This window comes from Gossypium hirsutum, chromosome D05 (genome assembly GCF_007990345.1).
Source record: "Gossypium hirsutum isolate 1008001.06 chromosome D05, Gossypium_hirsutum_v2.1, whole genome shotgun sequence".
NCBI lineage: Eukaryota > Viridiplantae > Streptophyta > Magnoliopsida > Malvales > Malvaceae > Gossypium > Gossypium hirsutum.
This window is the reverse complement of record NC_053441.1, coordinates 26,031,832-26,103,920: the sequence shown is the minus strand read 5'-3', so window position 1 is coordinate 26,103,920 and position 72,089 is coordinate 26,031,832. Positions and strand designations below refer to the sequence as shown.

Genomic DNA, 72,089 nt, shown 5'->3' with positions numbered 1-72,089 from the left:
TCCCGTTTTGGGCCTGTCTTCCGAGCTTATCCCCAATTGCCAAAAACTTGCTTTTAGGTCGAACTTGGAAAACACTCGAGCTTTTGCAAGGCTTGAGAATAAAGTATTTCTGTTTGGCAAAGTAAATTTATCATCTTGAAGAAAATAGTTAAGAGACTGATAATTAATTACCAGTCTTAACTTTCCGCTAGCCTGTTCTGATCTTTTGTTGACATAAAATGCTTCACAAGCCCATTGTGAATCTGAGGCCTCTATCAAACTTTGATCCAGTAACTGTTGACATGCTTCTTCTGTTAGTCTGAGATGTTCTGGATTCATGCCCATATGACTGGCTTTTGTGGGGTTGATATCTTCATTCTTCTTGAATGGCAGTTTAATGAAAAATTCAGAGTTTTTTCATAAAGGATTTTTTCATTTTTTCAAAAACTTCGAATGAGATTCAGCATAAGATCTTTCTTTTAATTCTTCTACTATCTGTTGGATTTTTACTGCATCAACTGAGAATAGCTTGGGGGTTTGAACAAAAGGTTTAAACATTTGTTTAAACTTTATCCCTTCTGGTAGAATCCTCAATTGTCTAGCTTTGGTGTGAAGATCAAAACCAACAATGAGATCTTTTCCTGGAAGGTTTGATCCAAGGACTGTAGTAGTGACTGAACATTCAGGGAAAAACTGGATTCTGATAAGTTTGCTTTTCAAGTATGTCGTAAAAACTTTATTTGCTGCTGACTGAAAGTATCTGATATAAGGTTCCCACCATTCTGTTGGTAAAGCTTCAGGATTCATGATTGTTTCTGCTGCTCCAATGTCAATGAAGGTAATAACAGTGATCGGCTTACCATATTTTTCTAAGCAGATTGAGACTGGAACATGTGGTATGGGAATCTGATATAGAATTTGAGAGTTTAATAGCAGAGAATGGATTGGCTTCTGTGTTTGAAGCATAAATATTTCTGATGATGATGACTCAGAGTCACTGAACTCAATGCTCTGAATTGCACATAGTGACTGTTCATTGTGTTCATAGTCAAGGTGATCAAATGCAGTTCTTGGTGTTGACAGATTTATCCCAAGCAATTAGGATTATTCATACCCCTTTTATTGGAAATCCTGATGATCTGTTAACTCTAAAGAGAAGAGAATTTTTCAAAAGAAGATGTTGTTCCTACAGAAAGAAAGATTTGTCTAAGCATTTTTATGCTATGACAAAACTTTTCTGTGCCCTTGGATTGGATTCCAGTCTAAAGCAAGCAGTGGTTGCATCTATTCCAGATCCATTGCAAGTAGCCATCAACCAGAATCTCTACAGGCAAAACACAAACATTCTCAATCTAACTATGGGAGAAATCTAGCTAAGACATTGGTTTTGGATGAGGATGAAGGTTGGAACATGAAACTTTCGGCTGGTTTAATGGTTGGTCTTAAGAGGATATCAGCTAAGACATTGATTTTTTCTTGAATGTGTTTAACATCAAAAGAGTACCTAGAGAACGATTCTGCCCACCGTAGACTATTCTGCCCAAAGACCAAAGCTGCAATCTTCAAAAATCTAGGATCAACTTTCTCCAGAACCACCACAGCCACCCAAAGAAGATTCAAAAAACCAACAATGGTTGCTAAAGCCTTTAAAGCAGCCATGCTACAAAAGGATCAACAAATGGGTCAAAAAGCACAATCAACTCCAGAAGTGTGCCTAAGAAGAGAAAATTGTGATCCTTCCAAAACCAAAGATTCCGGAGGTACAGATGTATGAAAGAACCTCTTCCTATGAATGGAAAGCACAGAGCATACTTCTAAACTTACGGGAGATTTTCTTTTATTGGTATTCCCTTATCAGAGAAGAAGATGAATAGAGAGGTTTAGAAGTATGCTCTGTGCTTGCCATTCAATGGATCCTGCACATCAGAAACTAAGCTTAGACATGGATGCTAAATCCAGGTGAGTTTAGAGAAGTATTCTGGGTTAATGGTATTAACAGCTAAAAGGCAGTGCCTGTTGAACGACCAAAAGAGGAAAAATGGCCTAAGTTTTGGCATAACATACCTGCTGTTATGATCCATTAATTCTAAATATCCCGTCTTCAAGCTCCCCTGCATATTTGGTATTTGTTTAAACTTTATCCCTTCTAGTAGAATCCTAAATTGTCTAGCTCTGGTGTAAAGATCAAAACCAACAATGAGATCTTTTCCTGGAAGGTTTGATCCAAGGATTGTAGTAGTGACTGAACATCCAGGGAAAAACTGGATTTTGATAGGTTTGCTTCTCAAGTATGGCTCAAAAACTTTGTTTGCTGCCGACTGAAAGTATCTGGTATAAGGTTCCCACCATTCTGCTGGTAAAAATTTAGGATTCATGATTGTTTCTGATGCTCCAGTGTCAGAGCTTTAAGTCTGATGGAAAGCCTTTATATTTTTTCAAAGATCCCAATACAGGACATTGTCCTTGGGACATTAATTGTTCTTGTGAAGGATGTCAAGATTCTATTTTTGAAGATCTTGATGAAGAGATTAGACGATCCCGCAGGAACAAAAGCCGCAAGAAATCAAGCCAGTCAGAATTTTACAAAAGATGGATGGATGGAGATCCAAATATTGGTCCGTTAGGATAAGATAATGGCAAATTTGTCTACCTTGTAGACTATTCTGCCCAAAGACCAAAGCTGCAATCTCCAAAAATCCAGGATCAACCTTCTCCAGAACCACAACAGCCACCCAAAGAAGATCCAGAAAACCAGCAATGGTTGCTAAAGCCTTTAAAGCAGCCATGCTACAAAAGGATCAACAAATGGGTCAAAAAGCACAATCAACTCTAGAAGTGTGCCCAAGAAGAGAATATTGTGATTCCTCCAGAACCAAAGATTCCGGAGGTACAGATGTATGAAAGAACCTCTTCCTATGAACAAGATTTTCCTCCATTAGAAGAATTCTCAGCTCCTGTAACTTTACCTAGTTTTCCTTTAAAGTCTCATACTGCAAAAAAGATTTCCTCTTTGTATGAAGTAGAATATTTTACAGAAGAATAAAAGGTTAATGCAACAGACCTACCCCTTGTAAATCCCTACTCCGCCTACCAGAAACCCACCTTTTCTCCTATTAAAAGTATAAAGTCCCTTATTTATACTAGTAGGAAAAATGTCCGTAAGTATGTACAGTCGTCAAAATTTGATAAACATCTCATCTATGGTGACCAAGAGGAACAGTTTGTTACTCTTGAAATTCCTTCGAATTTCCCGCAATAATGGAGTCAGCATGGATATTCTCATATCCATTTTGGTGCGGTTAAATTAGCCCTCAACTATCATGGAATTGTTGGGAAACCAGTTGTTTCCAGAATTGCTCTCATTGATTCTAGATACAAAAAATACCAAGATGCTGGCATTGGTACAGTGGAAGCAACACTAAGCTCAGGAATGGCCACGGTGACGTTATTCACAAATTTCACCATGTCTTTACTAGATCCCAATCTCCTTGATGCTCTAAAAGTCCAGATCCAGATCATTGGAGCAGAGATGGTGGAATCAGCATTAACGGCGACCTTGCATTACCAGATTGTATACAGAGTTCAAGATCATGATTTTAAGTTATCAAATCAAGGATCTGATGATTCTCTTCTCATTTCAGTCAATACTAGAGAAGAACCTCATTGAGTACATGTGCCAAAACAGATCCCAAAACAGGAGTTGCTCAAGCTCTTGCCAGAAAAATGGGTTACTAATTATGAACAGATCCACCAGCATGACCAGCCAATCTGCTCCACAAAAAGTTAGATCATCACCAGATCTGATGGGATGAGTGAGATAAAATTTGATCATAGCCATCTGAAGCAGCTTCCTACTCCGCCCGTATTTTCCACATAGATGATGTTACAACCCCGGAGCTTGACAACATAGTTCCAGGGCCAGAAACACCTCTTATACAGAGCTTTAAGTCTAATGGAAAGCCTGTATATTTTTTCAAATATCCCAATACAGGACACTGTCCTTGGGACATTAATTGTTCTTGTGAAGGTTGTCAAGATTCTGTTTTTGAAGATCTTGATGAAGAGATCAGACGATCCCGCAGGAACAAAAGTCGCAAGTAATTAATTACCAATCTCAATTAAAATTAAATTAATTGACCAAATCGATCTAATTCGATTAATCAGTCGATGGTTGAATTTAATTTGATCGAAAGCCTGTTAATGATTTTTTGAAATTTTGGTTATGGGTTAATTTAGTTCAAAATTAGGTAATTAATTACTTTCAAAACTTGTGTAGTATTTCTAATGTCTTATTTATTGTTTTCATCTCCATTTAAAATTTTTTAAACTATTAAATAAAAGAAAATGAATATTAACAATGTACAAAGACATAAAATCCGGTTAATTGAATTAGCTGACTGTATTATCCAAAACATTTCGGTTCAATTAATATATTTTAAAAAAATTGGTTCAGGTTAAAAATTTTTACATTTCAAGTAATTCGATTCGATTCAAATATTAACCAAACCAACCATTTATACGCCCCTAATTCTACCAAGCTATAGAAATCATGCACAGTCCAGGTGATTTGGGACCTTTGGGTTGTTATTTGATGATAGTTATAATTTGAATCAATTAAATGATAGAGTAAGAGTGAATAAGCACGCTCATCATCCCATCTCATCTAGTCTTGATTTGTAGAAGTTACATCACCAGTGTAAACTTTGTAAAACGATGACCAAAATAAGTTGAGAATTTTATCACCTAGGCTCCGTTAATATTACTGTTAATACAATTTTTGATATAAAAACAAAAAAGTTTGGTAGTAAGAAAATACTATTAGATATAGAATTAGTACCTAAAGCATTTTGCATATGCTGATCACATGATGACAATGGATATGGATTGCAAATAGGAAATGCTTCAAGAAGAAATATTTAGAAGAGATCAAATTTACAAATATCAATCAACGGATTCATAGAAGAAAGAAAAAAAAGAATGTTGTTCATGTTCGCCAAACCTACGAAACACCAAGCTCCATTCGACAGTGAGAACGCATATATATATATACAACAGTGAATTCCTTCAATATCACCACTTTGTTTCTCCAACTATTTTGCAAGGAAATCAGAGAAGCTTTGATATTACCTCGCAAGAAGTCCAGAAGGCTTTCGAGGCGGCTCTCATAAGTAAGGGGTTTTGGTATATCCTGTTTAAGAATAAACAAATAAATGTATTGTCATCATCAACCTGTTCAATAATTCGTATCTATGTTTCTTAGATTCTAGATGTGGGTGTTGGATATTGGCATGTTTAATTTTTAGTTTTTTTAGAAGACCTTTAGAGGGTTATATCTCCATACCCATGTACGAATATGTATAGGACATGGGTGTAGGATATGAGTTTTTTATTTTTTGAAAGGCCAAAGCAGCATAGATTTGAATCATATAGACAAAATAGGACAATGGGAATAAGCAGCAAAGCAGAGCCAACTGAGGGAACTTTTAGAAGAAAATGTAGGAACTGAATTCAATTGTCGAGGTTAAAATTATAACATACCCAATTGCAGTTGCCCCCCAAGATGCCACATTATAAACGACTTTGCTTCCATCCCAAGCTTTTCGAAGCTTTCCCTTTTTCTTTTTCACAGAGAAGGTCTTGCTCAGTGCTACAAGAAAATCCAAAAGATGGTTCAGAGTTCCTCTTCCAAATTAATGTTTAGAATAGAACAAAGGATAATTGAGATGGAAAATATAAGTTCAACACAGACATTGTATCTTAGAAGTTTCAGTAACATTGAGAGAGGAATATAATTTGATGCTAAAACTCATTAACGAAGACAAATAAACTCACCTTGCTGAAGTTGATTGGGGCTCAAGTCCTGGGAAGAAAACAAAAACAAAAAAAAAAAACTTCATTAGCATCCACAGCTGAATGGTTCTAAGTTACTCAGGACATGGATGTGTCAGATTCAGGTATATGTCCAACACGGGTATATGTTGTTTTTTCTGAGTTTTCCCATCTATTTGGAGGGTCATTATCCCCATACCCATGTTCAAATATGTGTGAGATAAAGGCGTAAAACAGGATATTTAAGCAAAATGAAGAATCGGAACAACAAAAGATGATGAACATGCAAACACAGTTCTTATTCAGTCCGCTAAAGAGTAAGACCATAGAAAAACTTCAGACATAAAATACTAAAACTTTAGGCTCAAGTGTATTAGGTATGAATGACTACAAAGAGAAGAATTGAAGACTGAAATGATAGTAATACCAATAAAGAGTGCAAATTTCACAAACCTTAGTCTGTTTAAGGGACAGCAAATACGCAGCCATAAAACATGCAATTCCTTCTACTATATCATCCTGCCTGACAAGAACATAATCTTCTTGATCCAAATCACCATTTTCATCTCCCCAAAGATCATTTGGGTTGACCATGTCCCAAGAACTACCATCTTCTGGTTCCAAAGAAGAATTTATTTAGCATCCAAGCAACAAAGGTCGTTTTAAAGCAAACAGTCTAAAGCATGAACTTCATATAGTGAATAAATATGCCTGCTAAAGAATAAAAAATGATACATGCTAACAGTCTAATGTGGACCGTGTTTGGATGCATACCGGCAATGTTTTCTGGAACTGGTACCTGAGCACACTCTAGCTTTTCAAGAAAGTCAGGGCATTGAACTCTAGATTTGAGAAGATCACACAACTGCAATTTTTTAAAATAAAGGAGGCACACACATTAGATATCCAAGCTATTTCGAAATATTTGATAGGAAAGCAAGTGCAAACTTCATCAAGTATTGCAAATTAAGTGGATCTACTTTCTATCACGTTGCTAATTTCTACTACATAAGTTGTAAAGCCATTTACACTATGTTCTTTTAATATAAGGCCAGAGGGGTTAGAGCATATCAAATCAAGCATAAAGGATCACTGTATTTAAGTTGGATTTTAATATTTATTGCAAATAAAATATGCAGGTTGACTAGAGAAGAAGTGCAATATGATCTTAATTTTGATCAATGAGATCTGAAAAACGGGTGATTGCAAAGTGGAATACTATGGATAACAACAAACTAACACATCACTCTCCAAGGTATTATACAACCATCAGTGGGAAAAAAATCAAATTTTTATCTTTTTGCAACCATCACTTCATTGGTAAATCAACTTCTATATGAAGAGGAAGAAGGTTCCAGTTTTTTCACAAGTTTGGCCTCTGTTTTAACACACTATTTATAAAATTTGAATCATTTTTGGATTAGTTCCTAACATGTTATCTTTGAACAGAAAACTCTACTACCTCATAAAGCAAATGTTATGATGGAAAAGTAGCAATCTCTTCTCTGTATCGTTCTCATTTATCTCTTTTCTTCAAGATATATATTTGTACATAGAGAAGTAAAGGAACACATAAAAAGAGGCAAATGGACTCTAAACCAACAAAAGCCATAATTTTAATGAATAGTACAAGGTGATGGGTGTTTTTGTCTATTCAATTTGTTTAGGGTTCACTCCTGCCTTTGACCCTCTGCCCTCTACATCCTCTTCGTTTTTCATTTTTCTGTTTCTTTTCAATTCAATATTGAGTAATGCAAATATAGAACATCTTAGCTTTTTAATCAAGAATATGGAGCCAGACTCAAGAATGAAACAATCATCAAAGTAAACCTGCAAACTCCTTTCAATAACTAGAACAATTGAAAATCAAGGCTCAAACGGAAACTTTTGTCTTGCAAAATAACACCCTCGAAGCGTGCAGAGGCAGAAAACCACTTGACATAGATAGGCAACCGATGCATCATGCGTCCAACACAAACGAGAACTACCATTAGCCATAATATAAGTTCATTTTCCCTAATCAAGCTGGGTTTAATTAAGATCCTGACCATTCATCTTCCTTCTTTGGATAGTTGAGATTGCCGGGTTTGATCCTTGGTTACTAAAACTAAGGGTCCAACACTCCAATTCACAAAAGAAGGTCGGAAAACAGAACACAGAATCAAATCATAAATTTAAAAATCAAATTTCTACTCTGAACATGGAATTCTCCATGAAGAAACATAGTATAAGTTTAAACAAACTAAATCCTCACAAAGACCATAACAAATTCAGCAAAATCAACAATAATAGCTTTTATAAGCTAAAAAAAAAGGAAAATGAATTTAAAGGAGCCTCACTTATATTTCCTTCGCTTCTGTTTCCCTCCGTTTCTCTTAGCATCGAAACACAGATCTAAATCCAGAACCAGACCCTAAGAATACTAACAACAAAAAAATGAAGGAAAAGATTTAAACAAACCTCATCTGCTTCTTGATCTCTTCTAAGATCGACGCCGTTGAGTTCTCCTTGATGGTTCACTTCATCTTTACCTTTGCCGTCTTCATCGTCATCGTCGGTTCCATCTTCGCAGTTACTAAGCAATTCGAGAGCTCTCTGGCACTCTTCCAGCACAGCTTGCAAAGTCTTCCTCTTGACACGAACCGGATCTTTCTCTTCCACAACCTTTCCCTTCATCTCCTCCGCTTCCATCGCCAATGATGCGTCGCTCCAACCTGATACCTCTATCTTCGTATCGCCTACTAAAACAACCTAATACAATTCCACCTAAGCCCCCTCGAATTAAAACAAAACAGATCAAATTTGAAAAAATTTGGAGTTATCGTCCAGTAAAGAAATTAGAAATCGAAAATCCGAGGAAAGAAGGCAATTAAACTTTATTTTTAGAATCAATGGTGAAGATTGAAGAAGGACATGTGTTTTATTTTTAAATTTTTTTTCTTTTCTCTGATATTTTGGTACCCAAAAAGAATTTTATTGTTCTTGCCTTTCTGGTGGTGAAAAAAAATAGTGAAGAAAGAAGGGGGCGGCGAAGGAGCTTATAGCCGCCGAGTCATCTCTGGAGCAGCTACATGCAGGATTTTTGGCTTAATTGATTTAGGCATAATCCTAAATTTAGTCCTCCACAATTATATTTTTTTTATCATAATTGTCCTTATTTTCTTTTTTAGCTAAATCTAAACATTTCAAAATGAGTCAAATTGCTTTCCTTTCACGGAAAAATGACAAACATTAATTTTTAATGATATTGACATGACAACCTGCATGGCAATCTATATGTACTTTATTCTCAGATACCAGTATTTATCTTACATGTCATATCAACAAATAACTAAAAAATATTTAAAAATAAAAAATTCAAAATTCAAAAAAATAATTATAAAAAGTTCATGAAAATTTAAAAGAAAAATGAAGTATACTTGGATTGTCTTGCAAGTTGCCATATTTAAAAATTTAGCGTTTTAGTTAATATTTTGGTTAAAAAAACAAATGGACTGTTTTTGAAATATTGATGGTCAAATCCGACCTTTTTAAAAGGTTGATGGCCAAATTTAGCTTAAAAAATAATAATGATAAAATTAACAAAAGATGGAAATGTTATAGGTCAAATTTGTCATTATGCCATTGATTTAAATTCGCAAAATCAAGCATTAGGTTAAACTAAATCAAAGGTCACTAAATTGTTTGTAATTTTACAATTTAGTCACTCAAATTCAAAAAGTTACAAAATGGTAACTGAACTATTTGAAATTTCTTATTTTAAGTCACTAAAATATACAAAAAATTTTATTTATGTCACTAAGTTGTTAGGTTTTTTACTTTAAATGTTTGACTAGTGAGCTCCACCTGACAATTCAATGATTGGTACGACGGATCGATATCCATCAATGAGTAGAACATACCTTAGATCCAAGTAAATCTTACGGCCAATGTCGAAGATCGAAGAAGAAAGTTGTTTGGATTTTAGTTTGTAGATTCATGGTATTCAAAGTTGTTCCATGAAAAAAAAGCTAAAATTGTAGGTGTAGGCATTGCGAACGAAGACTGTCATACAACAACAATTTTAATAGCCCAAAAACTTAAATAAAAACTTTCAAATATTTCAATAACAATTTTGCAACTTTTTGAAGTTGACTGTCTAAAACGTAAATTTACTAATAGTTTAGTGACATTGGGTGAGTTTACTTTAAGCATTATGATATAAAATTGAGCTAGGTCAATTCTTTGAGTTGATTAAGCTTGACAAAGAAAATAACGATTAAGTTGAATTCGGTTTTTTTATTTGGTACAATTGCAATAAACAAGAACAAAATTACGTCTAAGAGAAGCTAATAAGGACTTTGGAAGTGCAAGTTGTCCATTGTTTCGTCTATTTTCTGAGTTGCTTGTTGTCCATGATCTATTGTTGAATGAAGACCGAGTGGAGGAGGTGTTGAATGCCATCATTTGTCAATTGGAGTTTCCATCTTACAACGGTGCATCTAAGGTGTTGAATGTTAGGCGAGTTTTTAAGTTGGAATTCATGTCAAAATGTTGCATAGTATAAGAAAATTACCATTTGGTCTCGAGACATCAAGAGCATGTCTCGAAACACTAAAAATAAATGAGCATGTCTCAAGACAAGTAAACATCAAACCTAATTTAGTCTTGCAACCCTTTGTCTCAAGACATCCAAACATCGAAGTAAAAATAATAAAACAAGGGAAATATGTCTCAAGACCCAGCCAGGAGACACGAAAGGTTTAGTCTTAAGACATGTACCCAATGTCTTGAGACATGATTACTTCAAAGTAAAAATGGTAGACAATGACTACCTGTCTAAAAATAAGATCTCAATATCTCGAGACATACTGTTAGTACTTTGGGTTGGATTTGAATCCTAACTTTGAATGTGGAGCTGGATAACCCTAAGACTAGATAATTAAAGATAATTACATTTATAGTGCGTGCATCTGTTCATAAATGTTGATTGTTATGAATAATCTTTATAAGGTCAACCTATGAAATTGTTTTGAGCTAGTTTGAGGTGTTTAGGCAATGTAATGTGACCTCACATATTCGAATCCGATAATCGAATCGAGTGTGTGGTGTTACAAAGAGTCCAATAGAGATTTTTTTCTTTTAATGTCAATAGGTCTTAGAATCTTTTGTTGGGTGGTCGGGGGAGGATCAGAGTTGAAAGAGTGAAGAATAAATTGATAGAACTCATTGATTCTTATAAGGGCACCCATCGGATTAGGATCAATTTTTTGAAAATAAGTTTATTTCTTAATTTCCAAATTATCCAGAGAGTGCAAGCAACAAGGTTATAAAATCTCTTAGAGTCCTAAAAAATAATGTCATTTGATTTGAGCCATTGGAGGATCCAATTGGAGATACAGGGGGCATTGAGAGAGTCTAGACGGAAAAAGGGGGAACCAAACCAAATGGCTCATGCAAAATGACATTCAAGGAAGAGGTACTCTATTGCTTCCCTGTGGGTGGTAGTGTGTTACAAAAGAGGCAAGTGTAATCATTCAAAGACAATTGCCTCGAGAGGAGGTCTTTAGTAGGGAGGAAATTATTGAAGATCTTCTAAAAAAAATAATGATTTTGTAAGGAAGTTTGAGGCGCTAGAGATTTATCTAGTTTTTTTTGCAGATTATTAGAAAGCGGGGTTAATGGGCATGTTCAATAGAGCTGGTAGTAGATATTTTAACCAAAAAAAAAATACCATTATGATCTAGTCTCCAAACAATCTTATTCCTATCGCCTTGGATTGAGAGAGTCTTGTTGAGGAGGTCATGGGCATGAGAGGGTTCTAAAAGATCTAAAGCTCTACTTTGCTTCTAGTTGCTTATGTTAGTGAACTTGAATGTTAGAATCAATATATATTACACTATCTAAGAGGGAGAAATTTGGCTTTTTGCTAATCCAACAATTACTTTCACTCTAGAGTTGAACATCTTTTCCTTGATTGTAGATATTTCTTTCAAGTAAAATACCTTTCCCAATCTATGAGTTAGAAGCCTTGGTTTTGACTGTTTCGAGAAGGTGTTGCTTGTAGTACTTTCCCTTCAAACTCTTAGGAGGAGGCAATGATGATCGATCATAATATGACAAGCAATCTTTAAGAGGATGGCTTTATTGAAAAGTTTAGTCTTCTGAAATCCCAAGCCCCCTTCGCACAACGATGTACAAATTTTATCCCAATGACAAAGATGAAGTTTCCTTTCATAAACTTCATGACCCTACCAAAAAGCATGAATAACTCTATCAATTCTTTCTTAAACATTATTAGGAGCTTTAAACATGAAAAGTGAATGGAAGGGGAGAGATGCCAAAGTGGACTTGATGAGGGTTAGCCTTTCGCTTGTCAATAGACACTTTGACTTCCATGAAGCGAGTTTGTTATTCACCTTATCGATAATGTTATGGAAGAACTCTTTTTTTTTCTTATGCAATTTATCAAGCTCAAGGCCTAGATATTTGCTAGGTTGGTTAGCTTTTGGCGTTTAAGATACTATTTAACCATCTATTTGCTTGAGACTTCGTTGAAAGGTTGAGAAAGAGCTCAATTTTGTTAAAATTAATTTGGAGCACAAAGAGGAAGCATAAATTCTTGAGCAAAACCTTTAGCAATCTGCAAGGTTGGAATGAGGCGTTGTAAAAGATAAGACAGTCATCAGTAAAATGGAGGTGATTAATGGGGGACATTTTTAGTAATTTTCACACCCTATAAGAATTCATCCATTCTTGCTCTTTGGAGTATAAGAGAAAGAATGTTCATGCAAATAACGTAAAGATACAGGGAAAGAGAATCCCCCTAAGTAGCCCTTTGCCTGGATTGAAAAATTTAGTAAGCGAGCCATTGATAAGGATTAGATGGGATCTCAGTTTCACGATACCCATCCTTGATATCACTAGAGTTGGTTTCAATTCTCTTTACTTCAGCACTATCAGGGGTATCACGACCTCCATGGTTCAATATTGCTATACCCCTCACCTTCTGAAGGTGATTTCTTCAAGCTTGGGCCATTTCAACTTCCTATACCACTCAATCATATCTTTAGTTCCACCTGGCACTTTTGGCCAATTTGGGTCTAAAAAATGACATAAAACTAACAAAAACACTTTATTAATAACAAAAATTAAAAATTGACAAAAGTAACGAAAAGACACATAAATTGCTTGAGAATAAGCTCTTTAAGTGTAATGGAGAGCCTAATTTGACGTATCAAATTACAACAAATCACGATCACCGCCTCTTCGTCGGTTAGAAGGTCGATTATTAAAACGACATATTTGAGCGTAATAGTTACTTTCCACATGAAAAATGGAATGTAAATGTTTTAGGCCTCCATCTTTTAACTAAGGTGTCATTCTAAATGCCATCTATAATTGACAACCTTCAAGCGTTCTTTGATATGATGATCGAGTTCTAGAAAATATAAATTGTGTTGGATCCGAAGAAATCTATCTACTTGTTAAAAAATATTAAAGTTAGAAATCATAAAAGCATTTCATTAAAAAATTAAAAATTAGAAAGAACTATGTTGGAGATTTCACCATATTGATGTCACATGTTCCATCATTTTCCCAATAAAACAAGTAAAAAAAACCTCTTTTTTGAGAGAGTTAAAAGAGTTCAAAAACTTGAAAATATTTTTTATAGAAAGGGTGGAAACCTACAATCATGGGAGTCTCACTTTGATTGTATTTAATTTAGTTGTTTAAGCCAACAGCTAAATAATTACCTCGATCAAATCTCTTAACCTTGAACTCAATACACATGGATGTTGAGGGACTCATGGATGTTGAGGTGTTTGCATACACTTTACACACATTCCTCCTAACATGCATAACACAAATTAGTTTAGTGATTTGACATCATCATGAACTCAACATAAGGTATTCCTCTCTAAAAAAACTTGGTAAACTACTTGTATTATAAAAGTGTTTTCGTTTTGGTTTTGTTGTTTATATTCTTATATAAAATCAATAAAAAATCGATTATAGTGAGATTTAAACTTGCTAGATAATGAATTTTAAACCTTTAACTTTTACCATATTCATTTAGTTTTTATAAGCATAATAATAAATTTTGCTCTCAACAATTACATCTTTGGTCAATTTGACTCTTTTTTTTAGTTAAAATTTATCATTAACCTTTAAAAAATATGAATGGAAATAATGACTAAAACATCAATTTTTTTACGATGTTGGCGTGACAAACCACGTGGCAATTAACGTGTACTTTATGTACATAACACTATTTGTCTTATATATCATATCAACAAATAATTTAAAAATTATATAAAATATTCAAAAAAAAGGAGAAGCATAAAATACACGTGAATTTTAGTGCGAGTTACCATGTTTAAAATAACAATTCAACTTTTTTTAAAAAGTTAATACTAAATTCGACTCCTTTTAAAAAATTAAGAGTCAAATTTAACAATAAAAACTAAATTCACACAAAAAAAAATTAAAAATTAATTTTGTTATATAAATATATTTATTACTGTATTTTTTCTACTAATGATAAAAACTCTAATATTTTTGTAAAAAATAAACGAAGCCAGTTCATTATTTTATTTAATTTCTCTTTCGTTTTAAAATAGTTTTAATGTATTGTTAATATTTAAACATCATCAATCAATCATTGCATCCTCAAAACAGCTGTTGATAATGCTAGTTAACAATGGTTAAACTTATTTCTCGTGAAAAACCATCCATTTTTACCAATTTTTCCATAACAACAACGTAAAAAACTTCCTTTCTTTTCCTTTCAAACATTTCTTCCATATATTCCACTTTCTTACCTCTGTTTAATCGACCCAATTTTCAGCAAATCAAAAGAAAAGGGAAAAGGGAGAAAGAGAGGAGGAAGAAGAAGAAGGAAAAAGCAATATATACATTTTAAAAAAAATACCCCATCTTTTCTCTCTCTCTCTCTCTCTCCATTTCCCTTTTTTCATATGTTTCCTTGAGAATAAAGATGGGGAAGTTTTTGTTGAAAAATTCACACTTAAAGTTGTTTATCTGGGGTCCTTTTTGATGCATGCAATCCATTCAAGAAGTGGAAGAAAAAGGTTAGACGTTGATGGAGGTTCAACGCTTAAACCAACTGCTTTTACTTTGTTTAAGGTTTCAATCTTCCCGTTTCGCTCTCGTGGGTGGGAATCACACCGCCGCTCGATTTTGCACTCGATAAACTTGCCCTCTTTCTTAATGCTTTTCTCGTCCTTCTCGTCTCTCGTTTACGTTGTTAAACCCTAATTTTTCTGCTGTTATTCATATATTTTCCTTTTTCTTTTTCTTTTTTTTTTCAATTTACTACCCTTTTGAATTGAACCTCTGTTGAGATCAATATATAGTGATTTAAATTCTTTATTTTTTATTAGAACTCTTCTTTTCTTTTCTTTTTTTCTAATCAAGAATGTCCTCAATGGAGGCCCTTATGTTTCGTTATGGCGGTGGTGTCATTAACTTTTCCGTTAATTCTTGGTTTTTAAAACTTTTAGCTCGTTTAATGGCAATTTTGGTTTTCGCCACCATTGTTTTACTTCCTTGGTCGGGAACTGGATCTTCCTCCATTGGTACTTCAAACAAACCTGAATATTTCACTTCGGATCCCCAACCCATCAACCCCGAGCTTTTGCCATTGCTGTTTCATGATTTAAACAGGGAAGGCATATTGAAGCAAGGCGAAAAAGGGCTAATGTTGAGCAATGATGATGAACAAGCCATTAAATCTTCTCTGTTCTCGAGAATATCTGATATGGAATTCAGTTCCGCCACAGATTTGGAACGTCAAAGATTATTCCCTAACGAATCTTTAGACTTCATTTTCACTCAAAACTTCACGTCAGCCTTTGAGTTCATTGATCGAACACTTAAAGTCGGTGGGTTCGTCGCCGTTCATATAAGTGAACGGCCTTCGTATTCGTTTGAGAAGTTGAACAATTACCGGATTGTTTACTTCAGGAAATTCAAATCCAATGTTTTAGTAATGAAAAAAATTGCTAGAACAAGCTCTAACGGCATTCAAAGGCAATTATTTGGGTCCATATCCGAGGCAAGGAGACAAGCATTGAAGAACCTCGAAGATGTTCTTCTCGAACCACCGAGATCGACTTCGAGGAGGTCGAAAATATTCATGAAACGAACCAAATACTTGCCTGATTTGCTCGGCTACACACTCGAAAGCTACCCTCGGCGGGTTTTCATCGACGTGGGATTTCTGGAGACAGAAGGTGGCAGTGGGACCAACTGGTTTGCGGAGAATTACCCGACGAGGAACCTCAAGTTTGATATATACAAGATCGAGACGCTGACGAAGGAGTCATCGAGGAAAGATTCGGCGGCGACCGCGGCGGAGACAGGGATGTCGAACTGGCTGAGGAAGAACGTGAAGGAGACGGAGTATGTGGTGATGAAAGCGGAGGCAGAGGTGGTGGAAGATATGGTGAAAACGAAAGCAATTAGGTTGGTTGATGAATTGTTCTTGGAATGTAAACCTCGGAAACATGGGAGAAGGAAGAATATGAGTAGAAGGGCTTACTGGGAATGCTTGGCTTTGTATGGGAAGCTGAGGGATGAAGGTGTTGCAGTGCATCAATGGTGGGGCTGAGTTGACTCACTGGGATTTACTAATGATTAAAGCAGGGAGAAACGTGTAAAGGTACGAGTAGGGAGAGAGAGGGGTACGTTTTATTACACTTGAGTGATGTAATTGTCTGAGAACAGCATGTCTGGATTTTGAAATTCCCATCAACTTATGTCGGGTTATGAAGCCTTCAAGAGGTTGTTTTGCTTTTATTTCTTTCTTATCCATTCACGGCCTTCTTTTAAAGAAAAAAACAAATTTATTCATTGTTTAGCCTAAATTAAAACTCGATTAATTAAAATTATTTTATATTCATAAAAATTAATTAAATACAAGAATATTTTTTATTCTTCATTATATTATTAAATTCAAATTGTGATAATTATTATACATTTAAAAACATCATAATTTAATATACAATTATTAATTTAAAAAATATTGTGATAATTATAATTTAAATTATTAGTTACAAAATTTTGATGTAAAAAAAATAGAGTTAATTTTTTTGATGTAAAATAGAGTTATTATTTTAATATAATTTTAAATATATTAATTATCACTTAATTAACCTATTAGAGTTGATTATATTAATTAACTATTATTTTGAATAATATTACTTTGCATTAATTATATAAAATAAAACTATACTTTATGTCGAATATATCAAAAATACCTTAACTATGATTTGGAAATTTTATATTATAATATTTGAATTAATAAATTAATATATTTTAATTGTATTTAATAATTTAAAAAAGAAATACTATTTTATGTTAATTAATTATAAATATAATATTTAAAAGATAATTAAAAATTAAACACGTAAAATCACTTGTGATATTAGAAACTAATATATATAAAAGCACAAATTTGGAAAAAACTTTTGAACTAGCAAGAATACCCTTTATTTTCCATCATATTACTAAATTAACATTTAAAAATAATTATAAGTTAATAAAATTTGTAATAATTACACATTTAAAAATAATTATAATTGACCATTATTAATTAAAAAAGTATACTAATTGTGTTAATTAGCCAGCTAGTGACCAAAAGAGACAAAATCGAATAGTTGGATGGCCATTTTGTAACTTTTCATAGTTGGGTGACTAAAAAAGGAAAAAAAGGGTCAAATTTTGGTATTAGATATTGTACTTTGTGTAAATTGTGGATTGAGTGCTTGCACTTTAATTTGATCAATTTTAGTCCCTGTCTTTTCGATTTTTAAAATTTTAGTCCTGATCCAATGGTAACAATTAAATTTGTTTGGTTAAACTATGCTATTAGTCATGTATTATGCGTAAAAATATAGTTTTAGTCCATGTTCATCAATTGGATCATTCTTAATGGCTAGATTTTTTGAAATTCAAAATTTTAGTCTTAATACAAATGATAATCGTTAAATCTATTAACTGATTTTTTTGTGAGAAAACAACAAACAGACATAGCATTACACATGTGATAATATGTTTGACATATCAAATTTTAAAAATAACTGAACTTAATGATTTTAATGGTTATCATTTGGTTAGGACTAAAATATTTAAATTCTAAAAGTACAAGGATGGAAAATGATCAAATTAAAGTATAAGTACTAAATTCACAACTTACACAAAGTACAGGGTCTAATTGTAACACCCCTAACCCGTGACCGTCGCCGGATTGATTTACGAGGCATTACCGAACCAAAACTTAATTCTAATTTTAATTAATAAATGGTAAAACCAAGATAAAACGAATCATGCACTATGTTTTATATATATATATATTTAGCTTAGCAAAATTGTAATACCCCGAAAATTTCTATAGTAAGGAAAGTAAAATAATATCTCTGATATAGTAAAATAAGGAAATAAAGTGCTAAAAAGGGTAATTTTGAGTTATGGCAACATTGAGAAGTATATTATGACATATTAATTCAAGAAAGGATTAAATCGCAAAAGTAAGAAAAGTTTTGTTACTCAAGAGTAAATACTCAAAAGTTGAGGGGTTAAAGTGTAAATATGAAAAATTTGAAGGACCAATAGTGTAAATATTTTAAGGGTGGAATAATCTAGAAACTAAGGAAAACGGATGGATTGAGACCAAATTGAATAGATGAATAATTATGAGGGACTAAATTATAATTTTACCAAATTAAGTGATGACTCAAGGATGGAATTTTAAAAGATCTAAAGGGCAAAATGGTCAATTTGAAGAAAGAGAAATCTAGAAAATAATGATGATGTTGGAGATATTTTAGAATAAATAAATAAATATTAGTTTATTAATATTTTAATTGAATTTTTAAATGATATTTTATTATTTTATTATTATTGTCATTATTAATATTATTGTTATTATATTATGAAATAAATTAAAATATGACAAATGGATGGTAATGATAAAACACATGTGTAATAATATGTAAATGTACAAATGTAATATTTATATTGTTTATTAAATAGCTATTTATTATTATTAACTATATATATAAGATATAAAGTAAAAAAAAAAAAGAGAGAGAAAGGGAGAAGAAAGTTACAGAGAAGAAACAACGAAAATAAGGGAAAGAAAAGAACAAGGGGGAAATTAGAGAATTGAAGCTTGGAGCTTATTTTGGTAAGTCAATCAAGTCCTTTTCTTTTAATTTTGATATTTTAGAAGCTTTAGAATAAGGTTTTGATGAAACTAAGTTAACATATTGAAAGTTTATGAGTTCTCAAGTATAGTTTATGTTGAACAAAAACATGAATTAGGGACTTAATTGAATGAATTTCAAGCTAGAATTGATAAAAGGATTAAATTGAAAAGTAAGCTATAAATTTTATGTTGTAGGGGCTAAATTGAGGAAAATTCGAAGTTAGGAAAATTTTCTGAAAATTTAATAGTTAAATTTGAGTTTGGATGGAATTTGAATAGAAAAGAAGTATGAATTGAGTTAGGAAAGTAAGTAAACTTAGTTAGAATTAAATTGTAAAATAAGTTATAAGAAATAGTTTTGGACAGCAGCAGTGGTCTAACTTTGAAAAATCACAAAAAATTGTGGGAATTGAATTATAAGATGAATAAAATATGAAATTAAAGCTTATTGAGTCTAGTTTCTCATAGAAGAAATGTTGTAAGCAATGGAATTGAAAATCATGAGATATAATTAATTTTGTGAGATAAGGTCAGAATGATTTCGAGTTCCCCTGTTCTGACTTTGGAAAATCATTAAAAATTGTAAAAACATAATTATGGGATAAAATTATATTTTTAGAATATTTAATGAGTCTATTTTCAAAATAAACAAACGAGAACATTATTCTAATTCCGTACAATGAGATAATTAATTTTTAGTGAAGAGGGGTCAGAACTGTCGAGCAGTGAAACAGGGGAAACTTTAAAGAATAAAATGTACTATTTCGCTGAACCAAAAATTCTTAAAATTTTATGGTAAGAAGATATGTGAGTCTAGTTTCAGGGAAAATTAACGGATCTTAATTTGAAGCTCTGTAGCTCGAGACATAAATAAATTAGTGACTCTGACTCTGACGGACAGCTTGAACTTACATAAAAGAAAATAGTGGTAGTATGAATAATGTTGTTTAAATGTGTTATACACATTAAGGATGTGGAATGGAGAGGAGGAGGAGGAAAAATTGGAAAATATATGAATGATTTGTGTATAATTGGTAATACGCTCGATTATAATTGATAGACGATGAAATAGAAATGATGCATATATTTTGTGCAATATTGGTCATGGTTTGAGCTCAGGTGGGAAAATAAAGTTTCTTAGTACGTACGTATGATATACTTAGCACGTGATTTGGCATGAAGTAATGTTATGAATGGTTTATAAATGAACTCATGTTGGTAAGTTACGTGTAAATAATATAGTAATATATTTTTATAAATTGTTAGTGATATGATTTGAATTGTGAATATGAGAAATTGTGATTTGAATGAAATGAGAATAAAGCATTAAATTGCATGAGTATGTATCGGGTATCGTAGGCCCTAATTATTATGATCATAATATTTTGAGGATATAATTGTGAAAATATAAATGTTTGAATAAAATATTTAATTTAGATGAAGTTTTATAACTCGGTTAAATACGTTTACAAGTGTATGTGTTTTGGTAATGCCTCGTACCCTATTCCGGTGTTGGATACGGGTAAGGGGTGTTACAAAAATCAAATATAAAATTCAAGTAAACCAAATTTGCATGCTTAACAATCAATCAAGTGGAATACATAGACGATCCATTCAGACATAGTAAAGGTGTACATTTTATCAATTTGAATAAAATTGATATTTCACTATATTTATTCAAATATATATAATCTTACCATTTCCAAGAAACATTATATATATTCATTAAGCTAATATAACACTTAATCAAATTTCATAGTCAACCACACTTTTGAATTAAACATGAACCAAATAATCTATTTGTATATATAATATTAACTATTACCTATTTAATAAATCTCAAAATCTTATTCAAATATTACATAAATTAATCAAATATAAATACAACTTGAATAACAAATTATGTCCTTATACTAATAAATATAATAACTAACATGAATTTAACCCATAACCGAATATACATGGCTTATGATCAAACTAATTTGTCCTATTTAAAACCGAATGCAAACTCAGGCATAGCAAATTTTCTTTACTAAATAATTGAATTGAAGTGGCCAAACTAATACCAATTCGTCTAGTGCAGAATACGCCTAAATTAAATCTAACATCAATCTGACCAAATTGATCATCCAATGCCAAAGCATATAAGACATATCATTTACCTGTTTAAATACATATAATTGAACTATTTATTTAAATGCATGCACATAAATGCTCATATTTAAACCATTTCCAAAATATATATTTCATTACGTTACCTTACAAAACTAAGCATTTCATTACCAGTTATATATATATATATATATCTTAATCCATACCCATATTATTATATGCTATAAAATAAATATCAAATTATAACTATCGGCAATTACATTAATTAATCAAACATATACACCTATACTACCATTTGAAATTTCATATCCAAACAAATCACTCATAACATTCACATATATAATACCATTCATAAAATGCTTAATCATAATCAAGATATGCCTAAACCATAATTCACCCAAAACCGAGCACAACAATCTAATTTAGCCATTTTCGCATGGCTTTAATATATACTTATTTGAATTAACCAAACTTCAAATGTAGTCTATACATGCCATAGTCCCAAAATAAATTTCAGCTTATAAGATACCGTAATTAGTCAATAGTGTGATAGGCTTTACTGACGAATCCTCGAGCTCGTAACGACTTCAAAATCTATAAAACAAAGGTAAACAAATACAAGCACACAGTAAACTATTTAAAGCTTAGTAAGTCAAAAGTATATATATTTACATATTTTGCTCACTATCATTAATACAACCAATTTACCAAGCTAACTAAACCAAATAAATATATTTATACATTTAGCATATGTAAGTCGAATATTTTACTACTAGAATACAAGTATATTCATCAGATATATATCTTACAATTATGATAATAGACCAAAACCACTTATAATTTCAAACGTATTACACATTATACATTTACTAAATAATCTTGAATCATCAATTCAATATAAAACTTACCTTAATTTCTTAACATGGTATAAATACATACCTAAACTTTTAAATTTGTTTTCATGTTTGTTCTTAAATTAACGTTGCCCATTGAGCCGTTCGGAATTGAAAAGGATATGCAAATAGTCGAAAAGTTCGTACAATGCCAACGTTCCAGACGTGGTCTTACATGTATTTACAAATCGATGCCACTGTCCCAGACAGGGTCTTACACGTAAACACAAGTCGATGCCAACGTCCCAGACGTGGTCTTACACGTAAACATAAGTCGATGGCAACGTCCCAGATGTGGTCTTACACGTAAACACAAGTTGATGCCAACCACTACACCAAAATAGGCTTTTAGCGGCGTTTTTAGTGGCGCTTGGATAAAAAACACCGCTAAAAATCAAGCATTAGCGGCGCTTTTTAAAAAACGCCACTAAAGATCAAGTATTAGTGGCGCTTTTTAAAAAAACGCCACTAAAAATGAGCATTAGTGGCGTTTTCCAAAAAGCGCCGTGAAAAACCTAAGTCCAACGACGTCGTTTTCTGAGTTTTTGAGGCATTAGCGATTTTGAAAAAGCGCCGCTAATGTTTAGGGTTTTAGCGGCATTTTTTAAAAAGCGCCGCTAATGCTTAGGGATTTAGCGGCGTTTTTGAAGAAGCGCCGCTAATGCTCAGGGCTTTAGCGGCGTTTTTGAAGAAGCGTCGCTAATGCTCAGGGCTTTAGCGGCGTTTTTGAATAAGCGCCGCTAATGCTCAGGGATTTAGTGGCGTTTTTTAATAAGCGCCGCTAATGTTCAGGGCTTTAGCGGCGTTTTTGAAGAAGCGCCGCTAATGCTCAAGGCTTTTGTTGATTTTTGTTTTATTCTTTTTTCTTTATTTGAATAGCAAAAGATCAGCACGATGACAGTAGATTAGTACTTTGAGAAACATCCCGAACTGAAAACGAAATTCGATGATGAGATCCGCAATGACAATTGGGGATATTGAGACATGTTTGGTAATATAAGGGTCAAGCCACGAACTTGCTACATATTTATGATTAGTAATGACCAGGAAAGGTTTCTCGTATAGAGTTACCTTTATAAAATTATGCATGCTTGGTATTGTCTTGTTATCAGAGGATCCAATAATCTTAAACCTAAAACTAGTATATCGAATAGCAAGACAGCCTTGTGTAAAGCAACAATTGGTTTTGGAATATAATAGACAATATTTCACTTGCAGCTTGTAAAATTGTCTTGATTTTAATAAAAAGAAAATGCAGCATGTTGAATTGTCGGCTAGAAGAGATGTATTGAAGATCTTCAATAAGTCATTGATGCTACAGGTAAAAAATAGACTTTTGGTTCTTTAAAGTATATTGTACTCTCTCATTTATTTTCTTTTGGGGTAATGATGTAAATTAAGGCTAATGAGCTGTCAGATATGACTGACAATGGTTGAATAAATACTAAGAAGAAAAAACAAAGTATTGTTGTCTATCTCTTGTTTTTTAAGTCAACTATTTTTATTTTTTTGGTTTTTCATGGTTGAACTGAACTGGAGAAAATGGCTTTATCCGATTGTTCAAGGTAGTTTCATAAGCTAAAACTCAACCACTGTGATATGCATGTCAATGCAGTGTCGGGAGGCTTGTCCATATTGATTTTGGTTTCATCTTGGAAACATCACCTGGTGGATATATGCGGTTCAAGAGTGCACATTTCAAGTTGAGCCATGAGATGACTCAATTACTAGACCCATCGGGAGTTATGAAAAGTGAAACCTGGGACAACTTTGTAAGGTGATTTCTTCTTTGCTCGATTTTATACTTCTATCTTATCTGCATACCTTTCATTTTATCTTTATTGTCCAAGTCATGTGAGTTTTTTCTTTGTCAAATGCTTGCAGCTTGTGGTTTGAGTTTTTTCATTTTATCTGCATCCCTTTCATCTCATCTTATTTCTATATACAACGATGACATATTAAATGCTTATTAGTAAAAATCCACAAGATCATATATGATGATGTGGTTTGATTTACTAGTGAAGTTACTTGTGCATGTGTCTTGTTACAGGATAATCATTCCTAGGTACTGTAATGAATATTTTACTTAATAAGTTCCCTCTTTTTCTTATATATAAAAATACAAATTTAACTATTTAATAATAGAATAACAAAAAAATCAAATTTTGAAAACATCTAAAAATTTTATAATTGAATGAGTATCCTTACAGTAGTATATATTTTTAAAAAAAAGTACATATTATATTTTTAATTGATATTTGAATAAATATTTTAAAAAAAAATAAAGAAAGAGTTAGAAGAAAGGTGAGAGGCTTGTGAAGATATCTAAAAGGGAATAACAAGTTGGGGACGTGAAATGCAGTCATTGAACAGATTTGAAAAATGGAATATTATAAGAATAGGTATTAATTAATTAGTATATTAGCTGGAGTAGAAGCCACCAGTATCTTGCGTTTCAAGTACAAGTACCTTTTATTATTTTTTATTTTTTTTATTATTTTTTTCTAAAATATACACAATCATGGGACACGTAACCAAATAATTACGCCCCCCTTCACTATTATATTAGGGTAAAATATAAGAACAATTACTTAATTATATGATTTATTCTATTTTAGTCGCTTAATTATTCATTTTTATTTAATTATTTAATTTTTTTGAAATTAAATATTTAATATATTCTCTCATTAGTTGTAGATGAGTGATTGAAAAGTTGTCGTGAGTTTTTTTATTAGTCTAATAACAAATTTAATCCTCTAATATTTATATGTTATATTAATTTAATTCTAAATTTAAAAAATTCAATGATCCTTAATTCTCATATATATATATTGTGTTTATATTTTTGTTTTATAATTATATATTTTGATATATTAATATAAATTAGCATCTGATATATTGTGAGTATTAAATTTTAATTCCACAAGTGGAATTAAAACGTTATCAGATGTTTTATTTTTATAATACTGATTTTCTTTTTATACTACAATCTAATAACTTATATCACATTATGCAAAAGACACTCTAATAGCCCTTCTTTCAGACCATTGAGTCCCTTTCAGCTGTTCCATCCCCTGAACTTGCATTAAGGTTGTACCTGCAATGTGCTGAGGTAATCTTGAGTCTTGACTTAAACCAACTCTGCATAACAGTCATTGGTTAAATAGTGAATTGAACCCTGAAAATTATTTTAGATGATAACAAATTTTATTGAACTTCAAGAGATGCCATTTTTCTAATTGATAGTTGGGAAAAGGCATACTGAGATAAATAATGTTGGTCACGAGAGTGCAAGGTTTCTGATGGAACAGGTGCTTACAAGAATAAATAGCTTTATTTGTGACATTCTTAGGGCTGTTACCAATGTTCCATTAATTTATTATGTTGATTCCAGGCATTAGGGATCAATAATTTTATTTTAAAATGATGCGAATGGGGTGCTATCGTCATAAATCTCCCATCATTATGACTTTTAAGTTTAATGGATGGCATATTATCATTATGATATTAGCAATATATGCATAGTGAACAGTATTGCAAGCTTTGTCTTTGGCTATATTCCTTTTTGATGAAGAGAGGCTTGAATTTTATGTTTAACTTTTTAACCTGTATTTTGTCCTTGTTCTGTTTCCTGACTATCAGGCAGCTAATGGCTGTGATATTGAGCATGTTGCGTATGAATTTTTCACACAAGTGTTTGTATTATATGAAGAAGAAATTGCGGTAATTGTAATACTCAGATCAGCTATTGTTGAAGTCTGTTATGCCTTTCTAATTTGTGTAGAGTTTCATGAATGTTTATTGATCATAAGACTCTAAAGCCCAAGTGACTGCAATTCATCTGATAATTGGGACTCTCCAGAGGATGAATGTATTTGGTGTTGAGAACAGAGATACTTTGACACACAAAGCCACAGGAGTAATATAGCTTCCTCTTCTCTGATTCATTGTACTTCATTGAACTGTTTATAAAAAAACTTAAATATGTGTTACTTTGGTCAGTATTCAGCTCGGATATTGAAGAAGGCTGATCAGTGCAGAGCTGTTTATGCATGTTCCCATCTATTTTGGGTTGATGATCAGGATGGCATAAAGGACGGGGAGAGGTCTGGCCTTAAAACTTGTCCTTTGGTTTAGATTTTTTTTCATGTAAACATTAAATTCATTCTAACAATAAGAAACTGAAAAAATTTGCGGGAGAGGTTGCAGGGTCCTCTAACAATAAGCAAATCATCAGTTCTGCAATCCAAGGGCTGATAGAATTAATTAACAATGAGATGCAAAGTGATTCCACAAACCCTTATAGTGTAGCGGATGCTTTCCTTGCCAGCACCTTGCGTTACATTCAGTTCCAAAAACAAAAAGGCGGTGTAGTGGGTGAGAAATTCGATTCTGTTAAACTGTAGATTGTTGAGTCAAGTAAAGAAGTAATGCATGGCAGTTAGAGATGTAAATAGGCGTTTATTCTGGATTTGGATTTCATATTTGCTTGATTATATCTTTTTATTAAACTGTAAATTATTGAGTCATGTAAATTGTATTATATCTTTTATTACCAAGATTTACTTTATTAAGAAAATGCATTGTATTTTTTATTACCTTGCAATTTGTATAATCATAGGCTTGTTCAACTAGTCAGTCTGTTGCTCATATGTATTATTTATTTTAGTTTTGATTCTAAATTTTTATTTTTACTTTAATACTTACGATAACTTGAGTTCTAACTTTTGGATTTTAATTGTGTTATTAATTTATTATTTTAAATTCTAAAACTAAATTCATTAATTTTTATATTTAATTTTAAAGTTAAAATTTTCATAGAAAATTTAATTTAAATAATATTTTTTATCCTTAAAAGTATATTTAAAGTTCAAATTTAAAAAATAAAATAAAATGAAATATTTATCATAAAAATAAATATTATTTGATTAAAATATATTTTTTTAAAGGTTATGTTTTTAGCGGCGTTTTTGCGATAAGCGCCGGTAAAGGTTTATTCTTTAGCGGCGTTTGTGATAAAAGCACCGCTAAAGGTCATGTTCTTTAGAGTTAGAGGCGTTTGTGGGAAAATCGCCGCTAAAGGTCATAGTCTTTAGCGACGTTTGTGGGAGAAGCGCCGCTAAAGGTCTTGGTCTTTAGCGGCATTTGTGGGAAAAGCGCTGCTAAAGGTCATGGTCTTTAGCGGCATTTGTGGGAAAAGCACCGTTAAAGGTCTTGCTCTTTAGCGACGTTTGTGGTAAAAGCGCCGCTAAAGGTCATGGTCTTTAGCGGCGTTTTTCGGAATAGCGCCCCTAAAGGTCTTGTTCTTTAGCGGCGTTTATTTCTAAAAACGCCGCTAAAGTTAGCGACGCTGTCATTAGCGGTGTTTTTTGCGGCGCTTAAAAGCCTAAAAAAGCGCCGCTAAAAGCCTGTTTTGGTGTGGTCAATGTCCTAGACGTGGTCTTACACGAAATCACATATCGAAAATCCTATCTATTCCTAGGGGTCGTACAGGTTTCAGAATACTAAACCTATTCAAATCAAACTCAAAAATACATCTTTCTAGTTTAATCATATTCGGCCAACATCAAATAAAATTCATAATGTTACATTTATTATATAACCTATGTATATAATCAAATTTAACAACATTTATATGCTTACAGACTTACCTTGGATATCGACGGACACAGTCAATTACTCGACTACTTTCGACTTCCCCCGATCCAATTCTGTTTTCTTCATTTCTCGATCTAAACATATTAAAAATTAACTCTTTTATTCAATAAATCATTTAGTTTAGTCCAAAAACACACAAATGGGAAAATTACCAATTTGCCCCTAATATTTCACACTTTTTACAATTTAGTCCCTATTTCACAAAATACAAAATAAACAAACTTTCATTGCACAATAGCTTAGCCAAATATTCACTAAGCTCATGTAAGTCCATGCATGTCATATATTTCACATTTTAGTCCCTCAATTTACAATTTTCTTAATTTAGTCCTTAATACACATTTTTATTAAAAATTACTAATTAAAACATGAAAATCTAACAACATATATTTATTTTTCATCATCTAACAACAAAAACAACAAGCTCACTTCAATGGCATATCACAAAATACACAACCAATTCAAAAATTCAAGCATGGGCTTTAAAGATAACTTATCAACGATATCAAAAACGTAAAAATTATCAAAAATTAAAATAAAACTAACCTTGAATCAAGCTTGTAAATTGGTCGAACCTAGCTTATGTTTTTCTCTTTTTGTTTTCTTTAGTTTCGGTCATAAGAAGATGAAGAATAATGAATTATATTTTGATATAATTTAACATATATTAACATATTACTAGTTTACTTATTTAACCTTTGTTTATAAATTTATATACCTTATAATACAAGGTCATTCTTGACCATTACCACCCACTCACTTAATAGTGGGCTAATAACCTATTAAGGACTCCACATAAAAAAGACATTAGCAATTTAACACTTTACACATTAACCAACCTTTTTTTACGCGATTAAGCCCTTTTTCTTTAGTCGATCACTCAAACGACAAAATTACAACACGAAAATTCCACACAATTAAATTCTCACATAATAAACACATAAAATAATATTAAAATATTTTTCTGACTCAAATTTGTGGTCCCGAAACCACTATGTCCGATTAGGGTTGAAATCAGGCTTTTACACTAATAGCAAAATTTGACAAAAAAACATAATTGAGTGACAATTTTGTAAATTTTCATAGTTGGTTGACCAAAAAAGAAAAAAATCATAGTTACGTGACCTCTACTATAGTTTACCCTATTTAATTCAAAGGTAAACTATATAAATAAACCTGTCCATAGGCCGAGCCACCCGGCCCGGGTCGAAAGCCTGCCCGAAAAGAGGGAGGATTTTGGTAAAAATATAGGCCCGAAAAATGGGCTTGTGTAAAAAAAATAAGACTGGTTTAGAAAATGGGTCGAGCATCAGGTAAGGCTTTTTGGCCCGAGCCTGGCCCGAATATGCAAAAAAAGAAAATATTTTTTTTTTACTTTTTTTTGTTTATTATTATTATTTTCTTGTTTTTTTTCCACTATTTTCTACCATTTCACAATTATGTTGCTACTATTTTGTTATTATTATTTAGATATTGTATAACTACTGTTTTATTGTTAATTTTGTTACTATATTAGAGGAATTTCACATTTGCTTGTTAAGTTGCATTTATCTTAGTGTTATTTAAGTATACATATTTTTTTAAAATTTATTTTCAATTTATTGAGAAAAATTTATTTTAACGTATTATATGTAACACCCCGAACCCGAGACCGACACCGGAGTCGAACACGAGGTGTTAGCAGACTTTAAACCCTTTATAAAAAATATTTCTCAGACACTGCCAATCTGCGTACTAGTCGCTTTAAAAATCATATCTTGAGTTTCACAACTCGAAAATCAGTTTCGTGATTTTTCCCTAAAACTAGACTCATATGCCCATCTACATATTTTTTTCTAGAATTTTTGGTCGGGCCAATTAGTACAGTTTATTAGTCAAATTCTCCCATGTTACAGGGATCGACTACACTGACCTTTGCGCATTACGACCTGGATATCTCCCTTCACAGAGCTTCAATACTGATGCCGTTTGTTTCTATAGAAACTAGACTCAGATAGAAATCTATCCATATATGGTATGACTCCTAATTGTCTCTGGCTAATTTATAATGAATTTCCAAATTCGGAACAGGGAATCCAGAAACCGTTCTGGCCCTGTTTCACGAGAACCCGAATATCTCTTAACATACTGTCCATATGATCTTTTCGTTGCTTCTCTATGAAAATAGACTCATCGAGCTTCGAATAAATAATTTATTCATTAATTAATTCCACTCCTACTATTTTTAGTGATTTTTCAATCTCACGTCACTGTTGCTGCCAGCATCTGTTACGAAAGCAACTATGCCCATTTCGTGATTTCTCCTTGATCTAACTAGTAATTCGTCATACATATCACAAATTATGATCATGACTAGCCATGCCAAAGGCTAATCATTGTCAAACATCCCCCTACTACACTATTGCCATATCATGAATTTTAACACCAAAATAATCAACCATGACATATGGCATAAAAAGGTCGAATTATCAAGATTTACGACCTAACGTTATGAAACCAAACCCAACCGAACATTTATGCCATTTTCGCATGGCTAAAAGTTTACATACCAGAGTTCAAACACAACATAATAGCCTATACATGCCGAAATGTTCTCCTAAGCCGACTAAGAAGAAAGTACCAAAACTTGCTAGTCGGTGTGATGACTTCGACGACGGCACGATCACGCAAAAAGAGACGAGTCCAAGAAACCTAGAATAGGTGACAAGCAAACACCGAATGAGTATATAACTCAGTAAGCCATAAGCATTCCACAACCATCCATTAATAAAATTATCACAACAGGAAACAATGAAATGAGGTTAAGTACTCCATCCATACCAAACTATACCATAGTTCCTTAAACCTTATGGTTCAATCTCATACCAAGTCCTACATTGGCCTTTCATACATCATTTTATTTTCGTTATAATCATACAATTAAACGAACTTTCACCTATTCCACAATGAACCTTATGTACGTGACTTCAACTATAATCGTCACATAGGTTCAAAACTTACCAAGCTCAACTCCAAATATAAACATAGCGCCTATTAGCCATGAACTCAAGGTAAGCGCACACTTAGTGCCATGTACTTTAAACTCACACACTTAGTGCCATGCATTTCAAGTTCGCACACTTACCTTTTCCGCTGTCCAAAATCGACTCGGTAAAGTCGCACCCTTAATGTAAATAATTTATAGAAAATATATATTGGGTTCGCACACATAGTGCTCAATAATCAACCGCGCACACTTAGTGCCATGCACTTTAAACTCACACACTTAGTGCCATGCATTTCAAGTTCGCACACTTACCTTTTCCGCTGTCCAAAATCGACTCGGTAAAGTCGCACCCTTAATGTAAATAATTTATAGAAAATATATATTGGGTTCGCACACATAGTGCTTAATAATCAACCGCGCACACTTAGTGCCATGTACTTTAAACTCACACACTTAGTGCCATGCATTTCAAGTTCGCACACTTACCTTTTCCGCTGTCCAAAATCGACTCGGTAAAGTCGCACCCTTAATGTAAATAATTTATAGAAAATATATATTGGGTTCGCACACATAGTGCTTAATAATCAACCGCGCACACTTAGTGCCATGTACTTTAAACTCGCACACTTAGTGCTGTACAATTTAAACCCGCACACTTAGTGCCAATCTCATGACCGTGAACACTTATTGCCCGCACACTTAGTGCCGAAAACCAGCCACTCAATAGGCTTCACTTCCTTTTTACATTCGACAAATTTCATCTCTACTTACATATTCATTTGTATACATTTCATCTCATTAAACACAATGGTGTAGGTATTACGATCCTTTAATCAATACCAAAGATATGCTTAATGACTTACTTGTGTTGGGTAAGATGGTTCCAACTCGGCTACTCGATGATCTTTTCTTTGCCTTTGCTCGACTCTCCCCCTTTAACTCCTTGAGCTTAATCAATAAATCAATTAGTTTAACCGCCTTGCTAAATATTTACAATCTAATTACACATGCATATGTATGTTAGTATATTCGGCAATCACCCTTACTAATCACCCACTTGATCAATTATGGAGAATCAAAGTTAATATCACAATGTGTACCCTATATGGCCCATTATACATAATCAAATTTAACATCATCTATATATTTACTCATATGGCCGAATATACCTAATCATACATACACCTAACCAAAAATAATTTCTAAATCTTTATATCATTTATACACTAGTAAAGCATCCTCTCCCTTTCCATCAATTTAGCACATGCATTACTCATTAACCTACAAAAATTATATTCGGCCTTAGCACACAACTTGCTAGCCGATTCTTCCCCATCTAGCAACCAATGCACATATGTGCTCACTCAAAAATGCTAAAAAGAAAGAGATTCAAGAATCATCAATCCACCATCACATGCATCATTAACAAGCTTCATATTTAGCATGCAATGGCATTAACACAAACTCCACCTAGGCCGAATCTTAACTCATCTTCATGCCTCATCACCACAACATCAAACATCAAAATACCAACCAAGAATGTAACATGCATGGCCGAATATCATCTCCATCATTTAACAAAGTTTGAACCATGGCTAGGTAGATTTCAAACTTACAACTTAAAATATACATGAATCTCAAAGAATAATATCAAACATACCTCAATCTAGTTACATGCATGGCCAAACTTCCTCCTAATTCTCTTCCAAACCAAACATGAAGCAAGAACCCCTTCCTCCTCCCTTAGAATTTTCGGTCAAAAGAGGATGAAAAAGGATGAACAAGTTTTTCTTTTCCTTTCTTTAGCTCACGGCAATGGGGGGGGAAACAACCACTCATTTTTTGTTTTTCCTTTCTTTATTACCCATACTCCTTATTTTATTTTTTTCCTACATACCTCACTAGGCCAACATGTTCCCAACATGTTTCCACCCATAGCATGGCCAACCACTAGCTCAAATTTTGGGTAATTTGACATGCAAACCCATCATTTTCACAACATGCATTAATAGACCATTTTAAATTAGCCTATCATATTTTCACCATGTCTCATATCGATCCCTATTTAATAATTTCTCATGCAATTGGCAAAATTGGAGAATGAAACTTCCACATACTCATGTACACACATAATAAGCATAGAATATGGAAATTAATTATTTTTATGACTCGGTTTTGTGGTCCCGAAACCACTTCCCGACTAAGGTCAATTTTGGGCTGTTACAACTCTCCCCACTTAAGAAATTTTCGTCCCCGAAAATCTCACCGGTAAATAGGTTTGGGTATCGTTCTTTCATCGAGCTCTCGGTTTCCCAAGTAGCTTCCTCGATCCCATGTTTGAGCCATAACACCTTCACTAACGGAACCCTTTTGTTTCGCAACTCCTTCACTTCACGAGCTAGGATACGTATCGGTTCTTCTTCATAACTCATATCGGCTTGAATTTCAACCTCTGATGGGCTAATTATATGCGATGGATCAGATCGATAGCGTCAAAGCATCGAAACATGAAAGACGTCGTGAATCTTTTCAAGCTCAGGGGGCAAAAATCAATCTATACGCAACCGGACCAACTCGTTCGGAGATTTCGTACGGCCCAATGAATCTCGGGCTCAACTTGCCCTTACGGCCAAACCTGAGTACCTTTTTCCAAGGCGAAACTTTAAGGAACACTTTATCTCCCACCTGATATTCAATGTCCTTTCGTTTCAAATCCGCATACGATTTCTGACGATCTGTGGCTGCCTTCAGACTTTCACGGATTACCTTTACTTTCTGTTCGGCATCTTTAATCAAATCAACTCCGAAAATTTTACTTTCACCGAGCTCAGTCTAAAACAATGGTGTACGGCATTTACGACCGTACAAAGCCTCGTAAGGTGCCATCTTAATACTTGATTGAAAACTATTGTTGTAAGCGAATTCAATCAAAGGTACATACCGTTCCCATGAACCACTAAACTCAAGGATGCAGCATCTCAGCATATCCTCGAGTATCTGAATTATCCGCTCGGATTGACCATCGGTTTGGGGATGAAAAGCGGTGCTAAAATGCAGCTTGGTACCCAAAGCTTCTTGCAATTTCTTCCAAAATCGCGAGGTGAATCTCGGATCTCTATCCGACACGATAGAAATAGGTACTCCATGTAATCTCACAATCTGAGAAACATACAATTCGGCTAGTTTATCCAATGAAAAATCCGTACGCACGGGGATAAAGTGAGCCGACTTAGTCAGTCTATCAACAACAACCCAAATCGCATCCTTCTTACTTGTTGACAATGGTAGTCCGGACACAAAGTCCATTGTGACTCGATCCCATTTCCACTCGGGTATCATGATCGGCTGAAGTAATCCTGAAGGCACTTGATGTTCCGCTTTCACTTGTTGACATATTAAACATCTCGAAACAAAGTCGGAGATGTCCCGTTTCATACCATGCCACCAAAATCGACGTTTCAAATCGTTGTACATTTTCGTACTCCCCGGGTGAATTGACATTCGGCTACAATGGGCTTCGTTCAGAATCATCGAAATGAGTTCCGAATTTCTTGGAACACACAAACGACTTCTGAACCTCAAACAATCGTCCTCATCAATTTGAAATTCGGATTCCATATTCGGAATACATTCAGCCCGTTTTGCAACCAATTCATCGTCGACTTTCTGAGCTTCATGAATTTGATGAATCAATGATGGTTTGGCCTTTAATTCAGCTACTAACACATTGTCGGGTAGAACAGACAAGTGCACATTCATCGCTCGTAAAGTAAACAGCGATTTCAGCCTTAAGGCGTCCGCAACCACATTAGCCTTTCCCGGGTGGTAATCAATGACAAGCTCGTAATCTTTCAACAACTCAAGCCAACGTCTTTGTCGCAGATTTAAGTCTCTTTGAGTCATCAAATATTTGAGACTTTTGTGATCCGAAAATACATGGCACTTTTCGCCAAACAAATAATGTCGCCATATTTTCAAAGCAAATACGATGGCGGCTAGCTCGAGATCATGGGTTGGATAATTTCTCTCGTGTGGCTTCAATTGTCTCGACGCATAGGCCACAACTCGACCTTCTTGCATCAATACGCAACCCAACCCGAGTAGGGATGCGTCACTATAAATGACAAACTCTTTGCCTGATTCGGGTTGCACTAAAATTGGAGCTTCAGTCAAATGAGTTTTCAGTTGATCGAAGCCTTTCTGACATTTCTCCGTCCATTCGAACTTAGCACCCTTTTGAAGTAGCTTCGTCATTGGTGTGGCTATCATCGAGAAACCTTTGACAAATCGTCGGTAATAACCGGCGAGTCCCAAAAAGCTCCGAACCTCAGTAATATTTCTCGGAGGTTTCCAGTTAAGTATGGCTGAGATTTTGTTCGGGTCAACTCGAATACCCGATGCGGATACCACATGACCCAAGAAGCTAACCTCTCTTAACCAGAACTCACACTTACTGAACTTAGCATATAACTTCTTATCCCGCAAAACTTGCAACACTAATCTCAAGTGTTCAGCATGTTCGATCTCATCTCTTGAATAGACCAAGATGTCATCAATGAACACAACTACGAACCGATCCAAATATGGTCTGAAGATCCGATTCATCAAATCCATAAATACCGCAGGGGCATTAGTGAGCCCAAACAGCATCACTAAGAACTCGTAGTGACCGTACCTCGTTCTGAAAGCAGTTTTGGGTATGTCCGAATCTCGAATTCGCAACTGATAATAGCCCGATCTCAAATCTATTTTTGAGAACACTGAGGCTCCCTTCAGTTGGTCGAACAAATCATCGATGCGCAGCAACGGATATTTGTTCTTTATCGTCACTTTATTCAGTTGACGATAGTCAATGCACAACCTCATGGTTCCGTCCTTCTTTTTCACAAACAATACTGGTGCACCCCAAGGTGAGAAACTTGGTCGAGCAAAACCTCTATCCGTCAATTCTTGCAACTGAGCTTTTAACTCTTTTAACTCGGTTGGTGCCATATGATACGGAGCTATCGAAATCGGCGTAGTCCCAGGTACAAGCTCAATACCAAACTCTACCTCCCGAACAGGTGGTAAACCCGGTAATTCTTCAGGAAAAACATCCGGGTATTCACAAACCACCCGCACAGATTCGGGTTTCTTTTCTAATTCTTTATCATCAAGTACATACGCAAGGTATGCTTCGCACCCTTTTCTTACATATTTCTGGGCCAACATTGCTGATATTACAGCTGGCAACCCCTTCAAATCCGTAGACTCAACTCGGATTACCTCGTTATTTGCGCACCTCAAATCAATAGTCTTGCTTTTGCAATTCACAACCGCATCATGCGCGGTCAGCCAATCCAAACCAAGAATAACATCAAATTCATCAAACGGCAAAAGCATCAAGTCCGCCGGAAAACAAGAACCTCGAATTACTAGGGGACATCTCTTACACACTTTGTCGACAAGCACGTAACGACCCAAGGGATTTGACACCCGAATTACGAACTCAGTAGACTCAACAGGTAGAGTCTTACTGGATGCTAAGGTTTCACATACATATGAATGAGTAGAGCCAGGGTCAATCAATGCAATCACATTAGTATCAAAGAGAGTGAAGGTACCAGTGATGACGTCAGGGGAGGATGCCTCCTCTCGTGCGCGGATGGCATATGCTCTAGCAGGAGTGCGGTTCTCGGCTCGAACAGCCGTATCAGAGGCCCCTCTCTGACTACCACCCCTACCTCCTAAAATTTTCGGTGGTCTACCTCTAGTTGTCACTCCACTAAGTCTTGCACCTTGAATCTTATTCTTCTCATCAAGCTCCGTGCAATCTCTAATGAAGTGGTCCTTCGAACCGCATCCGTAACAGGCCCTGTTAATAGACTTACCCCAACATTCACCTATGTGTCGTCTTCCACATTGGGGACATTCAGGTTTCTCTAGACGATTATTGCCCACACTAGCTACCGAAGTAGCTCGGGAGTCCGTCGATGGTCTTGCTCTGATGGAAATTCCCGCAGTCGTCCTCGACTTATTAGTGTCCTCCCTGAACTTCTTTACGGCTGAGAACGGAGCTTTACCCGTCGATCTTTTACGGTAGTCTCTAGCTTCAAATTCAGCCTTCTTCTTCTCCTTTCCAAGTTCTTCCGCCTTGCAGGCTCGTTCGACTAGTGTTACGAATTCTTTTATTTCCAAAATACCCATTAGTAGCTTTAAATCTTCATTCAATCCTTCTTCGAATCTTTTGCACATAGCAACCTCATCAGCTACACACTCCCGGGTATACCTACTGAGTCTTATGAATTCATGTTCGTATTCAGATACTGTCATACGGCCTTGCTTGAGTTCCAAGAATTCCTTACGCTTTTGATAAATGAACCGTTGACTAATATATTTCTTTCGAAATTCCGTCTGAAAGAAGTCCCAAGTTACTCGTTCGTTTGGGACTATGGAAATCAGGGTCCTCCACCAATAGTAGGCTGAGTCCCGCAACAAGGATATAGCACACTTTAGACATTCATCAGGTGTGCATGACAGTTCATCAAACACCCGAATGGTATTATCAAGCCAGAACTCGGCCCTTTCAGCATCATCAGTAACTATGGCCCTGAACTCCTCAGCCCCGCGCTTCCTAATCAAGTCTACAGGTGGCTTACTCAGCCTCACAGGATCAGTAACTGATGGCATTACTGGCTTCGGGGGTGGATTATTCAAATTCGGGAATTGTTGGACAGCCGGATTGGTTCGGGCATACTGCGCGACCCACTCATTCATCATGGTAAAGAAGGCTTGTTTAGCCCCCTCACCTTGATTATTCGCAGATGACTGAGGTTCAACAGGCAGTGTCCCTTGTGCAGGAGCAGCCGCTACACTTTCAATGTCATCTGCCAAGGTTCTCTCTATACCGGGATCCATTTACTAATCAAAACATAAATTTTAACCGTCAGAAGTCATCACACAGTTAAACATTAACATTCGGCATGTATAGCTAGACTAATACGTGCTATGGTAGTCCTAGAACCGACTAAACCATAGCTCTGATACCAATCAAATGTAACACCCCGAACCCGAGACCGACACCGGAGTCGAACACGAGGTGTTAGCAGACTTTAAACCCTTTATAAAAAATATTTCTCAGACACTGCCAATCTGCGTACTAGTCGCTTTAAAATCATATATTGAGTTTCACAACTTGAAAATCAGTTTCGTGATTTTTCCCTGAAACTAGACTCATATGCCCATCTACATATTTTTTTCTAGAATTTTTGGTTGGGCCAATTAGTACAGTTTATTAGTCAAAGTCTCCCATGTTACAGGGATCGACTACACTGACCTTTGCGCATTACGACCTGGATATCTCCCTGCACAGAGCTTCAATACTGATGCCGTTTCTTTCTATAGAAACTAGACTCAGAGAGGAATCTATCCATATATGGTATGACTCCTAATTGTCTCTGGTTAATTTATAATGAATTTCCAAATTCGGAACAGGGAATCCAGAAACCGTTCTGGCCCTGTCTCACGAGAACCCGAATATCTCTTAACATACTGTCCATATGATCTTTTCGTTGCTTCTATATGAAAATATACTCATCGAGCTTCGAATACATAATTTATTCATTAATTAATTCCACTCCTACTATTTTTAGTGATTTTTCAATCTCACGTCACTGCTGCTGCCAGCATCTGTTACGAAAGCAACTATGCCCATTTCGTGATTTCTCCTTGATCTAACTAGTAATTTGTCATACATATCACAAATTATGATCATGACTAGCCATGCCAAAGGCTAATCATTGTCAAACATCCCCCTACTACACTATTGCCATATCATGAATTTTAACACCAAAATAATCAACCATGACATATGGCATAAAAAGGTCGAATTATCAAGATTTACGACCTAACGTTATGAAACCAAACCCAACCGAACATTTATGCCATTTTCGCATGGCTAAAAGTTTACATACCAGAGTTCAAACACAACATAATAGCCTATACATGCCGAAATGTTCTCCTAAGCCGACTAAGAAGAAAGTACCAAAACTTGCTAGTCGGTGTGATGACTTCGACGACGGCACGATCACGCAAAAAGAGACGAGTCCAAGAAACCTAGAATAGGTGACAAGCAAACACCGAATGAGTATATAACTCAGTAAGCCATAAGCATTCCACAACCATCCATTAATAAAATTATCACAATAGGAAACAATGAAATGAGGTTAAGTACTCCATCCATACCAAACTATACCATAGTTCCTTAAACCCTATGGTTCAATCTCATACCAAGTCCTACATTGGCCTTTCATACATCATTTTATTTTCGTTATAATCATACAATTAAACGAACTTTCACCTATTCCACAATGAACCTTATGTACGTGACTTCAACTATAATCGTCACATAGGTTCAAAACTTACCAAGCTCAACTCCAAATATAAACATAGCGCCTATTAGCCATGAACTCAAGGTAAGCGCACACTTAGTGCCATGTACTTTAAACTCACACACTTAGTGCCATGCATTTCAAGTTCGCACACTTACCTTTCCTGCTGTCCAAAATCGACTCGGTAAAGTCGCACCCTTAATGTAAATAATTTATAGAAAATATATATTGGGTTCGCACACATAGTGCTCAATAATCAACCGCGCACACTTAGTGCCATGCACTTTAAACTCACACACTTAGTGCCATGCATTTCAAGTTCGTACACTTACCTTTTCCGCTGTCCAAAATCGACTCGGTAAAGTCGCACCCTTAATGTAAATAATTTATAGAAAATATATATTGGGTTCGCACACATAGTGCTTAATAATCAACCGCGCACACTTAGTGCCATGTACTTTAAACTCACACACTTAGTGCCATGCATTTCAAGTTCGCACACTTACCTTTTCCGCTGTCCAAAATCGACTCGGTAAAGTCGCACCCTTAATGTAAATAATTTATAGAAAATATATATTGGGTTCGCACACATAGTGCTTAATAATCAACCGCGCACACTTAGTGCCATGTACTTTAAACTCGCACACTTAGTGCTGTACAATTTAAACCCGCACACTTAGTGCCAATCTCATGACCGTGAACACTTATTGCCCGCACACTTAGTGCCGAAAACCAGCCACTCAATAGGCTTCACTTCCTTTTTACATTCGACAAATTTCATCTCTACTTACATATTCATTTGTATACATTTCATCTCATTAAACACAATGGTGTAGGTATTACGATCCTTTAATCAATACCAAAGATATGCTTAATGACTTACTTGTGTTGGGTAAGATGGTTCCAACTCGGCTACTCGATGATCTTTTCTTTGCCTTTGCTCGACTCTCCTCCTTTAACTCCTTGAGCTTAATCAATAAATCAACTAGTTTAACCGCCTTGCTAAATATTTACAATCCAATTACACATGCATATGTATGTTAGTATATTCGGCAATCACCCTTACTAATCACCCACTTGATCAATTATGGAGAATCAAAGTTAATATCACAATGTGTACCCTATATGGCCCATTATACATAATCAAATTTAACATCATCTATATATTTACTCATATGGCCGAATATACCTAATCATACATACACCTAACCAAAAATAATTTCTAAAATCTTTATATCATTTATACACTAGTAAAGCATCCTCTCCCTTTCCATCAATTTAGCACATGCATTACTCATTAACCTACAAAAATTATATTCGGCCTTAGCACACAACTTGCTAGCCGATTCTTCCCCATCTAGCAACCAATGCACATATGTGCTCACTCAAAAATGCTAAAAAGAAAGAGATTCAAGAATCATCAATCCACCATCACATGCATCATTAACAAGCTTCATATTTAGCATGCAATGGCATTAACACAAACTCCACCTAGGCCGAATCTTAACTCATCTTCATGCCTCATCACCACAACATCAAACATCAAAATACCAACCAAGAATGTAACATGCATGGCCGAATATCATCTCCATCATTTAACAAAGTTTGAACCATGGCTAGGTAGATTTCAAACTTACAACTTAAAATATACATGAATCTCAAAGAATAATATCAAACATACCTCAATCTAGTTACATGCATGGCCAAACTTCCTCCTAATTCTCTTCCAAACCAAACATGAAGCAAGAACCCCTTCCTCCTCCCTTAGAATTTTCGGTCAAAAGAGGATGAAAAAGGATGAACAAGTTTTTCTTTTCCTTTCTTTAGCTCACGGCAATGGGGGGGGAAACAACCACTCATTTTTTTGTTTTTCCTTTCTTTATTACCCATACTCCTTATTTTATTTTTTTCCTACATACCTCACTAGGCCAACATGTTCCCAACATGTTTCCACCCATAGCATGGCCAACCACTAGCTCAAATTTTGGGTAATTTGACATGCAAACCCATCATTTTCACAACATGCATTAATAGACCATTTTAAATTAGCCTATCATATTTTCACCATGTCTCATATCGATCCCTATTTAATAATTTCTCATGCAATTGGCAAAATTGGAGAATGAAACTTCCACATACTCATGTACACACATAATAAGCATAGAATATGGAAATTAATTATTTTTATGACTCGGTTTTGTGGTCCCGAAACCACTTCCCGACTAGGGTCAATTTTGGGCTGTTACATTATATATTTTTAAAAAATCATATAAAAATTAATACGGGCAGGCCAAGCTCGAGTTTTAGCATTTTTATTTGAGCCGAGCTTGGGTAAAATTTTAGGTCCATTTTTTGGGCCGGGCCTAACATGCAGGAAAAAAAATTTGTTGGGCCCGACCCATGGACATCTCTCTATATAAATAGTCATTCAACTAATAGCATATTTTTTTTTGTTTTTATCACCCAAATTTAAAAGTTTCTATTTTAGTTATTAATGTTATCGAAATTTAATATTTTTGTCACTCTTCTCTTAAATCACAAACGGAATGTTGGCGTGACATTTTTTTATTAGCATAATAGCAAATTTAGCCCTCTAATGTGTATAAATCTTATCAATTTGGTCTTAATTCTAAAAAATTCAACAAATTTAGCCTTCAACTTTACACATCTGTGAATTTAGGTTTGATTCTTAAAAATTCTAAAATAAAAATTAAGAATTAAAAAAACTTTAAAAATAAAAGTTATTTAAAAGTCTTGATTTTCATATCCTCTGTCATCGTGCCATCAAAACATGAACTTTTAAATATTTTTTTTATTTTTAAAGTTTTTTAATTTTGAATTTAGAATTTTTAAGAATCAAGACTAATTTGACAAAATGTATAAAGTTAAGAGTTAAATTTATTGATTTTTTTAGAATTATGACCAAATTAATAGAATCTGTAAATATTGGAGAGCCAAATCCGTTATTATACTATAAAAACGTCACATCAACAAACTGTTAGTGATTTATAAGGCGGGTAACTAAAACATTAAATTAAAAAAATAGTGACTAAAATAAATAAAAAAAATTAAATTGGAGTAACCAAAACACATTAATAGTTGAATCAATATTTATATAGTTTTCCTTAAATTTAATGAAACAACCTTGTTTACCTTAGAAAAAATATATAAAAGAACATACATATAACGAAATAAAAAATTTTCTTGATAAACAATAAAATAAATAATGTTAATATTATATTAATTTTTAGACTTAAAATTTCAATAAACCTAACTTAAAAAATAATAATTACGTCTCTAAACGAAAAATATATTCAATTAAACTTTTAGATATTAAAAATATATTAATTACGTTTTTTGACAAATAATTTTTTGTTGTTGATCATTACTATATTGACGTGACTGTTAAAAGAGTGTTGAATCAACCATTAAGATACTAATGTCACTACAGCAAAACAGGTTTCTAGCGGCGTTTTTTTGGGCCTATAGCGGCGCTTATAAGAACCGCTAAAACTATTTGTGGCGCTTTGATAAGTGCCGCAAAAAACGCCGCTAAAATTTGCGGCGCTATAGAACATGACATTTAGCGGCGCTTTTCTCACAAACGCCGCTATAGAACATAACCTTTAGCGACGTTTTTTTCACAAACGCCGCTATAGAACATGACATTTAGTGGCACTTTCCCCACAACGAACATGACGCCGCTAAAGAACATGACTTTTAGCGGCGCTTTTCTTAAAAACGCCACTAACTTTAGCAGATTTTTAACAACCCATTTTCATTCATATAGAACCTGAATTGTCAATATAATTTCCTGTAACATCAAATCCAACCAAAAATTGTAAATCTAAATGATACTTCAAATCTTACAAAAGAAATATGTATATGATTTAAATTAATAAATGAAATAACAAATTTTATTATATTCAAAAGTTATAATGTTAAAAATATTCTTACAATAAGAAAACAAACGTCTAAGATGACGGATTCTGCGACTACTGAAACATCTTCATCATATTCTAAAGCTGTAGTTGGAGTGCGTCATATTTTCTGCTTGCCTCTGCTTCCCTCGCTGCTGCCTCCACTTTAAGTTGTAGCTAGAGTTCTTCATATTTTCTTTGAGCCTCTGTTTCTTTCGATGCTGTCTCCGCTTTAAGTTGAGCAATTTGCTCAACTGTACTCACTTGCATCTGAGCCATCTGATCTCTTAACCTCTGAACTTCAGTTTGAGCCTGACTCCCCAAATGCATGTATTGCTGCGAGCTAGATTCAAAATATTGGGTTGGGTTAACAAAAGATCATTGACATTGAACCTGACCATACCTTTTAGGACCTAAAACTTTAGTAATAATTCGGTTATCAGTGTCGTCAAGATTCACAGAACTGTCACTCGAAGCGATCGCATCATACTTCGCACTTTTATCCTTTAGTTTCTCCTAATAAATTAATAAAAAAGTTAAAAATGAAATATATAATCAAAACAAATGCAACATAACTTAACATTATTTGTATTACAAACAACGAATTAAACCATTATAATTAAACATGATAAATATTTAAAATATTTCAAATTTTATTAAGTAAATGTACCATAATTTCTACAACTTCAGTAGACATAGGATATCCATCTTTCTTTCTATTTGTAATGTCAAAAAGTTAAAGGCGTCCAACTTTTTGACCAGACGACAATTCCTACAATATAGTAGGAAAAACATTATTTAGTAGAAAATAATTAATATTTAACACAATTAATAAATTCAAAATACCTTGTCATCAGCTACACGAGCAAAACTTTTTGACCCAGTTATGTGCGTAAATTTTTGTTTTTGCCTACTTGTAGTTCCAACTCGCTCACGATCCTACATTATGAAATTATTATTACGTATATAGTAAATACTATAAACCGAAATAATTATAAGAGTTTGGAAGCACGTAATACCTTTCATTTTTTTTAAATTCCAAAATGTAACTGCATCCTCCCATTGGTACCTCAGCATTCTCGGCGGGACATTCGCAATTTCTTTTCGAGGCTTATATTTTTCTTAAAATATTCCTTCTTTAAAGCACTTTTATGGTCTCTCCATTTTTTTCCTAATGCCTTTTTCACATAATTATCCGAGACCTCTAAAGCAAATCTCTCCTGCAAATAACACAAGTTTAGAAAGTTAATATAAATGAAACTTAAACCAAAGTATTATAAATTACATTCACATTATTACCTTAATATTATCGAGAGCTTGATTATTGTTACTATCAGGCATATGATGCCATGACTCGTAGTTGATAGGCAACAGATTGGCATTTCGTGCTATAATGCCCAAGTATCCTGCTAAAAGTCGACCTTCTGATCCAATTGGCTGGCCAAGACTGTTTCTAGGTACTTTGACACGCTCGACAGAATTTAACTCGTACAAATCTTTTAATAGCGTACGTCTTCGAGTTTTGCGCGTCCCACCACTTTCAACTGAAAAAATGGTATATTATAATATAATATAAGAATTTGAAACAGAAATCATTAATAAAAGTCAACACACATGTAAATTAAAGTTAACATTACTTTGAATTTATGCAGGTTCGTCAGCTGTATTTGGAACATTCAAAGATCCAATAGCAGTTTGTTGTTCACTATTTGTTTCTTCCGAATTTGGAGTATTTTGAACAATACTTAGATCTCGCAATATTCTTCTAGGCATTTTATCTGTAATAAACATAAAATAGTTGAAATATTAGTAACTAATTACAACAATAATAGTACATATAAAATAGTTGAAATATTTAACAAGATCAAGATTTAAATTATAATATTACATATAATTAAAAAATCGTACAATCTTACTATATCATGATTCGTAAATATCTTCATCCACATCCTGGCGAACCCATTGAAATTGTGTACTAGTAGTACTAGGGATAGTTTCATTTAAGTTTTGTTCTAGAAAAGGCAAAGTTCCTGATCTTTCATCGATGTCATCTCTACTTCCATTGCCCATGTCAAACAAGTCTCTAGAGGTGTTACGGAGTACAACGTACTGACCCTCATCAGTTGGATCTTTCGAGTAAAAAACTTGTTTGACTTGAGAAGAAAATATATACGGCTCGTCTATCAATTGTTCTCTAGTGTGAATTAATCGATAGAAGTTCACCATTGTAAAACCAAATTGATCTTTTTTAATTCCGCTAGCAGTATTAACACCAGCCCAATCACATCGAAATAAGACAACCTTCCGTTTGCCATAGTAATCCAACTCAATAATGTCAGTAAGAAGTCCATAATACTCTAGATTTCCTCAATAGGATTATTGTCCCTAGCACTAGCATAACTTGTAATTGAAGAATTAACAACTATTCCATATTTTGAGTCCTTCCCAATCTTTCTCGAAATTTGGTATGAAACCTGAATCCATTGATAAGGAAGACAATATATCTTTTTCCTACTCTATTCGGACCTTGGGAAAGCCATTTAACTTCCTCATTGACTTTCTTTCCACTCCAAACCTATTGATTCGAAAGTAAATTGATTAATTATAAATGTTATACGAAAACATTATTATTTGTCAATGAAAGCTTCAGTTGCATACCGTTTGCCCTAACCATTCATGAAAAGATTTTGTGAATAACTTATGAAAATCTCGATGTTGTAATCTTTGGGAGCGTAAACGAGATCTCAAGACTTGTTTGTACTCACTATGTTAAAAAGTAGATTACTTGGCTAAAAGATAAACAAAATAAAAAGATGAATATTTATCAAATTCTAAAACTTACTTGCGTAATGGTTTAATTGAATCGTAGTGAAAAAAAACATATCGATGTGCTTGTACTCAAGATTTATCATCTAACTGTGCAATTTCAACTTTATCGATTGGTTCTCCATAACTTCGAAATAAATAAGTTTTGGCTAAGTTATGATTAGTGAGCCCAACATTTCTACTTGGTCTATTTAGTCTTGTTTAAACATTTTCTAAATACCTAGAGCAGAAAGTCATACACTCTTCTGCCAAGTTACCTTCAGCAATTGGTTTTCTTGGATAACGCTTATTACGACAATAAGGCTTCAATTTGCATAGGAATCGAAACACGATATACAACATTATAAAAATTTAGAACTAAAGGTATATTCATAAATGAATGAAAACTTTACAAATAAATTAGCACCTCTCTATAAGATACATCCACCGATAGAAAACTGATCCACCAAGTTTTGCTTCATGAGAGAGATAGATTAGCAAGTGCACCATAATAGTGAAGAAAGAAGGTGAAAAGATCTTCTCCAAATTGCAGAAAGTCAAGACGACTCGATCTTATACTTTCTCAAGTTCTTCAACAGTCAAAATTTTACCACAAATAGCTTTCATTATATTGGATAGTTCAACTATATAAGACGTCACCTTTTTTGACATACTACACCGTAAAGCAACTGACAGTAAATCTTGCATCAAGATGTGATAATCATGTGATCTAAGGGAATATTGTTTTCGATCTTTAAGACTCATACATCGAGATATATTTGATGAATACGCATCTGAGACCTTTATATCCTTCAACACCGCGCAGAACACTTCTTTTTCTTTCTTCGACATTGCAAAAATAAAAGGCGACAACTGATATTTCCCATTCGGAAGTACTTGGGATGATGATCACGCCGAATTCCCATATCAACTAGATCAAGTCGCCTCTGAAGATTGTCTTTTGATTTTCTATCGATATTCAAAATTGTCCCAATGAAGTTCTTGCAAATATTCTTTCAATATGCATGACATCAAGATTGTATCGTAAAATGTGATGCTCTCAATAAGACAACTAAAAGAAATACTTCTTTTTTAATCACTTACGCAAAAATTCACAACTTACACAGAACTAATAACAAAATTTTAACCACTAAACGATGATTATTCAAACAATCTAATTATAATAACGTGATACTTGTAATTCCTCGAATTTGTATTTATAAATATACTGTATTTCTATCACACACTGGAATAGCACCATGCAACCAACGAAAATAATCTAAAGCTGAACAACCATGAAAAGGATCATTGAAGATATTACAGACAGTAAGTTAACTAGAATTAAAGACCGCGATTATCGAACAACATTCATCACAAAAGTAAACCATCATCTAATCAACAATTGTGTTCTTTGAAATCATCTACATTCAACTATTGTAACATGGAATCATCCATATATAAAGCAAACCTAAATGCAATAGAACCTTCGAAACATATGAAAATCTCGAAAAAAAAAAGATTTCAATATATCTGTATCTGGCACTCATAGTCTAAACACTCATAGTGGACTATTATATTTTAGTCAAAGAAGAATCCATGGTAGGATACATCCAATTTGAAGCATAAAAATGAATTTTCAAGACCCAAATTCAATAAGGGAAAATTTCCAAGTGACACCCAAAGTAAAAAGCTTTCTGCTTCAGTGTTTTCACTTTCTTCAACCAAACTATTAACACCCCAAAGTCCGAAAGCCAGCTCTTTTTTTTCTACTTTTCTTCAAAAAAACATTTTAAAAAATAGCAATCTTCTTTGTGGGACTAAAAAGACTGGACCTTTGTTGCCAAAAACATGTCAGTTTGTTTAAATCTAAGCAAGGTGAAAACTTTAAGGAACAATCAAAATCCTTTTAGTTCAAAATATGCAAACTTTAAACCCTAAACACTAGTGAAGGCTTAAAGAAAGTGAGAAAGAATGGAAGAAATGGGGTTTGTGAGTGACAGTTAATTATGTTTTTACAAACAGACAATAGTTGCATGAATCAATGAAAAACAAGCATATAAAATTGGGAAAAATACAAAACTTACAAACCAACCAGTGACATCATTTGATTCCATACACGATAATCAAACGGTGGAAAAAGCATCAAGTTTTGGAGAGTAAAACTAAACTTAAAAACATCAAAACACCCTTAAACCCTAAAATAAGCAGAGAAAAAAAAGGGCAAATTCGATTGAATCACATATTCAACATGAGTAAAATAAAAATGAACTAAAATAATTTTATTAAAAGAGAAAATAAAATCAATCATAGATAGACAAAAATACAAAAGCGAAAAGGGAAATTAAGAGAATGGAAAAGCACCCACCACCGAAAGCTATGGAAAGGAAATGAAACGAAGGAAACGAAACGAAAAGGAGAAGGCAAAGAATCAGTTGGAATAAAGCGAATTGAAGGAAAATATAGAGAATTGAAGGACAACTGTAACAAAAATAAAGGGATTGGGGAAAAAATTAGGGATTTCGGGGAGGGAGGTGGAACTGATTTGGGAAAAAGGGTTTTGGGAAAAAAGGAAAGGGTTTTGGGAAAGACGAGAGATTGTGGGTTTTTGTAAAACGGCGCCGTTTCGCAAAAATTAACTATTTATTTGTGGCGTTTATAAAAAAAAGGCAGTTGTTGCTCATCTTTTGCGACGTTTATCAGAAAAATGCCGTTATTACTTACCTTTTGCGGCGTTTCTCTCATAAGCGCCGCTAATGCTTAACTTTTTCTGATAATTAAATGTTGAATGAAACTTGTTTCTCGACCATTTGATATGAGTATTTTCAATTTATTTTTTTTTGTATGTATTCAGAGGAATATTTAATTGCATTTTTTATGCTCGTATGGATTTTCATTTATATTTCTACTGTGCTTCAATTAGTTTTTCGATTCAATGGGTCTCTATTTGTTTGTGGGTTAATAGGTTTGTTGTTAGAGATAATTTCTTGTCTAAGACGCTTCACCTGATACTATAATTGGATAAATGATATGAATAATTAAATGTTGAACATAATTTATTTATGGTATTTTCAATTTATATTTTTCGTATGTATTTAAAAGAATATTTATATATGGATATGCTAGAGAAGCACATGCTAATCTTAAATCCTAGAAATTAATTTAATTACATTCATTTATGTAAATATGTGCTCCATTTCTCTTTGTATGTTACAGTATGAATTCCATTTATATTTGGTTTTAGTTAATGTGCTCCATTATACTTTTAATTAATGTAGAAATTAATCACTTATATTTATACGTTGATAACATATTAATTTCTTTACCTTAATACTTGTCATAATTATGAACCTTAAACAAAAAATCTTAAAACACTAAACCTTAAACTCTAAATCGTAAAATAAAATAATTTTTTATATTGAATTATTATATCTTTCATGTCAATTTTAAATAAATATTTTTTAAAATTTAAGTAATATTTAAAAAATTAGATAAAATTTAAAATTTTTATATAATTTTTTATATAAGAAAACAAAGCCAAAAATTTTAAATATGAAAAAAAAACAAAAGAGCTTTAAATTTTTTTTCTCTTTTGTAATTATATATTCTTTCAATATTTTAGGAAATTTAAATAACTTTTTCAATTTCCTAATCAATTTTGTTTCTCTAGAGATGCATGGGTTAGCAATTTTTTTAATTTTAATATATATAAAGTTTATTTATTATCTCTTAAATTATTTAAACTATAATGATAATTTTAATATATTAAAATTAATATTATCTCTTTTACAATTATATAAGAAATTATTTAATATATAAATTAAAAAATTTAATCAGTCATATACTCAAAAAATTTTAAAATCATTTCAAATAATAGTATTTTAATTTTTTTCATTTTTAACATATATTTTAAACTTGGATGATGGGTGAGAATATAGGGAGCAAAACGGCGCCGTTTTGTTTAAAATAATATGATTCTTTGCGCCGCTAATACTTGACTTTTTGCGGCAATTTTCTCATAAACGCCACTAATGTATAACTTTTGCTGTGATTTTGATTCAAATGCCACTAAAAATGCCGCTAAAAGCTTAATTTTGGTAGATCACCATTATTTTCTTTTGTTTATTTTGAATGTAATTTTTTATCATAAAAATTTAAAAACTATACAAAAGTTATTTGAAAAATTGTAAAACATTATAAAATTTATTAGTTCGAATAAGAAAAAAAAGAGTAAGAATCACTATTATAATCTTGATTTTTCATAATTTTTACTTTTTTTTTCGACATGTTATTACTAATAATATTTTTTGTAATTTAAAAAACTACGTGCATACTTAGACATATAAATGTCTAGGTTGAGATGTATTTCGACGTTTTTCTTTTTTCAAATTCATTTTGAATTTGAATTTTTAATTTATACTATTTATAAAGTTGTACAGAGATTTGAATTAGAGATCATGTTTATATTTTTTATATGAAACTTTAATAAATATTTTTGTTATATAAATTTTGTTATATATTTGTATATCAATCCACACTATTTATAAAGCCCTTTACGTGTTAAAATTATATTGCTTTGGTGTCATAAGTCAACTCGATACTAACTCTGAATTAATGGCAGCACCACGATAAACAATTGTAGCATATTTAATATTTTTAATATAATATATTTACATATTTAAATTTCATTTTACTCATAATATAATCTATTTTATCATTTTAATATCGTACATATTCCATATGTTATTATTAATTAGATTCAAACCATACATTTCACAATTTATTTATGTTATATTCAAATACACCTTTTATTTTAAGCACGTAGAAATATGCATACTCGTGTGATAGTTATACTGGTATTAATAATGTTGTTGATTGAGTTAGTGTCACAAACTAACTCGATGCCAACTTAGCATTATTGTATGTTATTTTTAATCATATCTATACTCTAAATCACAAATATACTATGATAGAATTTCTATTATTTTTTAGTTTTTAGTTAAGGATAAAAACTATTATATCAAAAGACATAATTAATGCATTTTCACGTGTTAACCTTAATTTGGTGATTCCTATATTAAAGCTTTTATCAATGGATTCAACACTTAATCCGGGGGAGCTATCCTCTCCTCCATTTCTAACTCCATTTTTGAGTTCAATTTTTTTTCTTAATCTCTAAGTTTTCAACATTTTGATTAACTGATTGACGATCAACGAAGCCTTCACTGCCTTTGTCGATGGGATCCCTTTTTCTTTTATTTGCAGATAAGGGGTGAGATTTAGATTAAGAGAGAAACAAAAGAATATATAAATGATGTTGCAGAAAGTTGCGAGCAATGCGTATTCATGGTGGTGGGCTAGCCACATCAGAACTAAGCAATCAAAATGGCTGGAACAGAATCTTCATGGTAATAAAGCTTTCTACGCTAATCATTTGATTTTTGTTTTTTTTTTAAAATGGGTTTGAACTTTGATGTGGGCATTAATCTAGGTTACTTGGATCGATTAAGTTGTGAATTATCACATCTTATACTCCCTAACGAAATTCATCGAATACATGAATACTAATGCTCTCAGAAAAATAAAACGCCAATCGTAGAATCTCGTAATCTGTAGCTTGTTCTTTGTCTGCCCCATGGTTCACAGATCTTTGCCGTTGCATGGTTGATGGATTTTCTTTCATTTTGTTAGAATTATGGAAATTATCAAACACAAGCCTGATTTTTGTCCATGGTCCCAGTTTAATATAAGCTTTTTCATGCATTTTGCTGTCCGTACTCATGGTGGGGGAATAAGGTATTGATAAAATACACTTACTGATTATCGAAATGATGTCCTAGATAAGCTTCATGTATGCTGACATGTATACTGACCTAGACTTAACACGTGTTCGCCGGTCAACTCGCTTGATTTTGCATCCTCTGCCTGCAAACACCCAGGAACATGCGAACTTGGCTTGCGACTCCTACCCATGAACCGTCCCTACAAACTCTTAACGTAACCACCTTGTAGGGTCCAAGCTCGGGTCACGGGTCATTTCGAGTTATATTCAGGTTTCGGGTCAATAATGGGAAGTACCATAACAAGAAGTTACGTAACTAAATCCTATTTGTTTTGAGAAAAAAAAATGCTTATAAGGTATTTTCTATATCCAACTCATTCAAACATGGGTATGATGATGTAACCCACTAAATACATGAAAGAACATATTCTTGTTAGACATATGCTTGTAGGGGACACTTAAACCTGAGTTAGAGTTACTAAGCTACTAGTCAGTGTCCAACAGATTGAATTGTATTGTATTTTTTTTGAAGTAATGGTTGAAATTTTGACTTTAATCGCAGATGTGGAGGAGAAAGTCTCTAACATGCTTGAAATCATTGATGATGATGGAGATTCCTTTGCACAAAGAGCAAATATGTATTATAGAAAGAGACCAGAGCTTTTAGCCATTGTTGAAGACACTTATCGAGCTTATCGAGCATTAGCTGAGAGATTTGATTACTTATCAAGGGATCTACAAAGTGCCAACCGCACCATTGCCACTGTGTTCCCTGATCAAGTTCCATATTCCCTTCATGATGAAGATGACGAAAATAGTTGCCTTGTATCGACTTCTTCAAGCCTCAATAAATCGAAGTCATTGAAACCGGGATCAAGAGTTCCTTCGCCAAAGACAGATTTCCGGAGCCAGTCGATGTTGTTGTTGCGAAAGGGACAGTTAAAGAAGGCTTTTAGTTCAGCTAAAGCTGCTTCGTCTCTGAATTCGGGGTTGAGCAAAGAGGAGGCATTGGAAGAAATAAACAAGCTTCAAAAGGAGATTCTAGAAATGCAAACCGAAAGGGAGCTTGTGAAGAACTCGTATGAGCAAGGGTATAACAAGTTGTGCGAGATCGAAAACGACATAACCGAAAAGCAAAAGAGGATATACAGTTTGCAGGATGAGTACGATATTAGATCTGCCATCGACGATAATGAAGCTCGGATTTTGATGGCGAATCGAGTTCTTAAAACGTGCCAAGAGTCTTTGGTTAAGTTGCAAGAAACACATGAGCAATCAACTGAAGAAGGAAGAGTTGAATCCAAGAGGATTAAGAAAGTAAATGACGCGTTTGAAGCTCTTAGGAAGAAGTTTAATTCCCCACAAACAGATCAGCAGAAACAAAAGAAGGCGAGTTCAGCTAGGGACGTTGATAACATGGTTTACGAATTCAACAGTGCGGAAAAAGGGAGAGAGTATATGGAATTACTGCAAAAGGAGATAGAGGAGAAGCTTGAATTAGACTCGAGTTCCTCTCTTACAATGTCGCAGCTTGCAGATAAAATTGATGACCTTGTACAAAGAGTTGTTAACATGGAAACTGCAGTCTTTTCTGAGAATGCTTCGGTAAAAAGATTGAAATCGGATGCCGATGAGCTTCAGGAACACGTTAAGAGCCTCGAAGAAGATGAGGAAGTGCTAGCTGAAGGCTCGGACAGCATGGAACAGAGGATTAGTGTGTTGGAGGGGGAACTGAGTGGGGTTAAAGAGCTTCTAAAAACTATTATAGAACAAAATAACAGCCTCAAAGCTCATTTCACTGCAGCAAGTTGTGATATCAATCATTTATCAGTGAATTTACATGCTGTGAAGATGGATGAGGAGGTCGAGAATGCCGAACTCTCCAAAGAAGGAAAGCCCTAGGTGGATGCCAAACCAAATAGGAAAACCAGAGAATATTGTACCGAGTTGATTCCTAGGGATAGTCCAGCCTTAGACACTGGGAGTGAAATGGAAGAGAAGGATGAAGACGTCTCAGCTGAAGAAATAAACACTGTTGACTCTGAATCAAGAAATAAGTTTGATGTTGATTTGACAAAGGATTCGGAAGTGATAAATGAATTCAAAGATGAGAAGAAATCTTTGTCCAAAGCAGCAAGCTGTACCACTGATACAGAGAATCCAAAAGTAGAGACCGAAGAAGAAGAGCTACCAAACTGGAGGAAGCTGTACTTGAGTGGATTGGATGAGAGGGAAAAGGTTTTACTCGATGAGTACTCTTCAGTTCTTCATAATTATAAAGATGTAAGAAAGAAGCTTAAAGAAGTAGATCAGAAAAACCGAGACAGTTTCTACGAATTGGCATCTCAGATCAAGGAACTGAAGAGTGCTCTCGCAGCCAGAGATGAAGAGATTCAATCTTCACGCCAACACTTGAGCTTTATCGATGAAAATAAGGATGGGAACTTGTCAGAATATGAAGCATCCCATGCAATCATGAGCCCGGAATCTACGTTGACAGAGTCTATTCAGGCATCACCTGTAGCAGCAGGTGAGGGGAAAGGTGAATCCATTGAAAATCCAGGCGAGGGGAAACGTGAATCCACTGAAAAAGCAGGTGAGGGGAAAGGTGAATCCATTGAAAATCCAGGTGAGGGAGAAGGTGAATCCATTGAAAATCCAGGTGAGGGAGAAGGTGAATCCATTAAAAAAGCAGGTGAGAAAAGTAAAGGAGATGCTAAGCAGGCAAGGAGTTTGACTCGATCTCGTTCTATTTTAACCGTAGAAGATAAAATCCGGTCTGACATCGATGAGTTGCTTGAGGAAAATCTAGCCTTTTGGTTGAGGTTCAGCACATGTTTTCATCAGATACAGAAATATCAAAATTCAGTCAAGGACTTGAAAGCTGAGTTATCAAAAATGAGAGAAAGAAAGAAGCAAGAAGCAGGTGGAAAGGAAGAGCCTGTTGGATCAGAGGCACGCCCCATTTACGCTCATTTCCGAGAAATCAAAACTGAATTGACGCTATCGTTGGAAAACAATGCGGTGTTGAAAGACGAAGTGCAATGTCGATATTCTTCGTTGTGCAACATCCAAGAAGAGATAGAAAGGATCAGCAATGTCAGTGGCCATGAAGGAGAGCCTCAGTTCAATGGATACCAGGCTGCAAAGCTTCAAGGTGAGATTATAAACATGAAACAAGAAAACAATAAGGTTTCCAACGAATTAAATGCAGGCTTCGACTGTGTAAAACAACTCAAGGAGGAAGTTGAGAATTTGATGGTCGAGTTGGACAAGGAAATCGAAGCTGCAACATCGAAAAATCAACAATCCATGTCAAGATCACGATCTAGAATCCCTCTTCGGTCTTTCTTATTCGGAATTAAGTTAAAGAACAAGTGGCAGCAAAAGGGGCCATCAATGTTCGCCTGCGGGCATCCGACTTTGCAGAGACAATATAGTTACCTTACAGATCCTACTGATCCTTCATGATAGACTGTAATTTTCTTACGACACTATTGGGAAGATTTCTCTTTTCTTTTTCTAACAGGTTAAAAATCTTTTTTTGCATTTAGAGTTTAATTATTCATAATGGTTTAGAATTCCTTTGATCTTGTATCATAATTCTAATGTAGAACTAAGAAATGTTTCTATGATTATTGTCTGTTGATTCTGTCGTTCTCCATTCATGGACTTAAGATCAATGCAAATCAAAGTTCTCAAGTCTGGCACCACATTTCTGCACGCCTGCAATAAGTTTAAATATCCGCTGCTTTCGAGTTCTGACTGAGTTTTTCTTTTCCTTTGAGCAGGGAAGTATGCACCAGCAGATCCATCATCAATTTCCTCTGAATGTTTCAGCAGAAAATGGAACACTGATGTTCATCCCTCGTGAAGAGCAAGTCGGATTCAAGCTCTCCAAAGACGCTTGAAATGTCCGTGCTTTAGGCACATTGGTTGCGAACAGAGCCCTCTACCGTCATGGTTTGCTAAACTAAACCGGAAGCACAGTGCCTAACAAGAAGAAACATCTTAGGTGACTCTGCCTTGGGATAAAAGTAAGCAATAGGATAAATCAGTTCTGAAGAGAGTTAGTTGTTCATAATGATAGATGTAAACCTTTATTTTATTTTATTTTTTGTTTTGGTAATTACATATACTCAGTATATATTCAAATTGCATTCAATACATAAATTTTTAGTATATATTTTATTTTTAATTGGTGAAAATCCTCAAATCAAATTTCAGCTTTTGGTTTTTATAACAGGAGTTGCAGAGGGAAACCTCAGACAAGAATTAAGAACTGAAAAATGGTTGCATTGTCTAAAACATGGAAAGACACAACAGAGTTCGATTTCATTACTTTCTTCATATAATAATATTAACAATTTAAGGTGCAAAATAGGCATTTATCTCTTATATTTGTAAATTGTAATAATTATCCTTGATAATTAAGCTACAAAATGAATAAAATGTTGAAACCGCGATGATGTCAAAATCAAGATGCTGGAAGAAAGGGGCCACACCTACCTGCGCAACCGGTGAAGGGCAGCGCGTGCGACGTAAGAGCTAGGCTCTGTTTTAACTGCCTCCTTGAAAGCCGCTTTAGCTTCTGATTTCATCTTCTTCATTTCATAACACTTCCCTAACAAACAAAACACCTTCACGTTATCCGAACTCAACTCTACAGCCTCAGTCAAATCGTCGATTATTGAGTTGACTCGGTTGCCGCGTCGGTTCAAGGCCATTTTCAACTCGGCTCGTTTAAACAGCGCGTCGCCTCATTCTTTATCAGTCAACGACTTGGCAGTGAGAGGGGAAAGGGCGACGTTGAGGGAATGGAGAGCGGAGGTCTTGAATCCCTGGAGATCAACGGCGAAGGCTTTGAGGGTGTAAGGAGCGGCGTCTTTTGGGTCAAGAGAAACGGCTTTGTTAGTTTCGGATTCGGCTTGTTTGGCTAAAGAGTTGGCCGACGATCGAGCTTGAGCGAGGAGCTGAGTACCGACGACGAAGTGGCGCTTAGCTAGGGAGTCAGCGCGATTCCGTTAGCGGATTTTGGGGAAGATCTTTCTGGAGATATCGTGCACGGCGAGGAACATGAATAATGTAGCGAGAATTATAGAGGCTTGTAAAAGAAGATCGGTCCATATCTTCAAGAATTTTAACATAAACAAAAGAAACAGGGGAGAATTAGCAGGGGATGGCGATGATGGTTCTGAACCTTGAATTGATGGGGTTTTACAAGGAGCCGTTATGACTGTCGTGAGATTGTTCACAGTAAGTCCAGGCTAAAACTGTTTAAGAGCTTTACTCACAGTTCGTCCAAGCTTGAAAGCTGGTCCTCAGTTTCAGAGGGGTTTAAATGAAATTAGAGGAAACTATACAAATGGTTCCCCTCGTTTCTTTTTGCTTTAAAAATTTTTAATTTAGACATTAACTTTTAAGTTCGTTCCTATTTTAGTCACCGACAGTTATTAAATTGGTGGGAGAAAGTCTTTTTCTATCTGGTATAATAACACATTTAGTATTCAATATTTACATATCCTATCAATTTGATCCTATTTCTAAATAATTCAAAAATTTAACTCTTTATATTTACAAATTCTAAGTTTGGACACCGTTAGACTAAATAACTATTTTATAATTTTTCATACCTAAGTAAAAAAAGGGTGTCTTTGTTTTCTTGGATGTCACTTATATTGCTTACAAATTATATACTTATTGGATTAAGTGATAAAAAATTAATATTTAAAATTTTAAGTTTGAGTATTGCAAATTAGAAAAAAAAAAGTTTTATTGGGTTACTTTGATACCAATACAAAGCCTCTAACCATTTGTTTTATTGGAGTTTTTTTTTTTGGGGTTTACAAATCTATAGATGTGTAATGCTTCTATTATAAAAGCTGGAAGTTTTAGTTAGGAAGTTTGAAGATCAAATTGATGAAATCTATAAATGTGAAGGGTTAAATTGAATTTTTAGAATTAGGATCAAATTGATAGAATATGTAAGTATTGAGGACTAAATATGTTATTATTAGGTAAAAAAAGGCTTTTCGTTATCAATTTAACAACGGGTGACCAAAATAAGAACAAATTCAAGCGTTAATACCTAAATTAAATTTTTTTAGAGTTAGATGACCAAAACAGAAACATGAGCACAGTTGGTGACCATTTATATAGTTTACCCATAAAACTATTAGATTACTATATCCATTTAAAATAAACAACTTATTTGACCATCCAATTTTATAAAAAATAATATTTTAGCCTTTCATTTAATTCAACAATTAATTAAATTTTAAATTTTAAAACTTTTATATATTTTTTAATAATGTTAATATTTTTTAATTTTTTTTAAATTTTAAATATTAAAAAATTAATTAACTACTGATGTGGCATCTACATGACAATCAACGTGTATGCCACATTAGTAAAGTTAAGACACGTTAATTTTTTCATTCATTTTGGGGTGATTTGACAAACAACGTAAGTTCAATGGCTAAAAGAGACGAAAATTTAAATGGATGGCTAAATATTTTTTTTGTAAAGTTAGAGGGCTAAATTAATCATTGTCTTTAAAATACACATGTTAACATCCTGAATCAATATTTAAAGCTTGAGCTCAACTCTATGATCTTAAAAAATCACTTTTTAGGTACTAAATAATAACATACCATATCATATATTTTTAAAGTGCATGAATAATATAATACATTAAAAAACATCAAATTAACTTTTATTACTATTTTTAACTCTAAATTTAATAAATTTAATTTATTTTTTTAGATGAAACTCTAAACTCTAAAATCTTAAACCTTAAAATCATATATATTTTTAGACTCTAAATTCTAATCTAGCCCTTTCTTTAAAATCATAATTTTTAAATTTTTAAATTTTATCCTACCATATCATATATCACAAATCATAAATCATAAATATAGTTGACCAAAAAACCATAAATAGTAGGTTACCATTAGTATTTGTTAATTTTTATCTTAATTTTATGAATTAGTCAACACCATTTACAGTTAAAATATTATTTAGAAAAATTTATGTAGTGTATAATATTAATTCGATTTTTTTTAAATGAAGTGGTACATCTTTACTGAATGTCTAAAAAGTGATTTTTTAATATAATACTAATATAATTTAAACTCTTAAACCGACACATGCTAAGTTGTTTATATTTAAAATTTTAATAAAAGGAAAAGATACAAAATTAATGAATATTATTTAAAAATAATACGAACATGCTCAAACAAATTTAGATTAATCATTTATAGATATGGTTTGAGACATGACAAAATTTGAGGCTCATATTTTGAGTCGAGCTAGACTTGATAACCATGTATGATATTGATATCACACCCAACTTAAATCTGATCCAACTCGGCCCATAACTATCTCTAGCTTAATAATATATCCATTTAAGAAATCTAGGTAAATTACAGACTTAATCACTTATATATGGTTTAAATTTTGTTTTAATTATCAAATATAAAAAAAATTATTAATGATAACTAACGTTATCAATTTATTAAGTTGAGATCATGAACTGTTAATTGCGATTAACAATATACTTACAAGTTGATGTAATTTTTAAAAAAATTTAATGACTAAAACATAATTTTATTTAAAATTATGTTTTAACCATCAAATTTATACATGAATTAACAAGGCGTTAAACCTTCCTTCAACTCTCTCTCTCTTAATTGTTAACTGTTAATTATTTTATTTTATTTATTTATGTTATCTTAAAATATTTTGAATTAAATATGCTTAAGATTTTAATTTCATTATCTTTTTAAAATTTTAAAGAATTTTAAGTTATTTAATAATATAAAGAGATTTTTAAATTATATAATTAATTAATTAATTAAAATAATTAAATAAATTTATAAAATAAAATATATTAAAATCTTAAATATTATTAAAAATATAAAAACAATTTGACAATATTTTTTTAGATTAATATCCTTAATGAACATTTTCATTTTAATTTTACTATCACCGTTGCGTTCACATCTAAACACATATTTTACCGCTTCAATAGTTAATCTTATTATTATAATTTTTTCAATCTCACCAAAACTAATCACGTCTCTCATCTAAATCGAAACTTAATAACCAGGGTGTTGTGAGGGAGGTAGGAGTAGCAAATCTAAGTATATTTCGGATGTCATAATATCATTTGAAGCAAATTTTGAATTTGTTTCTAAAAGCTAACAAGTTATAAAACTTCAGATTATGTTGAATGTGGATTGGTTTTTTTAAGAGAAGTTTTTAAAGTGTCGGTTTTAAAAATTTTTCTCAAAAGAGTCGACCTCCTCAACATGAATAATCACTAAACTTAGACACATTCAAATAACTTGCGTAATATTAAAAAAATTTACTGCCAAAAGTTTATAGCAATGGAAAAGGAAGGTAAACATACTGGATGAGTTCTGATTGGGAGGGTGCATCCTCTAATTGACGCTTTTATGGAGAGTGAAAGAAAAAGAAGAAAAAAAAGTTGGCACAAAAAGGAAGGAAAGAAAAAAAAAAGAAAAGAGGAATAATGTTAATGGCCACACGCTTGTTACATCGTTTACAATAATTAACAATTTAGTGATTATAACGTAACAATTCAATAACATTAGTGATAGTATAGTAAAATTTTAATGTTTGATGACTAATATGTAATTTCAACTATACTTAAGTGATTAAACTTGTAGTTTGCCCTTTAATTAATAATCTAATAAAAATGACCATATCCATCATCACTGGAGTAATATGATTATCTTCCCTCAACAAATCTATGGTAGGGTTTAAAAAAATCGAATTCAAGGTAAAAAAATAAGAAGAATTTGGAGAGGATCTTGACTTAGGGTGGGTTTAGATGGACGGTACGTTTACCTGCGGTTAGTGTAAAAATAGCGGTGGCGGTGAGATTAGATACTGTAGCAATACTGTAGAGTGGAGACAAAAAGTAAGCTAAACGCACTACACCGCACCCAATCGCCCTTAGAAACTCGTCATGATGAGAGGCGGTTGAATTGTAATATATGTTATATATGTCCTCTTGCATTTTCTAAATTAAAACTCAATAGCGATTATACTTTTACAATTTAATCCCTGTATTATAATTAATAATTTTTTCGATTTAATAACTAGACAATTCAATAATATAATATTGCACTAGATATATAAATCCTTCTATTAATAATTTCACTAATTCGAATTACGGAATTTAGTTTCGAAACTACATGTATTGACACCGGCTAAAATCGGGCCGTTACAATGTTGATCATTGATTTTGTGTAAACTTTGTAAATTTGTTCAAGAGTTAGATAAGAATTTAGGGTATGTTTGATAAACTGAAAATTTAAGTGTTGAAAAATTAATAAATAGAAGCACGAAATATAAAATATGATTACGTTGTTTGATAAAAGTAAATATTGATTTTTATTTTTTAATTTTAATATTATTGTTATAATATTTTATATTATTTTAGATAATTTTGAAAGAAAGATAAATGCATTAATTTGAATATGTCATTTTTAAAAAGATATATAATTTATTCAAGTTTTTAATATTTTTTATATTAAATAATAAGTAGATACATACTTATTTATATTATCTAACATTTTTTTATTATAAATTTTATATTATCTAACATTCAGAGATGATGAAACCAACTCAAGATTTATTCAAATTCAAATCCTGATATATATATATATATATCTTGATTAGGGTGTAAATGGTATTATAGTATTGCTATTTCAGTAATTAGTTTTAATTACGGTGATAGGTGATAAATATTCATTGTTTAATGTACTGTTTTGAAATTCCTTCGATTCCCTCCCACTTTAAACTCTCCCAAAACGAAATCATTTTTTTTTAAAATTATCCACTAATTTACTTCTCTTTGATTGATTGATTGATTAATTAATTAATTAGGGTTTTCCGCTTCACATTTCCCCCCTTTTGTTCCCTGTAATACTTCAACATCCCAATTTTCATCGATGTACGGACAGTCCCAGCCCATGAATGTCCCCGCCCCGGTCACCAGCTCCGGCGTGGACGTCCCTGACGATGTTTCAGCCTCCGCATCCGTCGATAATCACCAAAATGTTAGTTACGACGCTCACCCTCTTGACAACGGCGTCGGAGTTGAGGGCGTCCACACCGATCCCATCTACGCCACTGCCGAAGCTGCTTCCGCCGCTGACTTGGCTATCGTTCAGCGAGTTGACGACGCCAGCCAACTCACTCTCTCGTTTCGCGGCCAGGTCTATGTTTTCGATGCTATTACTCCTAATAAGGTATCGTTTTCCCTTTTAAGTTTTTTTTTTCAGTTAAGCCAATTAGGTTTTGCTGAATTGTTTGGTTTCTGAATAACCAACATTGACGACTTAAATTGAAGAGAGACATGACTTCATTTCCACTTATTTTGAGTTATTAAAACAATACGGGACTTCAAATCATACTTTTTATCATTCATGTTTTTCTGAATTTTCCCCAATGAAATACACATTGTAAAGATTTTCATTTTGAATCGTTTTTTTTTCAGTTCCATGCGGTGTTATTACTGTTGGGTGGATGTGAACTGACTTCAGGTCCCCATGGCGTTGAAATGTCATCCCAGAACCTAAGGGTAATTCTCTTAAATTTGTTGAATTTAGAAATTATTTTACGTTTCTTTTGTTCTTTTTTTATTTTAAAGTTACCCTTTTTCATGCTTAGAGTGGTGTAGACTTTCCGAGATCTAATCAACCGCATAGGGCAGCTTCTTTAGATAGGTTTCGTCAGAAGAGAAAAGAGCGATGCTTTGATAAGAAAGTCAGATATGGTGTTCGCCAGGAGGTTGCTCTTAGGTGTGCATTTTCCTTCCCTGAAATGCAGTTAGTTTACCTGGCTGTGCTTGTAAAAGTTTTTGTCAAATTTTGAACTAGAAAGATCCTTTTTATTGATCTTGCAATTGATGCTAACAACTTATCCTAGAAATTGTTATAGTAACACTGGCCCTTTAGAGGTTTGAGAAATTACTGAGCTTTAAGACTTTAAGGAGAGTATGGTTTATTCTATGAGAGATATGTTGATTGTAAGGTATAGCCAAAAGCAAATAATTTTTATTACAACTTTTGTATTTATAGAAGTTATGTTGCTCCTTTTCATGTGCTATTGAATCTGATCATTGCATACGTCACAATTTTTATGTATGCTATATATTTTAGGGTTATAATCCAAGGATCTTTGTAAAGGGCATAGCTTGGGGAGACAATAAAAGTAGAGCACCTGTTAATTCTAAAGGGTGATCAATAATCATTGTTGCATGCTCATATGGTACTGGATAGAGAAGCTTATATTAAATTTGTCTTCTCTATTGAGGAATCTAGTTAATGAGATATTGCTATGTCCTCTGGTCTTTAAAGTAAAATTGTTAGCAAATCTTTAAGAATCTATGAGTAAAAACAGTGCTGTTAAATTAATATATCAGGTTTTAAAAGGAAATATTTCTTAGATCAGACTGCACTTTAGAATCATAGAGCAAATGCACCTCAGTCCCCACTCAGGCTAGGCACATTTGATCAGTCACTCGCCTGGTGCGCCTAGACATAGCACCATAAAAAATGCCTGCATTGAAGTTCTCTTCTATTTATTTCATTTTGAACTTTTTTCAGTAAATAAATCTTTACTAGTAAGAAAGGAAATAATAACTGACTCTCTACTTCTCAAAATTAATAACTGACTCTCTACTTCTCAAAATTTGAATATTCAGTTACAAACGTGGGACCCTAAGAAAATCATGGATATTAGCCGACAATATTCAACAAAAATTTTGCATGTTTTGTATATAACTGGACCAGTGTTTAGAGTTTATTATCATCATTATATATCTTAAACTTATTTTATATCTATACACAGCACATCCATAAATACACCGATATACATATTGCACCTTATTTCACTCAAGCAACCTTATTTGCATCTCGTGTCTCAAGAAATGTGAGGGTTTCTAGCACCAAGTTAATAATCAATTCATTATAGGTTTAATATTGGTGATTTAGGGGATTTTGTTCTAACTGGAAACAAAAAGTTTAAGCTGTTCTGGTCAGGCAAGTTTAACAGATTCTGTCTCATTAATTGTTTTCAGTTAGACACACTCCTTTTGTAGAAGAAATGATTGAAGTTGAATAAGGGTCTCTTAAAAGGGTAAAGAAGTTAAAGAATTCTAACAATAGCAGGGAGTACTATTTTCCTTCAAAGTTTAATTGGCTGCTTTAGGTGCAAATGCAACTGTAGAACGACATGGACAAATGGGAGAGGATTCTATATCTAGTAATGATTAACAGGATTTTCTTTTTGATCAAGTAACAGCATAATTTAGAACTATATATACAACGCTTCATATAAACTGAAGTCTTAGTATCTTAGGATGCTTTGTTTAACTGAAAAGGAATATAGAAAAACTCATTAGGGACTGTCCGGCCTTATTGACAAATTTTTATTTGTTCCACAATTGCCAAGTTCATGTTTCTGATATGTATGAGTGTATCAGGATGCAGCGTAATAGAGGTCAATTTACATCTTCCAAGAAGTCTGATAGAACTGACAGCTGCAGTACTCAGGATAATGATAACCTACCAGATAATTCGTGAGTTTTATACCAGCTTCCAAAGTGTTGTTTATTATTGTATTTCCCTGAACTACACTATATTTCTCATTTTTCTCTTTTCTAAGGTATTTCATTTACTGACATCATTATAAGATTTCCTGGTGAATTCTCAATTAAGTTATAATATAATTCCATTTCTCACTCTTCCAGATGTACTCACTGTGGCATTAGCTCAAATTCAACCCCAATGATGCGACGTGGTCCATCTGGTCCAAGGTCTTTGTGCAATGCTTGTGGACTTTTTTGGGCAAATAAGGTTGGTATCTCTGCTGTTATTGATAGTTCAGTCCTTCGCTTTGTCCATGTTTTTCATTTTCAGTGGAGAAAATTTACTGCCCCATGATTCTGTTGCTACATTTGCCATCATAGTTCTATTCATAGATTGGGCAATTTTATCACTATCATCAGTTCACTGTCAAGGAGTTATTTTTTACTTTTCTGCTTTCAATTTAATTTCATCCTGGAATTATATATCCCGAATACTATTCCCTGCTTTCTACCTAGATATACTGTTTAACCTAAGATGTTGACTGCAATAAGTCTCCTGCAACCTTCCTTGGTTGTCTAACTCTCAAGATACCTCTTGCATCCAACATGCAGTCTCTTAACTTTTTTCGTTTAGTTCATTTACTTTGTGTTTCCTGTTGACACTAGCCTTTGATACCCGTTGCACCTTCTGCCCTTTCTCTCTTTCCCCCTCTGCCTCTGAATTTTGTTCTACATACAAAAACACTTGCACAGAACACATTGCACATTATGCAGTTATATATATTATGTAATATTTGTCTCTTTTGTATGCATAGAAGATTGTGATTTTAGCAATATCATGAGTTTCTGGGATTTTTTCTTCTTTGATGTTTACCTGCCTTCTTTTTCCTGACACCCTCCCTCTTTCTCTCTCTGCTCCACATTAGCACTGAAAAAATTCTCCAAGCATTTTTCTATTGTCCGATTTTAGCATATTGAACATGGATAAAAACTCTGCTCATTATCTGGGGTGGGGTAAACTATATTGCTGATTCACAAATGTGGATTGAGAAGGTCTGCCATTGTGGTTGAGGGAGGAAATACATTTCCCTCCACTAAACCCTCCCCATTGTTTCTTACCTTTAAAGTTTTATCCTATTTCTTTTGGGCATTTTTTTAAGTGTACCGATGTTTTGCCCTTGTTGAAAATTCAGCATGGCTACATGTTTTGAGTTTCTCACAAATGAACTTTCATGCAGGGTACTTTGAGGGATCTTCCCAAGAAAACACGAGATCATTCCGTGCCTCCAGTCGAGCATGTAAGTTTCTTAATGTATAAACTTATTATTGGGCTTCTTGACCAAATGTTCTAATTTGCCCCCTTATTCTTTCAGTAACCTAATCTAGGCTTTGCATTTTTGTATGATATAGAGAGATAGTGAAGCAAATGATTCAGATTCTGGAACTGCTATTCCTACACAAAGCAATATAGTTTCCGTTTGATAATGAAGCAAATTACTCCGATTCCGAAATTGCTATTCCTACACGAAGCAATATAGTTTCTTTCTGATGGCTCTGTGCTAATTGCCAAGCATTATTGTCCGTGCAAATATGGCCACTGTTTCAGCTAGATCTCGATTATTAAGTTCCTTCAAAGTTGTGCTATATGTACAGATATCATAGTTGCCTTAGTCTGTATACTAGGTTTTCTCCTCCTATTCCTTTGGTTAGAGTACTTTTGCATGAGATTACCTCTTCAAGAGAAAAAACCCATTCCGGATGTATCACCCAAAGCTTCAGCTTTCTTAGCTACGATTTATAGGCTGTATGCTCCAATATCATATCCCCTCCCAAAAACTACCTTAGATGAACTATCTAAGCCTCCTTTATGTTCTAATCAAATGCATATTAGTTAATGTAAAGGATGAATAATCTTTTTTTCTTATAAACATTAATTGGAGTTTGTATTCCACTTCCCTGTTAGTCAAATCCTTGTTCTGATCATTCATTTTCCTAGTGAGTCTGGTAATATATTTAGAGTGGATCTGTGTTGGTTAAATATGTGGAATGCGAGTATTAATCCAGTTGATTCGTACGCGAATCTTAGTATTTGCAACCTATTTTCCTATTCTAGGGTTGTGGTTCCTTTTTATACCAAAAAAATGTGAATTACTTACATGTGTTATTCGGATTGAAGTGTGTCAAACACGGGTATATCAAAAAATTTGAAGTTTTTTCATGTATTTAGAAGGTCTTTAGAGCATTATATCCTCATATTGTATATCCAAATATGCATTGACCACACAATTCCTTGACAAGGATAAAGAGTCGGAGCATATACTACTACTAGTGTTTTTCTTGTTCTCATTTGTGGGCAACAAATAAAGGCGGATCAAGTTCCAGCCAAACTGAGAATCAACCATGGGGGATGTCTTTGCTGTGAAAAATAATGATTTTATTCTTCACTTGGCTTTGCTTTGATTATTATTGGTTGATCTGCCAGTAAACTACTGCCCCTGTTTTGACCTTTTGAGTCCTTAGTTGGCAGCATAAATTAGAACTTATAATCATTACATTATCGGAAATAGTATCAAATTTCAGACCTCTTATTATTGCAAATTATCATTACAGTTCAGTTATTTGCTACCTTTTTTTGAAAGAAAAGATGAACAAAGAAATTAAAAATTGAACCCATTGTCAAGTTAACAAGTTTAGATCTAAATGGATTTTTTTAGTATAAATGTTCTTATTGGCTCTTAATAGTAATTAGATTATGGCACATTGACACTTTATCTGTAACAAATATATATATATAAAAAATACAATAATATGAAAATTATATATTATTTAGTTGAAATGGTAAAGTAGAGGGAAAGATGATTTTGAGATTTTGAGTTTCAAGTATCATATTGTATCGTATGTCTGTAAAGTTTGTATTTAATGCTTATAAAAATATGGGTAAACTATATTCATGGTCCTTTTTGTTTACCTCAGGTTATATTTTAGTTACTTATGTTTGAAATGTTATGTTTTAGTCACTTACGTTTTCATATTGTAACATTTTAATCATTGAGCCATTAATTGCCGTTAACAATGTAATGATAAGCTGACGTGACACATTAAATTATCATTTCAAACAAAAATTTTAGGTTAAATTATACAATTGGTCCCTATATTTTTTTCATTTTGAGTAATTTATTTTTTTCTTTTATGTTCTTTTAACTTTCTTTCTTTCTTTTTTTTTTCTTTATTTTCCATTTTCTTCTGCTTCCCCCTCTATTTCCTACCTTTTCCATTTCTTTTAACATATCAGGAAGTCGAATTGGCAATGAAGAAAGAATCATGGTACGGGTTTATGGGTTTTGATTATAGGCAATGATGGCTTTCGACTTCCTACTTCTCTCTTCACTGCCAATTCGACTTTTTAATATGTTAAAAGACATGGAAAAGGTAGGAAAATAGAAGGAGAAACAAAAGATAATGGAAAATAAAGAGAAAAAGAGAATAAAGTTTAAAGAATATAAAAGAAAAAAATTAAATTGCCCAAAACAAAAAAAATGGGGATCGGTTGTATAATTTAACCTAAAATTTTTGTTTGAAATGATGATTTAACGTGCCACGTCAGCTTAACGTTACACCGTTAACAGCAATTAACGGCTCAGTGATTAAAATGTTACAACATGATAACGTAAGTGACTAAAACGTAATATTTTAAAGTTAAGTGACCAAAATGTAACCTAAAATAAATAAAAATGACCATAGGTGTAGTTTACCCTAAAAATATTAAATTTTTAATAATTTTACGATTTGGTGATAGTTATATCAATTTAGTCAAAAACTGGATTGTAATATTGCATAGAAGGGATATCCAAATTTATGCTTTTCATCTATTATTGTCCCATAATTGCTCTACCAGGTTAAATATCTATAATTTTTTGCAAAATTTATTATTTGTATTAAAATTGATTATTATTTATGTTCAAACTAATTAAATTATTAGTTGGGTATTGGAATTTGAATTTAGTAAGTTGAAAAAAATTAAAACTAAAAATTTAAAAAGTTGATATTTAAATCAAATTTAGACCATGAATATATGAATCCATAATTTACATATAGTCTAAATTCACAGCAATTAATAATTAAAATATTTAAATTCATAGTCATCAAATCCGTAAAATGCAAATTATATGTTTACAAATATGGAATTAACCTATGTATCGTGGTCCCTACATGAATTTCAGATTGATCGACCAATTTAAAAACATGAAAAACCATGTATAGACATGATTCAAATGCTAGATCGATGGAATAAAAATATGCTCAAATATCATCAACATGATTTAGATGTGGTGACAAGAGGGAGAAAAATATTTGAAGACAGAGAGATACGAATACCGAAGTATCTCCGCCAAAGTATGGATTTCGTGAAAAAGGCAAGTTCTACTTTAAGGTTTAATCTCAAGGGCGATCCTACACATTTCGAGGCATGCAAGGATTTGGAGGTTTGTCTTCTTGGTCTTGTGGTGGTAAGAAGCGAGCCAGAACTTCTTCTGCGTATGGAGTGCTTGTGGGCAGAGGGCTGATGGTTTCTATGAAGGGTCTTCTAGTGTTGGTGTTGGTAATGAGACATCGGCGGGTCTTGCTCTGCTTGCCTGCCGGGAGCCATGAAAATCGTTAGTTGGAACATATGCGGTCTGGGAAACCCGTGAGCTGTTCGTTGGGTTCAGCATTTGCTGAAATAGTACAATCCCTAGGTTCTTTTTCTTATGGAAACTAAGGTAAGTTGTAGGAAGATGGAGGTCATTCGACGTGTGGGTTTCTGTTTGGGGTTGATGTGGGTGCGGACGAGTCTCGAGGTGGTCTTTCTTTGGGGTGATGATGAAGCTGTTCTGTTTCCCTCCGTAGTTTTTCTCCTTCTCACATTGATGTGATTATCTATGATTCGGATTGTGTGATAGGTTATTTGCTTCAGACTTTGGGTCACAATCAAGGTTTGTCGTGGTTGGTGAAAGGGGACTTCAATGAGATTGCCTGTTCTTTTGAAAAGAGGGCCGGAGGGGGGGGGGAGGGGGTTGGTTTGCCAGCAGCGACGTATGGGGCATTTTCGGGATGCGCTTCATGATTGTGATATTCTAGATCTAGGGTTTTAAGGGCAGTGGTTCACTTGGGAACAGTGTTGCCTATCGGAGACGAATATTCGTGACTAGCTTGATCAAGGGGTGGCCACGCCCGCATGGTGGGATAGGTTTCTGCCTCACAGAGTGTGGCGTTTGCCTCATTCTATTTCTGAGCATTCTCCTGTTTTGCTTGCAACATCCTTTGTGCATGGTCCTCTCAAGTTTGATTTCCCACAGAGTTTCCGCATTGAATCTTGGTGGACTCGCGAGGTAGGCTTTGAGAAGGAGTTGCGTCAACTCTGGAATTCCACTATGGTCTCTTATCGATTTGTCTGGCTATGGTCGGGGTTGGTTTGGCTTGTTGGGGCCGAGACAGGAGTACAAAACGCCAACAAACTTACATGGGTTTGAAGCGTCGCTTGGATGAGTTGAATGCTTTTGGATCCTGATGATGGTGTCTTATCTGAAATATTGTTGTAAACTTGCTCTTAATTGGGAGGCGGATAAGGAGGGAAGCCTATCGGGAGCAACTTGCTCGGGCAAACTGGTTGTGGAGTGGGGACAAAAATACTACATTCTTACATCGTTTCACTTTGTATTGACGCAAAGCCAATACGGTTTAGGGATTGAAAGATGGTAGGGGGAGGTTGGGTTTCGGATGAGGGGGGATGTCGTTGCTTGCTAAGGAGTATTTCGCACACTTGTTTTCCCCATATGCTTTTGCCAATCTTGAGTATGGGTTGAGTGGTGTTAGCCTTTGTATCACAGGTGATCTGAACGCTGAGTTATTATCGATTTTTCACCTGGACGAGGTTCTGGCCGCTGTTAAGAGTATGCATCCCACGAAGGCTGCAGCGGCAGATGGTTTTCCAACTCTCTTTTATCATAGGTTTTGGCACATGGTCAGGGATGACGTTACAACTTTTTGTCTTTCTGTACTTTGAGGTGAGGTTTTGATAGAATCTGTGAACCGGACCAATATAGTGCTCCTATCAAAGGTTGGTAACCCAAAGAGTATGAACCATTTTCGCCCGATTAGTCTTTGCAATGTTCTCTATAAAGTCATATCGAAGCTGTTGGTTAATCGATTTTAGAAGGTCCATCTTTATATCGATAAGGCTTAAGGTGCATTTAGTCTGAGCGTTTGATCTCTGACAATATCCTGATCGCCTATAAGCTTCTCCATTTTTTCAAGCGTCCTTTTGCCCTTAAGCTCCACATGAGCAAGGACTATAATCGTGTGGAGTGACGCTTTTTGGAGCTCATGATGTCGCATATGGGCTTTGTCGCTGATTGGGTGTCATTGGTAATGCAATGTGTACAGATGACATCCTACTCGGTTATCCTTAATGGCATTCGGGGTACAAAATTTCAGCCTAGTTAGGATCTTTGTCAAGGTGATCCTCTTAGCCTTATCTGTTTTTGATTTGTGAAGAGGGTCTCTCCACGTTGCTTCGTTTGGCAGTCCGTGAGAATCATTTGGCAGACATGAACCTTGCCATTTTGCAGTTGGCCTTATTTTAGTCGAAAAAATTAAATAGTTGGAGCAATATAAAGATAGAAAAAGTTAAAAGAAGAAGAAGATAAGTAACAGGAGGCTTATCAAATGACAGAAACATCTATTTATAAAGATAAAAACAGACAATTACAATTAAGATAAAGAAAAGATAAAACAATAATTTAACACAATTTAAAATTAAAATAAAAGATAATAACAATTTTATTTAAATATTTCAAATATTAAGATTACGTTATTACAAACTCTCTAAATATATACAAAAACTTGAAGAAAAATATCTATCAAATATATATTTGGATTCAACGCAAATTCTATATTCAACGCTTTCATTTGAATCTGAGTAATAAAAATATATTTCTACTTGCTGGTTGCTACTTCAGTACAAAATTGAATGAATTATATAGAAATGACAAGTGAAACTTTCAAATAAGGAAAGGGACATTTGTGGTACCCAGGAAGAACTCGTTACACGCTTTTCTCATGTATTTTGATCAAAGCTTTTTGAAATTATCATTTGTTTCTTCCTTCTAACAAGATATATGAAGTTGATGCCAGGGAAATCCTTTGAATGGTGTCACAAATAGATCCAATCATGTATGTTTTCAGACCTTCAACTTTCTTTTTCCCTTTTAATGACATTTTTTTTTCAGGTGACTTGATGGAAATCATTTGAAAAAGGTATGCTTTTGAGATACTAGCATATATTGTTCCGAATTTTATTGAAATACATGTGTTTCAATTATAATTTGAATCTAAAAATCTAATTGATTTGATTTAAATTTGATTAAACTTGATTTGATCATAAAAATCAATAATTTAAATTCAAAAACAATTTAACCAAAAAATGACTTGAACCTAAAATGATCCATAATCTGAAACAATCCAAACCTAAATTTATTTGAATATAAAATGACCCACAATCCGAAATAATCCAAATCTAAATTTACTTGAACTTGAAATGTAAATTGACACCATTTTCAAAAAAAAAAATATGAATGATCTAAATTTAAAATGGCCTAAGCTTAAAATAATCTGATTCCAAAATGAAGTTGGATAGGACATTTTTACTTGTTTGTAAGATACAATTTGATAGCTTTTTCTTTGGTTGGCTTGTGCAACAAGTACTCCGCATCAAATTATATTTGAACTTAGAAATACCTATTATAAGTACAAACGTCTTTTGTAGTAATCTTGCTTGTGTAGTTTTTATACAGTATATGTGAATGAATTAGAAAACGAAAACGAAAACGAAAAGAAAAAGATTCGCGAGCCAATTTTTAGTAAGAAAGAAGTTCAACGATAAAAG

At 33.6% G+C, this 72,089-nt stretch overlaps 5 protein-coding genes and 2 long non-coding RNA genes across 10 annotated transcripts; 5 read left to right on the top strand and 2 right to left on the bottom strand.

Annotated features, from left to right (window-relative positions):
* Positions 1 to 4,859: 4,859 nt before the first annotated feature.
* LOC107900676 (uncharacterized) lies at positions 4,860 to 8,913 on the bottom strand. 2 transcript variants are annotated; one of them, XM_016826364.2, is made up of 6 exons: positions 8,269 to 8,913; positions 6,583 to 6,673; positions 6,262 to 6,419; positions 5,812 to 5,839; positions 5,518 to 5,626; positions 4,860 to 5,167 (listed from the first exon to the last, which is right to left on the bottom strand). In XM_016826364.2, exons 1-6 carry the CDS (start codon positions 8,497 to 8,499, stop codon positions 5,086 to 5,088), a joined length of 699 nt encoding a protein of 232 aa, XP_016681853.1. In that variant the 5' UTR covers positions 8,500 to 8,913; the 3' UTR covers positions 4,860 to 5,085. The 2 variants fall into 2 exon arrangements, with proteins under 2 accessions (XP_016681853.1, XP_016681843.1); XM_016826354.2 differs by having other exon boundaries at positions 6,262 to 6,422; positions 8,269 to 8,907.
* Positions 8,914 to 14,607: 5,694 nt separating this feature from the next.
* On the top strand, positions 14,608 to 16,611 carry LOC107900660 (uncharacterized). The gene has a single exon (XM_016826332.2). The coding sequence runs from the start codon at positions 15,230 to 15,232 to the stop codon at positions 16,421 to 16,423; it is 1,194 nt and encodes a 397-aa protein (XP_016681821.1). The 5' UTR covers positions 14,608 to 15,229; the 3' UTR covers positions 16,424 to 16,611.
* Positions 16,612 to 25,842: 9,231 nt separating this feature from the next.
* Positions 25,843 to 26,618, top strand: LOC107905840 (uncharacterized). Its single transcript, XR_001686619.2, has 3 exons — positions 25,843 to 25,945; positions 26,029 to 26,132; positions 26,236 to 26,618. It is a non-coding gene; the product is annotated as an uncharacterized lncRNA (long non-coding RNA).
* Positions 26,619 to 46,135: 19,517 nt separating this feature from the next.
* LOC107900650 (uncharacterized) lies at positions 46,136 to 48,372 on the bottom strand. Of its 2 annotated transcripts, none has more exons than XR_001684990.2 (2): positions 48,130 to 48,372; positions 46,136 to 46,777 (listed from the first exon to the last, which is right to left on the bottom strand). It is a non-coding gene; the product is annotated as an uncharacterized lncRNA (long non-coding RNA). The 2 variants fall into 2 exon arrangements; XR_001684992.2 differs by having other exon boundaries at positions 46,136 to 46,733.
* A 2,514-nt stretch (positions 48,373 to 50,886) lies between these two features.
* On the top strand, positions 50,887 to 53,445 carry LOC107900641 (protein NETWORKED 2A). Its single transcript, XM_016826313.2, has 2 exons — positions 50,887 to 51,169; positions 52,106 to 53,445. The coding sequence occupies exons 1-2, from the start codon at positions 51,073 to 51,075 to the stop codon at positions 53,443 to 53,445; spliced, it is 1,437 nt and encodes a 478-aa protein (XP_016681802.1). The 5' UTR covers positions 50,887 to 51,072.
* Positions 53,446 to 53,532: 87 nt separating this feature from the next.
* LOC107900634 (protein NETWORKED 2A-like) lies at positions 53,533 to 55,725 on the top strand. 2 transcript variants are annotated; one of them, XR_005914104.1, is made up of 2 exons: positions 53,533 to 55,072; positions 55,335 to 55,725. XR_005914104.1 is itself a non-coding variant. In XM_016826304.2 (2 exons), the coding sequence occupies exon 1, from the start codon at positions 53,533 to 53,535 to the stop codon at positions 55,012 to 55,014; it is 1,482 nt and encodes a 493-aa protein (XP_016681793.2). In that variant the 3' UTR covers positions 55,015 to 55,020; positions 55,335 to 55,725. The 2 variants fall into 2 exon arrangements, 1 of the variants encoding a protein (XP_016681793.2); XM_016826304.2 differs by having other exon boundaries at positions 53,533 to 55,020.
* Positions 55,726 to 61,340: 5,615 nt separating this feature from the next.
* Positions 61,341 to 66,136, top strand: LOC107900625 (GATA transcription factor 25). The gene is made up of 7 exons (XM_016826297.2): positions 61,341 to 61,826; positions 62,075 to 62,158; positions 62,248 to 62,378; positions 64,064 to 64,159; positions 64,331 to 64,436; positions 65,407 to 65,466; positions 65,579 to 66,136. Exons 1-7 carry the CDS (start codon positions 61,527 to 61,529, stop codon positions 65,648 to 65,650), a joined length of 849 nt encoding a protein of 282 aa, XP_016681786.2. The 5' UTR covers positions 61,341 to 61,526; the 3' UTR covers positions 65,651 to 66,136.
* Positions 66,137 to 72,089: the final 5,953 nt, after the last annotated feature.

What these genes read in the sequence shown, in the direction of transcription:
- LOC107900676 (XM_016826354.2), bottom strand. Translation starts at nt 8,499, where the DNA reads ATGGAAGCGGAGGAGATGAAGGGAAAGGTTGTGGAAGAGAAAGATCCG. An exon ending in AGTTCCAGAAAACATTGCCG is followed by an intron (nt 6,423 to 6,582) that starts GTATGCATCCAA and finishes CTTTGGAACCAG; the next exon opens with AAGATGGTAGTTCTTGGGAC. An exon ending in TGGGGGGCAACTGCAATTGG is followed by an intron (nt 5,168 to 5,517) that starts GTATGTTATAAT and finishes ATTCTTAAACAG; the next exon opens with GATATACCAAAACCCCTTAC.
- LOC107900641 (XM_016826313.2), top strand. Translation starts at nt 51,073, where the DNA reads ATGATGTTGCAGAAAGTTGCGAGCAATGCGTATTCATGGTGGTGGGCT. An exon ending in GCTGGAACAGAATCTTCATG is followed by an intron (nt 51,170 to 52,105) that starts GTAATAAAGCTT and finishes CTTTAATCGCAG; the next exon opens with ATGTGGAGGAGAAAGTCTCT.
- LOC107900660 (XM_016826332.2), top strand. Translation starts at nt 15,230, where the DNA reads ATGTCCTCAATGGAGGCCCTTATGTTTCGTTATGGCGGTGGTGTCATT.
- LOC107900625 (XM_016826297.2), top strand. Translation starts at nt 61,527, where the DNA reads ATGTACGGACAGTCCCAGCCCATGAATGTCCCCGCCCCGGTCACCAGC. An exon ending in TGTCATCCCAGAACCTAAGG is followed by an intron (nt 62,159 to 62,247) that starts GTAATTCTCTTA and finishes TTTCATGCTTAG; the next exon opens with AGTGGTGTAGACTTTCCGAG. An exon ending in GACTTTTTTGGGCAAATAAG is followed by an intron (nt 64,437 to 65,406) that starts GTTGGTATCTCT and finishes ACTTTCATGCAG; the next exon opens with GGTACTTTGAGGGATCTTCC.
- LOC107900634 (XM_016826304.2), top strand. Translation starts at nt 53,533, where the DNA reads ATGGAAGAGAAGGATGAAGACGTCTCAGCTGAAGAAATAAACACTGTT.